General features: G+C 46.5%; 4 protein-coding genes across 17 annotated transcripts; 3 read left to right on the forward strand and 1 right to left on the reverse strand.

Annotated features, from left to right (window-relative positions):
* The first annotated feature begins 937 nt into the window (after positions 1-937).
* TMEM269 (transmembrane protein 269) lies at positions 938-17,062 on the forward strand. 3 transcript variants are annotated; one of them, XM_042996834.1, is made up of 7 exons: positions 938-1,044; positions 2,155-2,263; positions 5,205-5,349; positions 10,145-10,242; positions 10,922-11,065; positions 11,697-11,897; positions 16,831-17,062. In XM_042996834.1, the coding sequence occupies exons 1-7, from the start codon at positions 1,030-1,032 to the stop codon at positions 16,950-16,952; spliced, it is 834 nt and encodes a 277-aa protein (XP_042852768.1). In that variant the 5' UTR covers positions 938-1,029; the 3' UTR covers positions 16,953-17,062. The 3 variants fall into 3 exon arrangements, with proteins under 3 accessions (XP_042852768.1, XP_007077418.2, XP_042852769.1); XM_007077356.3 differs by having other exon boundaries at positions 5,211-5,349; XM_042996835.1 differs by lacking the exon at positions 2,155-2,263 and having other exon boundaries at positions 952-1,044.
* A 7,484-nt stretch (positions 17,063-24,546) lies between these two features.
* On the reverse strand, positions 24,547-31,412 carry LOC102950648 (small vasohibin binding protein). 4 transcript variants are annotated; one of them, XM_042996836.1, is made up of 3 exons: positions 31,328-31,412; positions 30,340-30,480; positions 24,547-24,992 (listed from the first exon to the last, which is right to left on the reverse strand). In XM_042996836.1, the coding sequence occupies exons 2-3, from the start codon at positions 30,451-30,453 to the stop codon at positions 24,906-24,908; spliced, it is 201 nt and encodes a 66-aa protein (XP_042852770.1). In that variant the 5' UTR covers positions 30,454-30,480; positions 31,328-31,412; the 3' UTR covers positions 24,547-24,905. The 4 variants fall into 4 exon arrangements, with proteins under 4 accessions (XP_042852770.1, XP_042852771.1, XP_007077417.1 ...); XM_042996837.1 differs by having other exon boundaries at positions 30,340-30,498; XM_007077355.2 differs by lacking the exon at positions 31,328-31,412 and adding an exon at positions 30,918-31,084.
* A 6,433-nt stretch (positions 31,413-37,845) lies between these two features.
* Positions 37,846-56,116, forward strand: LOC102950346 (erythroblast membrane associated protein (Scianna blood group)). Of its 9 annotated transcripts, none has more exons than XM_042997119.1 (12): positions 37,846-38,038; positions 43,382-43,471; positions 43,850-44,057; positions 44,332-44,610; positions 46,922-47,038; positions 47,587-47,619; positions 48,634-48,666; positions 50,435-50,455; positions 51,257-51,277; positions 51,376-51,402; positions 51,496-51,522; positions 53,605-56,116. In XM_042997119.1, exons 1-12 carry the CDS (start codon positions 37,961-37,963, stop codon positions 54,327-54,329), a joined length of 1,659 nt encoding a protein of 552 aa, XP_042853053.1. In that variant the 5' UTR covers positions 37,846-37,960; the 3' UTR covers positions 54,330-56,116. The 9 variants fall into 9 exon arrangements, with proteins under 9 accessions (XP_042853053.1, XP_042853054.1, XP_042853052.1 ...); XM_042997120.1 differs by having other exon boundaries at positions 37,846-38,035; XM_042997118.1 differs by having other exon boundaries at positions 37,846-38,005; positions 43,719-44,057.
* Positions 56,117-58,893: 2,777 nt separating this feature from the next.
* Positions 58,894-63,341, forward strand: ZNF691 (zinc finger protein 691). Its single transcript, XM_042996146.1, is given in 3 exon segments — positions 58,894-58,924; positions 61,838-62,014; positions 62,016-63,341. Coding segments are annotated over 2 exon segments (861 nt in total). The 5' UTR covers positions 58,894-58,924; positions 61,838-61,846; the 3' UTR covers positions 62,709-63,341.
* The last annotated feature ends 6,177 nt before the right edge of the window (positions 63,342-69,518 follow it).

Genomic DNA, 69,518 nt, shown 5'->3' on the forward strand with positions numbered 1-69,518 from the left:
AACAGGGCCAAAGGCTAGTCGCCACTCAGGACACGCTCCTCTTTCCCCCTCCAGGTTGCTGGGAGAGACAACAGTGTCACAGGACCGTGCAGCTCCACCCCTTCCCTTGCATCTTCTCCCGTGGGGTCCTGGAAGCCAGTGCTGCTCTGACTCAGCGTTAGGGCAGGTGGGAGGATGTGGGGCAGGTGTTAGAACCTGTGCCTGGGAAACTACCCAGTACTAACAAGCTTCTTTCTGTAGTGCAGTATTCATCCAGTTGCCAAATCCAGACACCTCTGAGAGGCTCTTAGCTTCTCCCTCTCACACCTCTCCCACACCCTGGGGATTTCTTTCACAATGGCTCCTAGTCCGGCTACTTCCATTCCCTTCCGTTGCTGTCCAGCGAATGAGTCCTTGCTCCAGCCTGCCTCATCTGTCCTGTGGTATTACAGACCCTTCTTCCACGCTGGCTGCCAGAATCATATTTCTAAACCAAACTGACCATGTCATCCATACTTAAACCAACATTCAGGACAGTGTAAATTACTCAGCTTGCCATTCATCTGACAAATACTGGGGTGGGATGGGGTGACTTACCATATGCCAAAGCAGTTCTTACAGGTACAGAAATACAGCAGTGAACCAAACAGCAAGAGCCCTGCTCTAGGGACCCGTCACAGTCTGGACCCCAGCAACCCTTTACAGCCCTGTCTTCCCCAAAGTCCTTCCAGCCCACCTCTCCTGCACCATGCACTCTGGTCTCTGCCTCTCAAGGCTTCCTTTGCTGGCCACGTTGGAGAGACCAGTACCCTCCTCCTAGATCCCTCCATTCCCCAAGTGGCCCACAGGGTGGCCTAGGGCTCCTCTGCAAATTGAGGCCCCTCTTCCAGCCAGCTAGAGCCCCGCTGCCCCTCCCCTGCCCCTCCTGGATTGTGAGCTAAGAGCCAGGGGTGAGAGGCTTGGGACCTGCGTGGCTCCCCCAGGCCTGTGGTGGCCGCCACCCACCACACAGGAAGCGGGGAAGGAGTGCGGCCCTCACCCCACCCAGGAATGTCTGGTCCCCAGGTAAGCATCCTGACAAAGCGCGTGACCCTCCCAAGATTACTGTCAGAGACCAGGACCCTGTGGGTAAGCGCTGCCCTAGAGCCCAGCCTGCCTCCATCTCTTCCATCTTCTCAGAGGGGGTGTCTTCCAGGGACCCCGGCAGGGCCTGGACAGGACCGAGAACTGGGAGAGGGGGCGTGGCTATCTGTTGGGGGTGTGGTCTGTAGGGCTGAGGGGTGGGGAGCATGTCTAACTAGAGTGGCTGCGCTCCGGAGTCCCTGCGCCTGATGGAGCGCCCTACCTGAGCATGCTCACTGCAGTTTGTGCCCTGGATGCCAGACACAGAAGCTGTGCAGCCTCGGGCCAGGCCGTACCCTTCTGCCCTCTCCTGCCCACAGTCCCCGCGTCTGCAGTTCCCGCTTGCTCACTTCTCTGTCCTCTCTCACCAGCCTCAGGGCTGCCTTCCTTTTCTTCACTTTCTCCCCTCCACTCCCAACCATATCTGACCCAGACACATCACTGCTACTCAAGGTCATTCAGGCACACCCTCAACTGCGACCTCCCTGCCCACTACGCCTCCGCCTCCGGTCACCCCCCTTCCTCCCGGGGATCCAGCCTCATCGTGCTATTGCACCTTTTACCCCTTTGCCCCTTCATCCTTGGAGCCCCTCCCTAAATGTCGCCACATCAGAGAAACCTTTCCCCACTGCCACCGCAGACTCAGTCTGGTGTTCCCTTGTGCGCCCAGAGAAATGGGACAGCGTCTTGCCCGTCGTAACACTTGCCGCACTGCCCCTACTCGAATCTACCTCCCCTGCCAGACCCCTTCCTTCTTGGCGATGCAGCCTGGCTCTTGTTCTTTCTGCCCCAGAACGTAGTCCTGGGGGTAGCAGGCATCAGCAAATGTATCTTAAAATGAGTAAATGGAAGATTGTAGGCATTAGGTAGATGCTGGGTGTGTGGAGGGTCTGGATTGTTGAGAGTTCATTTGAGAGGGCTTCTTGGAGGACAGACTGAACAGGCTTTGGTGCGGGGGAGAGATGTGATTTGGTGCAGTGAGAGGATCCTGAGGAAGCACCAGAGTGACACATTCTACCGATTTAACGATCCTTCAACAACTTCTATTGTCAGGCTTCATGCTGGGCACAGGGGACCTCAGTCTCCACTCAAGCTGCTTGCCCTGCAGTAGACAAGGAAGACAAGAGAGGCGGTGCCAGTGTAGAGTGCCGAGTGTCACACGGTGAGCACACGGACATGTGGCAGTGGGGAGGAGGAGTACTCACTCCAGGGGAGAGTCAGCCTTCCCAAAGAGGACCACCGGCCAACCCGAGAGCAGAGGGAGGGCCGGAGCCAGGGGCAGTGGAGAGAGGAGGCTGGGGGCTGAGCCAGCCTCATCATAAGGGCTTATACGCCAAAGGAAGGAGGTGGACTCCATCCCCGGGAAATGGGGAGCCACTGACGGGCTTCCGCAAAGTTCGGGAGTGACACGATCTAGTCCTGCAGGCCAATGCTGCGCAACGCCTCAGCTCTGAACCCCTCCTCAGAGAAGTCTTGTCTGAGCCCTCTGTCAGGCTGGACCCTCTTCCACGCTTCCCTGGCAGCCTGGTCAACTCCCCTTTTGGTTGAACACCTCTGCTGGCCTGAGCTCCTTGAGACACGAGGCCAGGTCTTAATCTTCTCCATGTCCCAAGCACCAGGCGCTCATTCTTGCTCATGACCAAATGTTTGTTGAATGAATGGATTGCTCCTTTCTTGTCTGGATTTCTAGAGCCCTTACTCTCAGGTCCACATCCTTTTACACCCGGAACCTGTGCATTATGTTGAAAATAGCATTTAATTGCGAAAGAGGAGGCCCAATTCAAGTCCTGGCTCCATTTCACGGGGCCAAGTCACTTGACTATCTTGAAACCTCAGATTCTTCATCTGTAAGATGGGGTACCATCGTGAACAGAGTCTGGGAGTCCCCACATGCATGCGTGAGTCTTGTGTCGCTGGGTAGACTGTATGCTCCGTGAAGGTGTTCCCCAGCACCTAGTGCAGTCTGAGCTTACAGGGAGCACAGTGCTCAGTCCTGTTGGTTGGTAGACAGCAGAGTGCAGAGTGGAGGGGAAGGAACACCTAAGGTGAAGTTGTAAGCCCTGTCCTGCCACTTCTGTGTGACTTTGAGCAAGGTTCTTCCCCTCTCTAAGTCTTCCTTGCCTCATCTGGCAACTATGGATATTAACCCTCACTTGGCAGACCTTACGGGCCAATGGAAACCATAGACATGAAACACCGATTTAACATAGACATGAAAATAGACATGAAAATGTTTCATGAATGAAAGATGATAGAGTAGATAACCGATCATTAATTAAAAACAAAAAGACAAAAAAAAAAAAAAAACAACTGAAGGAGTACAGATGAGGTGTGCGTGGCAATTGGTAGAAATGCCCCAGGCATCTGCTGACTACCCCTAGCAGGCAGAGATGCTGGGTTGCTGCCCTGGCAGCAGCTGGGCTGGGGACAGAGGTGTTTGGTCTTGCTGGGGTCAGCCCTGGGGCCCAGGAGAGACCGGGAGGGAGAGGTTCCTGAGGAGGGACTGAGCAGCCGGCCTTGGCTCTCCTTCCCTCCCAGATTTCTTAGGCAGCGTTCTTCTGTCTTAGGTTTTGAGGGGTCTCAGGAGTCCTGATGGCCTTGGTGAATGGGACCTGCCTGGGGGAGCAGTGAGCCCCTTAGTGTTGCCTGATCAACTCCCAGTTCCAAACTCCCAGTCTAGCCCCCTCCTCCCGGCCTCTGACATCTTGGTGGCAGGGCTTATGGGCCCTAATTTGTCTTAAGTCCAGCCTGGGGCAGAGACAGGGGCTGGGCAGAGGGAGTCTCAGCTTCCTCACTTCTAAAATGAGTGAGGATGAAACGAGAAAGCGGCTGCGACAATACCTCGGAACTTGTGTATTTTATTCAGGTGCAGGATTGCTGTTTATGGGCAGCGTGTTTATGGTGACCAGTGGGGCGTCCCTGTGTCAGGGAGCACTGGGACTCTTTCTCCCCAAAAAACTTTGTGCCACAGGCCATTTATGTGTATGGAGTGCAGGTTTGGTGTTGGAGGCAAAATAGAGCCGGCCAGGCTGTGGAAACAGGCAGGGCCAGCTGATTCCCTGGGCTCTGAGGGCCCAGGGCAGGGCCGCTTCCTCTTGGGCAGGATGAAACCGCCCCGTGGGGCTGGCCCCCTGAGCTCCTCCTTGGCCTCCTACCCCACAGACCGCCTCCTTCCGGACCTGTGCCCCCGGCAGAGGAAACACCAGACTTAGAATCCAGCAGGCAGGATTACCTTTCACTCACTGAGGATGTGATTTGAGCCAATATATCTCCATTTCTCTGAGGCTCAGATTTTGCATTCATCAAATAATGACAGCACCGTCTCCTGAGGTCGTCAGGATCAGGAGAGAGAACAGAGTGAAAGGTGCCTTGTGCACCGTTTTGTGCTGGACCCATTCATCTCTTGTCTCTCATCTCTTCCCCTGTCGGAGCTGGGCCTGATGTTCTGGTTGGGGCTTGTCAGAACCAGGACCTCGGGGCACCCCCGCTGCAGCCCCGTCCTTCCAAGGGAAAGAGCAAGGCCTGCAGGACAAGGGAGGCTGACTCTGCAGTGGGTCCCTTTTGTGCTTTCTACCCCTCGGGTAGCCTCTCGCCCCCTGGAACATTCCTGGGGGTGAGGGAGTTGCCCTTTCCCAGTGTTATTTTTTATTCCTGTGGGGCTCACCTCACAGGAATAAAAAATATGAAAAGTAGCTTTGTAATTTTTTTTTTTTTAAAGGGCTCACCTATGACAAAAGGCTCATCTCCCAGATAGGGGAAGGGCCCATACCCCTTATACCCTGGGCCATGGGGGTACCAGGAGGGCCAACCGTGGGCTGGAGGGAGGTCTGCACTGTAGGCAAGGGGGCAGACAGAGGGGTTGGAGACTGTGGCTGTACTGGCGTGGGGGCTTTGCTGTTGTGCCTTCCCAAGACGCTCATTTTTAGCACCTTGGTCTTTACCTCCTGGTGTCCTCCAGCTACCTCCTGTCTCATTCTAGTCAGTGAAACAGTGTTGGGAGGGTACAGTTCTGGGATGAGGTCCAAGGAACAGGAGCTGCCTGGTCCTGGGAGCCTCTTTTGGGACACTTTGACCTTGGGAACCCCTGACCCCTCTCCCCGGAGCCCCAGATCTGTGCACCAGGTTCTTCCTGACCAACGACCAGATCCATCTCTATCTGAATGAGTTTTCCTGGAAGGACGTTACCAATGCCTTGTCCCTGGCCAACATGATCCTGGGGCTCTTCTCCATCTTCTGCAGCTTCTGCAAGTAGGTCTGGGGCCCAGTAGGATCTTAGCCAAGAGCTGGAGCCAATGGCATGCAGGGAGGAGTGGGGAGCCTAGGTAGCCAGGCACTGAGGCCCAGGATCAACCGGGGGCAGGAGAAAGGGTAGTGATTGGGAGTCAAGAGGCCAAGATCCTGGCCTCAGCTCTACTACCAGCCTGATGTGTGACTTTAGGTCACATCCCTGAGCCTTGGTTTCTCCATCGTTAAAACAAGGAGCTTGCACTGTGATCTCTAGGTGCCTTCCAGCTGTGGCAGTCCAGAATGGTCTTTATGAGAAAACCAAGAGATTCTATTCTGGTGGCCTTTACATAATCCTTGGGGTAGGCAGGCTATCATGAGAAATTTTTGATTCTTAAATTAGAACATATGATCTGGGGAATATTTACAGTCAGCACGATTATGGAAAATCTGGGACATGTTTATGGGCCCCTAAAAAGTTATAAGCAAATTATATTTCTACAAATTGAATCATATTTTAATGCCTTGTCAAATCAGTTCTTTTTTTTTTTAATTTTTTTTTAACGTTTTTTATTTTTGAGACAGAGAGAGACAGAGCATGAATGGGGGAGGGGCAGAGAGAGAGGGAGACACAGAATCCGAAGCAGGCTCCAGGCTCTGAGCCATCAGCCCAGAGCCCGACGTGGGGCTCGAACTCATGGACCGCGAGATGGTGACCTGAGTCAAAGTCGGACGCTTAACCAACTGAGCCACCCAGGCGCCCCTCAAATCAGTTCTTTAAAGATAAATCCTTTATAATGCAGCCTCCTAACCTGTTTGATTCTCTATAACCATCAGCAAATGCCTTCTCTGGATCTGTTTCTCATCCATTAAATCATTTTATCTGATGATGTTTGAGTTCCCTTCCAGTTAAATTTTATGATTCTCTAAGTCTGGATTTTTGGGGGTCTTATAAAGTAGAGCATATCTACAGCAGAAAATCTCTAACTTCTTAGTTCAGTGCAATCTTCTGGGAGTATAGCTAAAAAAATTTTTTTAATGTTTATTTCCTTTTGAGAGAAAGGGAGAGACAGAGGCATGAGTGGGGGAGGGGCAGAGAGAGAGATACACAGAATCCAAAGCAGGCTCCAGGCTTTGAGCAGAGAGCCCAACATGGGGCTCAAACTCACAGACCATGAGATCATGACCTGAGCTGAAGTCAGACACTTAACAGACTGAGCCACCCAGGTGCCTCAGTTTTGGGAGTGTCATTTTTATGGCACGGTGGTGGGCCCATTTCCCTTTAGACACATAGGTATGGCTCTAAAGAAAGGTAGTGCTGAGCATGTTTGGAGACAGCTGAAGCCTGGGGTGAGGTTCTCTGCTTCTACTTGGTCATCAAGCATTGCAATCAGGGTGTAGACTTAGGAATGGCATTCTAGGGCAGCCTTGCCTGAGACTATGGTGGCTGCTTTTAGAAAGGGGTCTGGGAGCATGTGCTGGACTAAAGCACAGAATCCTTGAATGTAAGATCTGAAAGAGATCTTGGAAATCATATAGAGCATCAAAATATGTAGACAAAAAAACAGAACTGCAAGGAGAAATGGGCAAATCCGTTATCGTAGTTGGGCATTTCAACACCCCTCCATCAGAAACTGACATCCATTTGGCAAAAAATCAGTAAGGAGATGGTTGAACTGAACAGCACCATCAGTCAACTGGATCTAATTGATATTTATAGAATACTTTACCCAATAACAGCAGAATACACATTCTTCTCCTCACACTTTGGGGTATAAGACATACCTCAACAAACGTAAAAGAATAGAAATCATATGAAGTATGCCCTCAGATCCCATGGAATTAAAGTAGAAATCAATACGGGGTGCCTGGGTGGCTCAGTCGGTTAAGCGGCCGACTTCGGCTCAGGCCACGATCTCGCGGTCCGTGAGTTCGAGCCCCTCGTCGGGCTCTGGGCTGACAGCTCGGAGCCTGGAGCCTGTTTTGGATTCTGTGTCTCCCTCTCTCTGACCCTCCCCCATTCGTGCTCTGTCTCTCTCTGTCTCAAAAATAAATAAACGTTAAAAAAAATAATAATAAAGTAGAAATCAATAACAGAAAGATAACTAGAAAATCCCAAAATATGTGAAGGTTAAGCAACACGATTCTAAATAATATATTAAAGAAGAAAACTATTTTGAGCTAAAAGAAAATGAAAATACAACTTATCAAAATTTGTTGGGGTGCCTGGGTGGCTCAGTCAGTTAAGCGTCCGACTTCGATCTTGTGGTCCGTGAGCTTCGGGCTCTGTGCTGACATCTTGGAGCCTGGAGCCTGCTTCAGTTCTGTGTCTCCCTCTCTGCCCCTCCCTTGCTCGTACTCTCTGTCTCTCATAAATGAATACATGTTAAAAAAAAATTAAAAAAAACCCAACTTATCAAAATTTGTGAGATGCGGTGAACGTGGTAGTTATAGTGAAATTTGTAACATTGAATGCATGTACTAGAAAAGAAACCTCTGTGAAAGACAACATCAGGAGAATTAGAAGACAAGCTATAGGCTGGGAGAAAATATTTGCAAAAGGTACATCTGAGAAAGGACTGTAAAATAGACAAAGCTTAAAATTCTTCAATAAGAAAACAAAGAACTCAATTAAAAAATGGGCCAAAGACCTTAACAGAGACCTCATCGAAGGAGATATACAGATGGCAGTAAGCATGTGAAGATACTCCACATTGTATGTTATCAGGGAGATGTAGTGAGATATTACTACACACCTACCGGCCAAAGGAATTGCCCAGAACACTGACGACATCAAATGCTGGCGAGGACGTGGAGCAACAGGAACTCTCATGCACCGCTGGCGGGAACACAAGATGGTTCAGCCGCTTTGGGAGACAGTGTGGCAATTTCACAAAGCTACACCTAGTCTTACCATATGATCCAGCAATCACACTGTTTGGTATTTATCCAAATGAACTGAAAACTATGTCCACACAAAACCCTGCACTGGGATGTTTATGATGTTTAATTTACAACTGCCAAAACTCGCAAGCAACCAAGATATCGTCTAATAAGTGAATACATGAATAAACCGAGGTATTTCCAAATTTTCCAAACAATGGAGGATTGCTCAGTGCTAAAAAGAAATGACCTATCAGACCATGAGAAGACACAGAGGAATCATAAGTGCATATTACCAAGTGAAAGAAGCCAATATGCAAAGGCTACATACTATATGATTACAGTGATATGATATTCTGGAAAGGCAAAAATATCAAGATAATAAAAAATCAGTGATTGGTACAGGAGGGTGGAGGGAATGAATAGGTGGAGCACAGAGGATATTTAGGACATTGGAAATAATCTTCATGATACTATAATAATGGATACTCATCATGCGTTTGTCCAAAACCATAGAATGTACAACACGAAGAGTGAACCCTAAGGTAAACTACGGACTTTGGGTGACTATGTGTCAACATAGGTTCATCCTTGGTATGTGTCAAGAATTAGAATGTACTGTTCTGGTGAGTGATATTGATCATGTGGGAAGCTATGCATAGGTGGGAGATGGGGGGGTAGATGGGAAATTTCTGTAGCTTCCTTTCAATTTTATTGTAAACCTAAAACCTCCCCCAAAAAATAAAGCCTTAGAAAAATTGGGAAAAAAAGGGAGATAGAAATCAATAGTATAAGGCTTCCACCTTAGCAAACTAGGGGGAAAAAAAAAGCACGTTAAATCCAAAGTAAGCAGAAGAAAATAATAAAAATGAGAGGGACACCTGGGTGGTTCAATCGGTTAAGCGTCTGATCCTTGACCTCAAGTCAGGTCTTGATTTCAAGGTCGTGGGTTCAAGGTCCGCATTTGAGCTCCACGCTCTGGGTGCAAAGCCTACTTAAAAAAGGGGGGGGGGTGGGGGGCCACCTGGGTGGCTCAGTCAGTTGAGTGTCCAACTTTGGCTCACGTCACGATCTCGCAGTTCGTGAGTTCAAGCCCCACATTGGGCTCACAGTGCCAGCCTGTCCACACAGAGCCCGCTTCTGATCTTCTGTCTCCCCTCTCTGCCCCTCCCCTGCTTGTGCTCTCCCCAAACTAAATAAATATTAAAAAAAAAAAAAGAGCAGCCATCAATGAAATTAAAAATAAGAAATCAGTAGAGACAATCAACGAAACCAAAAGCTGATTGATTCTTTGGAAAAATCAATAAAATTGATAAGCCTCTAGGCAGGCCAACCAAGAAAATAAAGAAAAAAAGAGAAGACACAAACTACCAGTATCAGAAATGAAAGAGAGCCATCACTACTGATCTCATGGACTTTAAAAGGATAATAAAGGAATATTATGAACAACTCTGTAAGTGACGTAGCCTAAATGAAAGGGACCAAGTCCTTAAAAGTCATGAGTTACCTAAACTTGCACTAGGAGAAATAGCTTATCTGAATAGGCCTCTATTAAATCATTTGGCACAACCCCCTCACTTTCCAGATGGAGGAAGAGAGGCCTAGAGGGGTAGGGAGTGGTTTATCTGAGAAACCACAGTGAGATGGTTGCCGAGGCTGGGAACATAGGACCCCTGTGCCCTCAAATATGCCTGGGATTTAGAGTTGGAAGGGACCTTAGTGATTATCTAAGGGGCTCGAGGCACCCCCTTTAAGACTGTGGGTTGAGAGTGTGGCAGGGGTGTGTGTGTGTGTAGTGTGTAAAGCAGTGTATTTCAGAAAGAACACGAGTGTGGGGAACACGCAGGGCAGGGTGTGTGTGTGTGCGTGTGGAAGGGTTGCCCAGTGCAGCCCATGACACAGCTGTCCTGTCGGGGCCTGCTGCCCTACACTTCAGGAAATGCTACAGTGCCTCCTGGATGCTTCTGATCAGCTTCCTATTAGACATGGCAGTTGGGACGATAACCAGACACCTCAGCCTCTGCTCCAGATCGGGTGAGTCCAGGCCTCAGACCCCTGATCCCTGACCCCAGGAGCCCATCTCGGGTCACCCTCCATCTTCTCACATCCAGCAGGCTTTCAGGAGTCAGCACTCCTGCTCACCTCCCTCCGAGGACAGCAGAAGCAGCCGGAGAACCGTCCCGGAGCCCCATAGTCCAGATCTAGGCCCCCCGCGGGCTCACCTGTTGATCCTTAGCCATCCTTGCCCAGGCCGCAGTTTCCTTGGCGGTGCTGCCTCCCCGCTAGGGGTGCCCCAGGAATTGGGAGTGGGTGGTGGCAGCGGTGCTTGGGAGGGGGGAAATGAAAAATCACCCCAGCAGAGCGGCTGGTTTAAAATACAAGAAAATATTTCCATGTAAGAGTTTGCTTGAAAAAAAAAAGGGTTCCGTGGCTTGTGAATTTGTATCCAGTTGTGGTCCAACCCTGGATGTTAAAGGGCGGGAAAACTAAGACCTGAGAAGGAAAGATTTGCCTCAGGCCGCATGGTCCACGTGAGGCAGAGCCAGGAGGCCCCTCCACCCCCCGCCCCGCCCCCCGTCCTTGATCCCTAGGGGAGCAGCTGTTGCTCTCTGGGACCTCAGTCCCGGCTTGGCACCCCTGCAGCTCCCCCACCACAGGGGACTAAAGTGCAAGACAAATGAGCATAAGTTCTGACCTCGACCTTCTGGAGCAGGGGTGGAGCTGAATGACTTTGCTGTCTTCACCACCTTTGGCCTGGCCTCAGCCCTGCTCCTAGGCGTGGATGGGCCTCTGAATGCGTTCCTGGCCGTCATCTATGTGTTAGCTGCTACCTTCCGCCTGTGTTTTTATTCAACTGGTGAGTGGACCCCAGCCTTGTAGCTAAGGGTGGGGAGACACGGAGGGGCGCTATTGGATGCCAGAAGCCTTGGGGGGGGGGGCGGTAACTGACTCCTCCCCTCCTCTTTGGTTCCTTTCCCTTCCTTGTCCTGTGCCCCAGGCCCACTGGAGGCTGCAGGCTGCAGTGGCAGAGACCTGGAGAGGGGCAGGGGCCCATGGTTCTCGGACCAGCTGTGCCTTTTTCTCGTTGTATGACCTTTGGGTGGTGCACAGAGACTCACAGAATCCAGAACTAGGGGTCATCCTCCACAGTTTTCTACAACAGATAGAGAAACTGAGCAAGGCAACCAAGGGCAGTTGCCTTGCCCAAGGTCACAATGCAAGGGGGCGTAGAGGTGGACCAGAAGACCTCAGAGGACCCTCCTGCAGAGCCTTCCTTGGTGCTGGGGCCCACGCCTTGTCCCAGCCGCCTGCTTCCCCGTGGGGATCCGGCGCAGAACCCACACACCATCTCTGCGAACGGCTGACCGCTTTACAGCCTGCCACTGCCTGGCGAGGAGGGGGATCTGGAGTGGGTGGCAGGGAAGACCCAACGGGCTGGCTTTGCTCAGCGGGAGGCAGCTAATCTCCACCTCTTCCTTCCCTGGCAGGTGTTCCCTTCACGTACAAGGGTCTACCCTGCCGCTATGCTTCCTGTGTTTTGGCCTCCACCTGCCTTCTGACCAAAGGCAACACGTTCATTCTGTCTTGCATGGCCTCACTTATGATTCTGTTCATGATGGACCAGAGCTACTATCCACGTGATGAGATCCTGGGGTCTGAGAACTGGAAAAAATTGATTTATCTGGGGGGTGAGTGAAAATACTGCTTTCAAATGTCACCAGTGCTGGTCTATTATCACTGCTGCTCATGGCCACCCTGTACCTCGCCCCCACACTCCCGATCTCCCTTACCCTGTTTTATTTGTGTCCATGGAGTTTATCACCATCTGAAATGTATCTACTTTTTTATTGTCTATACACACTCAAACTGCCCCCGGATAGACGACTCTCTTTCATTCGTGCAGTAATCCCTGGGCCTAGGATTGTGCCAACCACGTGGTAGATGCCCAGTAAGTATTTGTTGAATGCTATTAAGTTCAATCAGGAACACCTACCATACGCTGGATACTGGGAACCAAACTGATAAACTAGACCAACCCTTCCTGCCTCAGGATTCACAGTCTAATAGGGGAGACAGACCCCAACCAAATAATGGCAGAAATAACTAGAAATGCATAGTTGTTTTTTTTTTTTTTAATTTATTTATTTATAATGACAGAGAGGGAGAGAGGCAGAGAGAGAATCCAGCAGGTTCCATGCTAACAGTGAGGAGCCCGACGCGGGGCTCAAACCCATGAACTGTGAGATCATGACCTGAGCTGAAACCAAGAGTTGGACACTAGAAAGGCATAGTTTTGATGTGTTGTGGAGCACAGGGTTCTCTGAGAAGGGGACTTAATGAGACTGAAATGGTCTGAAGGGTGGAAAGGATGTTTCAGAAGGTAACATTTAAGTGGAACCTGGGTGAAGGTTGTCAAAGGTACAGACTTCCAATGATAAGTTCTGGGGACGTAATGGACAACACGGTGACTACAGTTAACAATACCATGTTGTGGGGAGGCTGGGTGGCCCAGTCGGTTAAGCGTCTGACTTTGGCTCAGGTCACGATCTCACAGTTTGTGGTTCAAGCCCTGCCTCGGGTGAGCATGAGCCCTGCTTTGGGTGAGTCCCACTTTGCTCTCTCTTTCTCTCTGCCCCTTGTGGGATTCTCTCTGTCTCTACCCCTCGCTCACTTGTGCCCTCTCTAAAAAAAAAGAGGGGCGCCTGGGTGGCTCAGTCGGTTGAGCGTCCGACTTCAGCTCAGGTCATGATCTCACGGTCTGTGGGTTCAAGCCCCGCATCGGGCTCTGTGCTGACAGCTTGGAGCCTGGAGCCTGCCTATGATTCTGTGTCTCCCTCTCTCTCTGCCCCTCCCCCACTTGTGCTGTCTGTCTGTCTCTCTCTCAAAAATAAATAAACATTAAAAAAAAAGAATATTGCATTTGGAAGTAGATAGGAAAGCAGATCTTAAAAGTTCTCGTCGCAAGAAAGGGAAATGGGTAACTGTGCAGTGGCAGACACTAACGAGACTGCTGGTCGTGTCACAGGATACACAAATATCGAATCATTACGCTGCACACCTTGGACTAATACAGTTTTGTGTTATATGTCCATAATATCTCAATAAAACTGGAAAAAATTAAAAAGGTGACCTTCAAGATGACTGGCTAGGTGGGTAAGAGAGGTAGTTCAGAAGAGAAAACGGCATTTTCTAGGCTCTAGGCTAGAAGGTGCTGGGTGCGGTCGTGCAGCCATGTGGCTGGAACTTGCTGAGAGATCCTAGTGATACAAACCGAGTCCGTGAAGGGGGTGGGTTTGGGGAACTGATCCTAGCGGCAAACGGGAAGCCTCTGAAGGGACTTCTGAGCAGCAGTTTTAAGTGGCCACTTGGAATACAATGTGGAGACCAGATGGTGGGAGACTGAGAACAAAGAGGAAAAGTGACTTGCTGTTGTATGAGAGGTGGTGACAACAGAGCAGACGAAGGGACTTCAGATGCATGTTGGGAACAGAACCGATATTGAGGAAGCCCTGAGGTCCTGGCCACACTGGGGACCTGGCGGATATCTCCCTAGAGTTCTCCCTGACTTAGGGCTTCCTTCAAGGAATACCGGTGTTTCTGCTTTGGGGATGTGCTCATGGGGACAAGACAAACATCTACAGGGATACTTGGTTTCTTTCTTTATTCCCTGTGGGTCCATTCTGGTTCATAGGGTCCCTGCTTTCATCCTGACTGTCCTTTTTTCTTTTAATTTTTAATGTTTATTATTTATTATTGAGAAAGAGAGAGAGAGACAGAGTGCAAGCAGGGGAGGGTTAGAGAGAGAGGGAGACACAGAATCTGAAGCAGGATCCAGGCTCTGAGCTGTCAGCACAGACAAGGGCTCAAACTCATGAACCTTGAGATCATGACCTGGGCTGAAGTCGGATGCTTAACCAACTGAGCCACACAGGTGCCCCCTGACCTTCCCTTTTGGGCTCATATCCTTTCTCTGTACCACCAGCACCGACGCCCCTGCTCAAGTTCTAGGCAGTGGCTCCTCTGTGGCCCAGCTAGCAGAGGCAGAACAGTGTTGAGAAGCATCTGGGTTTGCTGCTAAACAGACCCGAGTTCAAGTTCCAATGCCAGGACGTGTTAATTGCATCAACTTGGGCTGACGACCTCATTATTTTGAGTTTAGTTTTCTTCATCTATAAAATGAAGCCAATAATTCCTACCTCAGGATTCTTGAGATTAAATGGGATAATGCAGATCAATCCTCTGGCACAGATGTGTCCTGTAGGGAAATTTCTAGTCCCTTCTTCCCTCCACCTGCCCTCCTATCTCTCAGCAACAGTGTTTCCCACAATGCTCTTTGCTTCTGTAGATACCACTGCTCCCCTTCTCTCCCAATAAGCCATATGCTTGGCCTCAGCCTTCCTTGGATTGTCTTGGCTGTGAGAGTAAAGGAGGAAACTGTACCTCACAGATTTCGATACCACTTAATACCAGAGCCCAACTGGACAGATTCCAAAATGGCCACTCTTGATATTCCTCTTACCTGGAGTGCAGCCAATCACCTTTTTAGACGGAGGTTCCGTCTCTCCCACAGAGCTTCTGAAAAGCCGGCCTGTGGCTGTGAGACCTCATGTCACGCATTTTCCAGGACAACTCTGGTTTAAAATATTGTCCCATTGCCTCAACAGATCAATGACTGTTCTGAAATATTATAAGTATTCCAAAGCTCCAATACATCTCTGTAACTGAAAGTGGTCTTCTGTCAGATCATATGTTCTGATTTCTCTTGAGGAATGTATGGTAGTTATCCCCACGGAAACGATGTTGCCTCGTACTCTCCAACCCTCTTTGAGCTTTCCGAGGCTGTCTAGTTTTTACAAGTCAGGCAGACACGGCTTTGAATCAAGACCTTGTACAGGTTATATCCCCTCTGTCTCTTCATCTGAAAAACAGACTGGATTCTGAGTCACAGAATTATTGTGAAACGTAAATGGAGCAATCTTTGTAACATACCTAGCAGATTGTCTAGTGCAAAGTAGATATTCCACAGGTGTTGGGGCCCTTTTGCCTGTCGGTGGTGTATCTCAGATTCAAATGTGTTGGGGGTCCCCCAAGACCACCCCAGGTTCAGTGGTTCTCTTGGGGATTCACAGGATGCATATAGTCATACTCATGGTTAAGACTTATTACAGCAAAAGACACAAAGCAAAGGCAGCAAAGGGCAGATGAAAGGGGCAAAATCTGGAGGAAATGAGGCACAGCCCCTCAAGTGTCCTCCCTGTGGGGCCACCCTGCACAAAACTGTGACAACACCCATGAAAGTCTTGTGTACCTGGAAGCTCTTTAGAGACTCAGGGTCCAAGGTTTTTATAAGGGCTGGCCACATCAGCACCCTAGACCTAGCGGTACCAAAATTCTAGACTTACACAGAAGGAAATCAACACTCAGCACAGTCTAAGGACAGGGAACCATTCTTGCCCATTAGGGAAAGTTCTATATTAGAAATAGACTCTTTTTTTAATGTTTATTTATTTTTGAGACAGAGAGAGACAGAGCATGAAGGGGGAGGGGCAGAGAGAGAGGGAGACACAGAATCCGAAACAGGCTCCGGGCTCTGAGCTGTCAGCACAGAGCCTGACGTGGGGCTCGAACTCACGGACCGTGAGATCATGACCTGAGCCGAAGTTGGATGCTTAACCGACTGAGCCACCCAGGCGCCCCAGGGAAGTTCTATATTGATATAGGGAACTGTTTACTAGCCATGTTCCTGGACTCCAGTTAAAGGCCAACCTGGCAAGCAGGCCGGCCTTCGTTCATTCATTTGTTTGTTCGTTCGTTCGTTCCTTTCTTTTTTATTTATATTGAGAGACAGAGTGACCAGGGGAGGGGCAGAGAGAGACGGAGAAAGAGAATCCCAAGAAGGCTCCATACTGTCTGCATGGAGCCCAATGCAGGGCTTGAACTCACAAACCCAGGCACCTTGCAAGCAGGCCTTTCTAAAGACAGCTGTCCCAGGTCTGCTGTGCTCTTCTGCATATGTGTAACATTGTATTGGCCACTATCACATATTAAACTTGACACAATTGGAAATATATATGTCATTCATATATATATATATTTTTTTTTCTTTTTAATGTTTATTTATTTATTTTTGGAAGAGCGGGGAGGAGAGAGTACAAGTAGGGAAGAGGCAGAGAGAGAGGGAGAGAGAGTCTCAAGGCTCCATGCTGTCATCACAGAGCCTCACACAGGACTCGATCCCACGAACCCTGAGATCATGACCTGAGCCAAAATCAAGAGTCGGACGCTTAACTGACTGAGCCACCCAGGCGCCCCTGGGATGGATGGAGATATATACATATATTTCTAACAAGGGGTCTGGACAACTCAAATTTATTCTCGGCTAAGACTGATTTCTGATCTGAATTCAACCAAATGGAACCTGAGTTTGCATTACATTATAATTATCTAGTTACAAAGAGACAAAACCTCTTAAAGGCAGGGCTCGGGTCTCGTTGGTTCTTGTTTCTTAGGCCGATGAGTAAAAACTGAAGGATGGGAGGATGGGGGTGGGAGAGAAGAGGGCGGGAAATACACGAAGACAGCTTCATAGACATGGAATGCTTGCCTTTTTTCTCCCTCCAGGTGTCATCATGCTGCTTGTGTCTCCATTCTCCCTAACTGCTTTTTACTGCCTGATGTGGTCGCTGTCCTACATCTTCTTTCCAGATGCTCTGTGGGGCAAGGCAGCATGCTTCAGGCTATAGCACCAAAGAAAGTGAACAGCTTCACCCACTCCCACTGGCCTCTGTGGGGTTTGCGCCAGCATATCGGGCCAAGCCTTGCCTTATCCTCACTAAATCTTTCTTTGTCCCTATGTCTCCTGTGTGCTAGATACGTGTGCCTTGAACCAGAGCAAACCACGATAGGGCCAGTGGCCTTCACTTCTTCCTCTTTACTCAGGGTTCCGAATCCCTTGGGGACAATAGCTGTGTCATACAGAACAGAATTCTTTCCAAGGTAAAGTTGGGTTGGGTTTGAGTTCCAGCCCTGTTACCGGCTGGGTGATGTTGTGTACTAAGGTCAATCCCTTGGAGTGGGGTGAAACCCTTTAGCATTGGTACAGTCTCCACCTTGGCCTGATCCTTATTACTCCAGGGCGCGGGGGTGAGGGGGCGTGGGGGGTGCTTATTTTAAAGCATTTCTTAAACTTGCAGATTGGTTCAGTAGAGCAGAGCTAATCACAGGACAATCATGCTGCCCAGTGTGAATGTATACAGGATTTTGTAACTTAAAATTCTATATTTCGACAGTCAAAGCTTCTGCCTTTTGCTTCAGTTAGAGATTAGACACATTGGCAGCTTGAAGGCGTCACCTGGTTCCCATCTGGTTATAAAATACTAACCTCTAGATATTCAGATGCCACTTCATATTTTTTTTTAAGTTTATATATTTACTGAGAGAGAGAGAGAGAGTACCAGCAGGGGAGGGGCAGAGAGAGGGAGAGACAGAATCCCAAGCAGGCTCCGGGCTGTTAGTGCAAAGCCCAACCTGGGGCTCGAACTCCAGAATCGTGAGATCATGACCTGAGCTGAAGTCAAGGGTCGAACACTTAACTGACCGAGCCACCCAGGCACCCCACACTTCATATTCTAAAATCCAAATTGAATAAAAATAAAGAATATTGTATGGAACCTTAAAGTTGCCCCTCACAAAGAATTTAGGCCCGAAGGCAGTGACTCCCCAGCACGGCCTCTGGGCCATCTACCTCCAAGCAGTATACCAAAGGATTGTTGGCTGGCTTGGCCCCTTCCCCAACTCTGGCGCCAGAGAACCTTTTACCTCAGATCCAATTTCTTGGTTTGCAGAACAACGTATTTGGTAAATAGGTAGGAAGTCTAAAATTAGATTTTAAAAATAACCATCTGGTGAATCACACTGCCAGGATCTGGCTTTGAAGGAGCAGATCGCGCCCTCCTCGTCCCTCCTGCTCTCCATTCGTATTTGTTAGATCATTTATATTTTTTCACGGGTAGATGAATATGTCTGTGTGCCACCAGATTTTAGGCTCCTTCAGTTCGCATGTTTTTATTTCTGCTGTTTGCCACAGTGCCCGGCACTCAGAAACGTTTGCTTTGCAGGTGAATTGATTTTGTGCATTCTAGCAAATTAGATCCAAGATTACTATAATGTAGTAAGAACCTTACAAATATACGTCTATATACCCGTACAAATGCATGATGTCCTTGGTCCTACACCCTTATTTCAGAGATGCTACGCTTCATCAGAATATTTTAGGAAATCCAGTTTGAGAATGGTCTTCACATACGCTCTTAGAGGCCAGCACGTAGCACAGTGCCTAGACATAGCAGGTGCTCCAAAAATACTTGTATTCTGAACCAACCAAATCTAGTCCCAAAAATCTACTATTAAAGATTAGCCAATGATGTTTTTTTCCTGGAGCCACGTTATTTATCAGATTTGGCCTCCAATGACTTCTGGCTTTTTCTAAAATTTTCAACTACATTCAAAACAAGATGCAGTCTGAAAGAGGATTTCTGTGTCCATTTTGAGCCATAGCAGCAGAGTTAAAATAAATAGGCAGACCCCCCCCCTCACCTGTCCAAAAGGGGCTGTTTGGAGCAGGAAAGTACCCATTTGAATATGTAAATTGTGCTTCGCTTAAGACAATAATAATTCATACTTCATTGTCTCAAACTCAAGTTTAGGTTAGTGACACAAGGATAGTTACAGGTCAACGGGAAGCCTCTAGATTTCACAGAGGTGATGCGTGCTTCCTTCCAACCACGTGGAGGGATGGCTGCCCTTCTACACTGGTTCCGGGGACTCAGGCTGCTAATGCTAATCTTGCAGGCCTTCCTCAGTTAGGAATAAAAATTTTAAAGTAGAATAGCTAAAATAGGACATTGTTCTAAAGTAAAATAAAATTGGGGCCCCTGGGTGGCTCAGTCGGTTAAGCGGCTGTCTTCGGCTCAGGTCATGATCTCGCGGTCCGTGAGTTCAAGCCCCGTGTCGGGCTCTGTGCTGACAGCTCAGAGCCTGGAGCCTGTTTCAGGTTCTGTATCTCCCTCTCTCTGACCCTCCCCCGTTCATGCTCTGTCTCTCTCGGTCTCAAAAATAAATAAACGTTAAAAAAAAATTTTTTTTTATTTAAAATAAAATTAATAAAAAAATAAATAAAATGTTTTAACATAGAACAGCTCTCAGGAACAAGTGGAAAGTCCAAGACTTTAAAAATATGCTTCTTAGGTTGCCTGGGTGGCTCAGTTGGTTAAGCACCCGACTTCGGCTCAGGTCACCATCTCGAAATTTGTGAGTTCGAGCCCCGCGTCAGGATCTGTGCTGACGGGTTGGAGCCTGGAGCCTGCTTCGGATTCGGTGTCTCCCTCTCTCTCTCTCTCTCTCTCTCTCTCTCTGCCCCTCCCCTGCTTGTGCTCTGTCCATCTCTGTCTCAAAAATAAATAAACATTAAAAAAATAATAAATGAAAATACGCTTCTCAGATGAGCACCTGAAGTCAGAGGGGTTGGTTCTTGATTCCAGGCAGCTCTACTTCTCCCCTCGGGATAGAGTATAGATTTCCCTTCTAGCCCCCCCTGAGCTATCCTGTGCCCAAGGAGCAGGATCAAGTGACTGAGAATTCTGGGACTATTTATTTATTTAAGCTCTGTGACCTTGAGTGACCCATTTCCTTAACTGTAAAATGGAGTATTTACTTCCTCTCTGGGTTGCTTTGTGAATTAAATGCAACACATAAGATAACTAGAATAGGGGATGGCACGTAATAAGTGTTAAATAAAAGTTAGATCTCTCCTCTCTCTCTCTAGGCTTTCTCCCTTCCCGTTATACACCTCTCCATTTAAAATAACAGTAATAATAACAATTAACATTTATTTAGTCCTTTCTATGTGTCAGGAATTGTTCCTTGCACTTTACTCTTTCACTTAATCCCCCATACAATCCAATGGCATGGTGACTGTAGGCTTAAGGTCAGCAGTTCTCAAAGTCTGGTCCACGGACCCCTGGAGTTCCTGAGACCCTTTCAGGCTTAAAACTGTTTCCTTTTTCTTTTTCTTTCTTTCTTTCCTTTCTTCTTTCTTTCTTTCTTTTTGTTTATTTTTGAGAGACAGAGAGAGATAGAGCATGAGCAGGGGAGGGGCAGAGAGAGAGGGAGACACAGAATCTGAAGCAGCTACAGGCTCTGAGCTGTCAGCACAGGACCCAATGCAGGGCTCGAACTCACAAGCCTCGAGATCATGACCTGAGCCGAAGTCAGATGCCCAACTGACTGAACCACTCAGGCGCCCCAAAACGATGACGGTGAACAAAACAAAAAAAAATCTCACTTAAGAGTGTCCTTGATAAAGCGGTAAAAATTATTCTTTTTATTAGACTTTGACCCTTGAGTATACATCTTTTTTTTAAATTTTTTTTTAAATGTTTTTTATTTATTTTTGAGACAGGGAGAGGCAGAGCATGAACAGGGGAGGGTCAGAGAGAGGGAGACACAGAATCTGAAACAGGCTCCAGGCTCTGAGCTGTCAGCACAGAGCCCGACACGGGGCTCGAACTCACGGACCGCGAGATCATGACCTGAGCTGAAGTCGGCCGCTTAACCGACTGAGCCACCCAGGTGCCCCTACATCTTTTTAATATTCTGTGCAACAGTGGAAGGCACGGGTAAAGAACTCCATACTGATATTATGATGGTTGTCTCCAGGAAAAGCACTGCTTTTAGTTTGAGCTGAGCTAGCTGCATTTCTTGTAAAATACCAAAGGGTGACTGACAAACTAGGGTTGTTCAGACTTGGTTTTCTTGAAATACGAGCTGAGACTGTCACTTCATGAAACAAGTTTTTGTTACCAAGGGTAAAATTTGAGCTTTTCAATGACTTTTTGAACACTTGTATCTAGTACCATGGGCTTGACAGCTTTCCAGTACTCAAAGACTCTTCTGATGAGATCAGTGGGGATATTGATGAAAATGTATTTTTAATGGTATATAACAAAATGTGTAAACATTTGAAAGATCTGCATAAGTCAGTGAAGCGGTATTTTCTAAATGATCCGCGCCAGATGTTACAAGATCATGCATGAATAAGTGATCCAAAGGGCAAGAGTCAAAGACCAGCGGATTTTAATGTAACACAGTACAAAAAGTTAATTAATATGGTATCAGATTTCAAGTTGCAACTAGCCTTTAAGAAACTACCACCCGCTGGGGCGCCTGGGTGGCTCAGTCGGTTAAGCGTCCGACTTCGGCTCAGGTCACGATCTCGCGGTCCGTGAGTTCGAGCCCCGCGTTGGGCTCTGGGCAGATGGCTCAGAGCCTGGAGCCTGTTTCCGATTCTGTGTCTCCCTCTCTCTCTGCCCCTCCCCTGTTCATGCTCTGTCTCTCTGTCTCAAAAATAAACGTTAAAAAAAAAAAAATTAAAAAAAAAAAAAAAAAAAAGAAACTACCACCCGCTGAATTTTGATATTTGTAACAAAGAAGAACATCTAAAATGATCATTAAAATACCCCTCTCTTGGGGCGCCTGGGTGACTCAGTCGGTTGAGTGACCGACTTCGGCTCAGGTCATGATCTCACGGTTTGTGAGTTCGAGCCCCGTGTCGGGCTCTGTGCTGACAGCTCAGAGCCTGGAGCCTGCTTCAGATTCTGTGTCTCCCTCTCTCTCTGCCCCAACCCCACTCATGCGCTGTCTCTCTCTGTCTCAAAAATAAATAAAACATTAAAAAAAAAAATACCCCTCTCTTTTTCAACTACATATCAATGTGAGGCCAGATTTTCTTCACATAGTTTAACCAAAACAATATGAGAATGCAGAATGCGGAAGCAGATATGAGAAACCAGCTCCTTTCCTGTAAGCTGGGTGTGAGATTTGCAAAAATGTAAAACAATGCTGCTCTTCTCACTCAATGATTCTTTATTTTGGAAAAGTATTTTTTTCACAAAAGTTATTTCAAAAATACTCATTTAAAATGAGAAAAATCAACCACAGGTTAACATAAATAACAAAAACAAAAGCCCTCCATTTTTAGAGTATAAAGAAATCTGAGACTGAAATGTCTGAGATTCACTGACTTAGGGAGACAAAAACTTGTCCAATGTTCATAGAGTTAGTAAGCGGGGAACCCAAGCGTCAAGCAGCCTGACTTCCCAAGTCAGTGTTCTCATGAATTTTTAAAACAAATTTTAACGTTTTATTTTTTGAGAGACAGTGCGAGCAGGAGAGGGGCAGAGAGAGTGGGAGACACAGAATCAGAAGCAGCCTCCAGGCTCTGAGCCGTCAGCACAGAGCTCGATGTAGGTCTCAAACCTACGAACGCGAACCAGGAGATCATGACCTGAGCCGAAGTTGGACGCTCAACCGACTGAGCCACCCAGGCGCCCCTCATGAATTTTTTGATGCAGAACTTCAAAAACATGTCTTACCTCTGAGAAACCGGGAGTAGATCCCCTCAGGGTTAGGGAATCCCAGGCAGGGAAGCAGATACAAGGTGCTCCCAGTTTCACTGATTGTGCTCGCAAGAGCCTTAGCGTTCAACGCTATTCCAATTAGAGACTCAGAGGCCTCTGGAACCTTTACCTCAGGCAGATGAAACTTCTTTCAAGTTGTGAATAAAAAGATGACTCAGTCTTGCCTCACAAGACTCAAACTTTTTTTTTGCCACAACCTACAGTAATAAGGAACTTTTCCCTCCAATGCAGCTGATGCTTTCAGAAGTACACATAAACCTGAAACAAAAGCTTCATGAAACAGTATCTTTACCATATGATATTTTTGAATCTATTATTTCATTAAAAAGACAAGCGGGTCATAATTTATTAAATGGATTTTACAACCACCTGCAGTTTGAAAAATTGCAACACTACAGTATTTCTCTTGGATGGAAGATATCGGGCTGACATGTTAATACAGGCAATTCCCTACTAAGGATCAGAATCTTTCCGACCAATGCTCATGTATTACTTGGTTATTTGACATTTGAAACATTTCCCGTGAAACAAGATGGTTGGGAAAGGAAGTAACATTCACTAAGGATCTATTACATGCATTATCTCATTTATTATTCCAACAAATGATCCTGACCGGAAGAAAATACTCCATCACACAGATGGGAAAAATTAAGGCTCAGAGATTAGTAACTTTTCTAGTGTAGAATTTGACCCCAAGACACTTGACTCCCCAAAATGTGCTTTGTAGCACACTACAGCATTTTCTTAGGTTTATAATCACTCACTCCAAACCCTGACTACTTCTCCAAAAAATAAAACCAAATAATCCCTATTCAACCCAAATTGAGCAGGATATTATAGAGCCTAATCACCATTTATGGGGATAATCTTTGTAGAGGTCATCCTTAATTATAACTTGGGCTCTCAAAAACACATTCTCCACAGTGGTAGCAAGATTCTTATACCCCGCAAATTCCCCAGTTGACTCCTAAAACAAGCCACAGCAAATGGGAACAGAATTCTCAGTGATTTCAGAGGCAGCAGGGAGACAAAGAGGAGATGGGGACTGCTTGAGACACCCCCAAGGCCAGTAGGGGAAATCTAGGCATTTCCAGGGTGGAGACTTAAGGAGGTAGAGTCTGGCTCCTTTGTCCTGACTAGGTCTACTTCATTTCCATACATATTCCCACTGTCTTGACATCCCTTTCCCTACTCCCCAGGAGTATCTGGGGAGAAAGAAAAACGCTCCTTTTGCTCAGCTTTAAGAGAACTCTGTTGCTAAAGCTGAAGTATGAACCACCATTCCTGATACAAGTGCCTGAAGCAGAAATAACTTTACACTCCGATACTTAAAGATGGCAGGTGGAAGGATGGGTAGGTGAATGGTTCTTGAGGAACCAGTCTGAATATGCCCATTGCAAACCCGTTTCCAGGCCTGATAAAGTGGTTCCCGGAATGAAAAGCAAAAAGCACCCGCACACTCTCCCTGCTGGTGCAAGCCTGCTGCTAACTGTCCATCACGAGGTCAGAGGAATCCTAGCTGCGGCCCTCCACCCCGAGTGTTGGCTCACGTGGGAGTGAAGCGTCACGTATTTATGTCCGTGTGGCTGAAAATTCAGGAGCTGTTGGGTGTGCTGGGCTCTCGCCCCAGGAAGAAGGAGAACTGGAAGCACTGACTTTCTCTTCCCTCCTCCCTTCCACTCCCTCCCCAAGGACGAAGGGTTGCCTCTGCTCACCTCAACCTGTCTTACCTATTACATTCTTCCTTTTTATTAATTTTTATTGGTTTAAATTCAAGTTGGTTAACACACAGTGTTATCACATCCTTTCTGACTCCACGGTCTATGGCTAGGCACCCCCCGCCCCCAAGCTAAAGTGAGCAAACGAACATTTTATCAGTCTTTTATTTATATTTTTGGAGAAGATCTACAGTTTCACGAGAAACACTGATTTTTTTCTCAAACAAGAGAAAAAAGTTAAAAAAAAAAAAAAGAAATCTAGGGTCTAGTGTCTTAGAAGAATAAAACAAGTCTCTTCAGCAAGCATCGGGCCAATTCAGACGGGAGTAACCAGTGAAGCAGGAGTCACACACAGGAAGTTCACATTTACCCAGTTTTAGGAAGAACCCAGATGTCGTCTTGTCTGGTTCTGTAAGGTTCCAAGTGGACCGGCTCAGCCTAAAACTGGCAACAAGCTGACCAGCACAGCCTCCGGGGGCCGTGTCGTTTGGACACGGGTGGCTCACTCTCCGGGAGGCTGCATCTGTTTACAGAACTCATCGAACTGCTGCTGCTCCAGCTCTGTCATGACTCGGTTGAGGGCATAGATCTGAAGAGAGAAGCCGACATGTTAGCAGACGAGGCAGCTGCTTAAGCAGACACCACAGGCTGGGTCAGGGGCAGATGCCGGGCCTGGGGCAATAACGCAGGGACAGTGATAACGGAGCACAAGAGACGGCTACTGATTCCATCTGGAGCATGAGGAGAGAAGCAGGCAGGTGGCTTGATCTGGCTTTTGAAGCTTCAGTAGGATCTGGACAAGCAGGGAAGGAAGGACATACTAGGGGGCGGGCAGAGGCTGGTGTGACGGAATGAACAGAATGGAAGAGTACAGGATTAGTTCTGGAACCTTCAACTATGCTAATATGAAGGATATTACAGCGTGTGGGGAGGTGGAGAAAGCACTGAGGATGTTGGGAGCCTTAAATGCCCTGCCGAGGCATCTGGACTTTGGCCAGACTCTGGAGAGCCAGCAAGATTAGTGCGCAGGGGAACAACCCGATTGTATCTCTGCTTTGGGAAAGATAACTAGAGACCATGTGAGGGATCAAGTAGGGGAAAAAGAATTACAGGCCCCTTAGGAGGCATCATCACAATAGTCCAGGGAGGAGGCGGCAAGAATATGACGAGGTAGGGCAGGCAGCAGTGGTGGAATGAAAATCGCAAGAGACATTCTCAGGTGAAAGGTGGGGTATCTACCTCATTCCTCACCTTTATCCTTGTGGTGCTGACCTGTCCACTAAAGAACAGAAACGTCATAAAACGCCCCCAGTTGTAAAAGAGAAAAATGAAGGAGTGTGTTTGTGTGTGGGGGTGGGGGGATGTAACTTGGATCAATTTAAGAGAAGACAAGAAAGGGGGAAAAAAGAAACCGAGCAGTGAGACAAATAGAAAACACAAAATAAAGAGCAGAAAAGGCAACCAAATGTGTAAGAGAGGATCACTAACCATGCAAGATGGTTCTTTGAAAGTAGTAGAGAAAATCCTGCAAACCTATGACAGGGTGAACGGAGATAAAAAGGGGGAGACACAAACATGACTGGCATCAAAAAGAAAAGATAATCACTGATCTAATGGAGACTAACTCCAAGTATTATGCACTTTGTGTCAATAAGTTTGAAAACTTAAAATGAAATAAATTCCTGCAAAGAGTAAAATGATCAAAACTGACTACATAGAAAGGGTGAATGATCCTACAGTCCCCCCATGTGTCTACTGTGGTGAGACCCTATAATCTCTAAGGAAAATGGGAATCCCACACAGTGATGAAGACAGTTACAAGCAACACACATGATTATCAAAAAGCAGAATACTGATGGTTAAGGGGCACCTGGGTGGCTCAGTCGGTGAAGCGTCTGACTTCAGCTCAGGTCACGATCTCGCGGTTCACGAGTTCAAGCCCTATATCGGGCTCTGTGCTGACAGCCCAGAGCCTGGAGCCTGCTTCAGATTCTGTCTCCCTCTCTCTCTGCCCCTCCCCCACTCGTGCTCTCTCTCTCTCTCTCTCTCTAAAATAAAAACTTTAAAAAAGCAGAATACTGATGGTTAAAATGGTTAGCTTTTAGGTTATATACACTTTACCACAATGAAAATAAATGCATAGATCTGGTTAAAAAAAAAAAAAAAAAGCAGCAGCAGCAGAGTGAAGACAGCCAGTCACAGAACGTAGTAACATATATAAAAATTCAGAAACACGCACAACTAGATAGTATACCTTTAGGCCACAAAGTATTACTTGGGGGTACACAGTGGAAGAGTAAATTAGTACAGAACAGCAAGGGCACGATCGGCATAAAATCAAGGAATTAGACCATGGGTTGGGGACAAGACCAGAGTGGGGCCCGAGAAGCTTCCAAGTTCCTGGTCATGTTCTATTTCTTCAGTTGGGTGGTAGGCACAGGGTTGTTTTATTCATCTCCTTTAAGTTGCACACATTATATATACATATGAATACACATACTTCTTATGTATTATATGTAGATTAGATATAGATCTATAGATATAGGTATCATATGTTTGAACCTCGGCTTCATCCGTTCATGCTTTACTGAGCATTTTAATCTGCATCTGACTGAACTGGGGACTAAGAAGGATATGAACTAGCTTCTTGGAGACCAGAAGGCAGACTGGTAGAAGGGAAAATAAAATAAGCAGAGAAAGAAGGGACTCAAAATAGGTCAGCAGGTCTGAGCCAAGGAATGAAAAGACTTTTGAGAAGGAAAGAGTCGCTAACAGTGTCAAATGCTGCTTCACAGCCACATGTGCCCTCTGTTCCCATTTATCCCCCACATCGTTCCATCACATCGAACATTCTAGAATGTGCCATCTTTGTAGAACTGAATGGAAACTGTGTCTCCTTTTCCCCGCAAGGGTCTTGCCATTTCTATCTTAAGAGACTACATCCCAGGCAGCACAGATAAAGCGAACAGCAAGGTCACTGTGGGGCAAAGCAAAAAGCAGGAGCCGAAGGTCAGATTTAGCTGGCAGTCCTGCCCCTCAATCCCTCAGTAACTAGGGTTCTGTGCTTTAAAGTGAGGATAATACTTTCTACCTCACAAAGTCACATATCCTCTATCTCTTCCTTATGCCAGGCAGGATTTACAAAGGTCAGAATAATGGGAGGAGTAATAAGCCCTAGTGTGAGGATACACGTGGTCATGCACGTGCGGGCTGGCCCCATGCCTGGGAATGTTACATTTCAATATTCCAATATTCCATTGCAGCATATCACCATAAACACGATCAGTCCTTCAATTCAGAATCCGCACAAGTAAAAGCAGGCCAAGTGCCTGGAAACACCCAGTCTCCGCTAACAACCTGCTGCCATTTACTGCGTGCTCTCTCGGTGCCAGGCCCTGTGCTAAGTGCCTTACATACATTTCTGTTCCTCATGACAATCTTGGAGGTAGAGGTCATCATCCTTGTACTAAGGGGGGGACTGAGGTTCAGAGAGATGAAGCATCTTGTCCAAGGTCCCATGGGAAGAACTGGGGTTCATAGAGGAGCGGGGATTTAGAGTTGGACTAATAAATCTAACCTGTGGAACCTTACCAGGAGGTCAATAAGGACAAGAATGTCCCTGACAGCATCTTTCCTTACAGTGTGCACAAAGGACGGTTGCCTCAGGCTGTTTCTTAGAGCAACCCTCCAACTGTTCCCCAGAGCGCAATGCAATAAGAACATCTGGGGCCTGGATCCAGGTGGGGATGGGGAGGTGAAGAAGGGGAGAATAATTTGTTAGAATCCAAGTCCACAGCCCTCAGGTGGTCAGTCTTAACCCAAAGGTAGATTTCTGTTTATGGATTAACTTCAAACACTCTATTATACAGTTTACTTAGTATAAAGCGCCTCCCCCAATGAATGCAGCTCCACGAAGGCAGGCATTCTTCTCCGCCTGGTCCAGTCACGGGTCTCAAGCTCCTGCAACGGCGCCTGGCAGCTAGTAGCAGCTCAGGACTTAATGAACGGATCAAATCAACAAAAATGTGAAGTCTTTCGCTATCAAGTAGGAAAAGAAGTGAGGAATAAGAACCCTCTTACACTGCTAATGCACACTGTATCACCTCTTTGACGGCAATCTGGCAATGTCTAGTACAACGGAAATATCCACAGCCATTCTACTTCTAGTTATAGATGCTCTACGGAAATTCTAGCACAGGTGCCAAAGCATCTATGACATCGAAAAGTTTTTCACTACAGTAATACCTGTAGTAGTAAAAATCTACAAGTAATTTAAATGTTCATTACTGGAAGAACGGGTAAATATACCCAAGTGGATTCATAAAACAGACTACTGTATCTCTTTTTCTCCTATGCTCATTTCTTTTGTTTCTTAAACTAAGAAACAGACTCTTAACTATAGAGAACGAATTGATGGTTATCAGAGAGGAGGTTGGGGTGGGGGGGATGGGTCAGGTGGATAATGAGCACCGGGTGATGTATGGAAGTGTTCAATCACTACATTGTACACCTGAAACTAATATTACACTGTAAGTTAACTGGAATTTAAATAAAAAGTCAAAAAATAAAATAAAATAGATTACTGTAAGCAGTGATGAGGAATAAACTACATTATTATAATAACATGAATAGTCCTAAAAAACATAATGTAGGCAAAGGGTCAAATAAAACACAGAATTTTATTTTTTACTTATTTATTTTTCTTTTTTTAAAGGAGGATTTTGTCAGGTTTTAATTTTTTTTAATGTTTACTTATTTTTGAGAGAGAGACAGAGAGAGAGCATGAGTGTATGAGTAGGGGAGGGGCAGAGAGAGAAGGAGAGAGAATCCTAAGCAGGCTCCACACTGCCAGCACAGAGCCCAACGTGGGGCTTGAACTCACGAACTGTGAGATCATGACCTGAGTTGAAGTCAGATGCTTCACCAACTGAGTCACCCAGGTGCCCCTACTTATTTACTTTTTGATAATTTTTTTTAAGATTTTATTTTTAAGCAATCTCTACACCCAACATGGGGCTTAAACTCACACCCCCGAGATCAAGAGTTGTACACTCTACTGACCAAGCCAGCCGGGTGTCCCAAAACACAGAATTTTATTAATATAAAATTTTAAAACACAAAAGAACATTGTATATTGCTCAAGGATATCTATTAATATATTTGAGTGTAAAAGCATAAAACATTGTAATAGTTGCCCACAGAAAGGGAAAAAGGGTGTTAAGACAGGAATGGACAAAGAGGACTTCAAATTCATATGTAATTTTTATTTATCTGAAAGGCTCCAGGCGAGTATGACAAAATATTAATCACCACCAATCTGGGGTGCTGAGTACGCAGGTGTCTGTTGTAACAGTCTGCTCTTCCGTATTTTTTAATGTCTCAAAAAAGGAACAAATAAAATGACTAGAAAGAGGGAAGACAGTGCAGCAAGCTTTCTTATGATATTAAATACTAAAAAAAAAAAAACACCCTACATGTCTGGTTGTGCTCCAACAAAGGTAGTGTCAACAGTTTAGCTTTTCATTCTCAAGTTGATTGTGTCGACTGAACAAAGGAACAGGTCTGGTGGCTATAGGACCTGCGCCTCTTCTGGTTATGAGCAGCTAGCTGCTCCCCGGCCAAATCCCGAACATCTGTGCTAGGGGGTATCCAACACTTGTTGTCTCACTCTGACCCCTCCCTCACATGTCCCTTCTGTTTTTCCTTTCTTCCTTGCACAAAGGCTCTGCACCAGGAATCACGTGGGGACAGTCAGGGCTCTGACAGAAACCTGGCATGAGACTCTGGGCTGCCACTCCATCATTCTGGACCTCGATCTCCTCCCAGGAGAGCACCTGCTTTCCTGGAGGCACAACTGCATCACAGTTCTCTCTCCTGTCTCTATTCCAGCATCATCTCCAGCAGACCACAGGTATACTCGCCCATCTTTATCTCACCTCTGCTCTTTGTCTTTGCTTCAGCTCCTGCTGGGCTGATTTCTGCTTGGCCTTCTCCACTCTGCTGACAGGTTCTTTAACTTTGGATTTTTCTTTGCGGGCAGGTGGATCCATGACTTGGCTTCTGAACGCTTCCTAGCTCTGATGATGCAGAAGAGACTGATGAACAACAGAAAGAAAGAAGGAAAGAAAAGAAAAAAGAACTGCCGGTCACTTCCCTAACAATCCCTGAGCTCAGCCCCTTCCTTTGACAGCGAAGGCAGAGTGGCCCGGTGAAAAGGGTGCTGGATTTGGTGGACTAAGACTGAATCCCACCGCCATGACCTTGCTGGGCGTCACTGGGCGAACCGTTATAATATTCTATTTTTCTGTATTTTTAAATTTATAAGAAAAAGAAAAAGCAAGAAATGAATAAAACTAATATAAGGAGGGAAGAGAGTTCACCAAACTTTCTCCTGATATTAAATACTTAAAATCCCCTCCCCACTCTGAGCCTGTTTCCTGTCTGCAAAATGGGCCAACAGCCACATTCCCTGCCTCCTTCCAAGGCCTGCGGCGTCAGGATCAAGCCAGAGGACCTCTGAAACGTTCATACACGGCAGCGCGGTTCTGTGAGGACACCGCGGCCCGGCGGGGCCGGCCCACGCCTCGGAGCGGGTCGGCGGGGAGGCTCGGGCCTCGCGCGGTCTCCGGCCTCCGACCCAGCGCCTTCCCACGCCCCGCCGGCCCGACAGTTACGGCTCCCCTCCGCCGAAGGGTCCCCGCCTCCCGCCGCTCCGCCCGGGCCCGCCCGCCGCAGCCCGCCGCCCGCCCGCGGTCCCAGCCCGGCCCCGGGGTACGCCTCCCCGCCCGCCGCTGCCCTCTCCGGGGGCAAGATGGCGACGAGCAGCGGCCCGGAGTCGCCGCCGGCCCTTCTCGCCTCGGGACTCCGGGGCCCGGCCGCGTCGCCGTGCAAGACCCCAACGCGGACACCCCCGCCTTTCCCTACCTCCTGGCTTGGACTCGCGAGCCCGCCGCTCCTAGGATTGGGCAGGGCCGGGGGCGGGGCCGAGAGGCGGGGCGGTGGGGCTGGCGGGCTCTGAGGCCCCGCCCCCGGCAGAGCCGCGCGTGCGCAGAGAGCACATCCGGCCATTCCCAAGTCATTCCAGAGTGTGAGCTCTGGGGCAGGGGCGGGGGGTGACTAGCAAAAGCTTTCCCTGGGATATTTTCTGGGACAGCTACTAGGCTTTGAAGAGTGAGATCTCAAGCCGGGACGAGAATTGTTAACTTCCTGGCCTTCACTATTCTTAATTCTAAAAGTGGGGATGGTGACCGCCGCCTTCTTGGTTTACAGGCTCGTTAAGAAGACCAAGGGAGGGAGGTCCTGCGGGCCACAGTGTTTGGAGAAAGGAAATCAGGACAGAAATGTAAATAACCAATATAAACATAGAGAAACGTTCAAGCTCATCGATAATACATAATTTTACATTTTTTTATAATTACAATTTTGCAGTCATTTAAAATAATTTTACAAATCAAAATAGCTGGTCATCGTTTCTCATTTATTAGATTAGAAGGATTGAAGAAAATGGTAGGTAAATGACAACAGAAATCTTGTTCAGTCTAATCGTAATAATAATAGTAATAATAATGATAATGGCTGCCTCACACACTGTTCTTAGAGCTTCACATATATTAACTCATTTATTCCTGTTGATAAGTATGTATGACAATGTACATGTACAGTACCATGTTGTTATCCCCGTTTTACAGGTAAGGGAACAGAGGCACAGAGAAGTTAAATGACTTGTCCATGGTCACACAGCTAGTAAGTACCCCAGCAAGTATTTCAGCCAGGATTTAGGATAGGAAATGGCTTATCCAGAGAAAGACGCGGCCATGTAGACCCCCTACTTTTGTTCCTCTAAGGACTAGGCAAGAATTGAAACAATTGATGGATGCTAAGCAGGGAGCTGTTCAATGGATATAGACTTTGAATTTTGCAAGATGAAAAAGTCCTAGAGATCTTTTGCCCAAGAATGTGCATATGTTTAATACCATTGTATTTGTACACTTAAAAATAAGTAAGATGGGAAATTTTGTGGGTTTTTTTTTTACCACAATAATAATACAAGCATGATCTTTGACTCAGCAATTCCACTTCTAAGTTATCCTAACTAAATAATCAGAGATAGCACTATTCTTAAGAGTGAAAAACTGAAAACAATAAAAATAATTGTAATAGGGGTTGATTAAATACATCATAGGATAGCTGTCATGGGAGTCAATGCAGTCATTAAAATGACATAGCAGAATATTTATTGATGTAATAAAATGTTTTTATTAAATGAAACAGTTAAAAAGAGGCACATACAACATGATCACAACATTTGTTTTATTTTTTCAAAAAAGATTATTCTGGACATATGGAAAAAAGATTGGATGAAAACATACCAATAGGTAAATCCAGATTACTTTGAGAGTAGAGGGGATTTTTATCTTCTTTGTGCTTTTCTGTATTTTCCAAAATTTCTGTAATGAACACTTAATACCTTAGCAAGATTTATACTTTCTTCTTTTAATTAGAAGTAAGTCTAATAAATTTCACTTAAAAATGCTATACGAATGGTGATTGGATTATTGTTAATAATAAAAGTAGCCAAGTTAGACTGGATTATAATACAGCTGGAAACAGGCATGGGCCTTTGGAAAATTTTAGAAAGCCATTCTAAAACGGACTGCATGCAGGGTATGAAGGAGTGGAAAAGCCGAAGTAGAAGATTAGGAAGAATAGTGGAGCCACTGATAAAAGTGAAGGTATGCTGAGTTAGCTTGGGAAAGGATAAAGAAGAGGGTAAATTAGAGGTGTGTGTGTGTGTGTGTGTGTGTGTGTGTGTGAGAGAGAGACACACACACACACACACACACACACACACACACACACACACACAGTTTGTATGTTAGTTTACACTCGAGGTGGCAATAGGCAAGAACAGTTGTCTAGCTCCAGAAAGGTACAGGTGTAGAGACACTGGTTTGGGATTCTTCATCAGGATAGTGAGGCTGGAGTCTGGAAGGAGGGGGAGTCTGGAAGGAGTGAGAGTCTGGAAGGAGTGAAAATCCCCTCCCCCTAATTCCTCCATGAGTTTATGATATCTATCTATCTATCCATCATCTGTCATCTTTTTGTGACCATCAACAGACTGTTGGCCAGTCTGCTTAATTCCCTAGTTGGCTGAGTCAGAGTTTATGTTGATACAACCGCAGTATATTTTTACAATTGAGGTGTATACCATACTAAGATTACATTCACTTTATTGAATAATTTTTTTTCCTATAGTCAAAAATTGCCTTTTTCCCCCACTCACTTAGTTATGTATGCATCTATTGTTAATTCTTCCCCAAATTCTCCCTCTGGACTATAAAACATCTCTTGATCTGGTCACGTGAATCTGGTGATCTTTCAATGTCTTTTTTTTTTCTTTTTTTTTAATTGGAGACATCCTTCCTTAGGCCCATCCTCTTCTCTCCAAATTATCGTCTTGGCCTCACTAGGCAACTATTGTTGTAGGACTTCCCCTAACCACATTCTGGGGATTCCCATCTCTTCTCCCCGGTGCCAAATCCGTTGTGTCCTGGATCTTCCCATTTGTGGTTTATTCTCTCATTTTAGAATAGTGCATTCTCCAGTAACCTCCCCAGAAGGGGTTCATGGGAGGTAAATGTTTGAAACCTTACTTGTCTAAAAATGGCTTTATTTTACTCTCACATTTGACAGTTTGGCGGGGTACAGATTTCCAGATTGGAAATCAAATTCTCTTGGAATTTTAAAGGTATTGATCTGTTGTCTTTTAGCTTCTCATGTGGCTAGACTTTTGAGAAATCTGATTTTTATTTTGATTTCTGTTACTTCCTGTGTAATTTTTGTTTGTTCATTTGTTCTCCAGAATTTTTTAGGGTATAGGTTTTTCCTTCATCCTTGGTGTTCCGAACGCTCATAATGACTTGTCATGGTAAGTCTTTTTCATTCATTGTACTAGACACTCCCTTTCAGTCAGGAAACGTGTAGTGTTCGATTTTGGGAGACTTTCTCTGTGATAGATTCCTTTGTTTTTAAAATCTTTTCTTTCTCATTTTCTACCTCTTGGTTTTGCTCTAGTTTATAAGAGATTTTCCTGAACTTCATCCCCGCTTCTTTTGTTGAGTGTTCTCATTTCTGCTCCAAAATTGTAATTTCTGAGTTTTTCCTGGTACCTGACTTTTCTTTTGGCACCCTCTTGCTTTCATGTTGTGGATTCAGGACCTTCTCTCATTTCATATACCTGAGGACATCAGTTGTAATTTTCTGCTCTTTCCTTTCACTTCCTAGATTATTTTTTGTTGTTTATTTTGGTCTCTAGCTTTGAAGCTGGAGGCTGTCCTCAAATAATGATAATAGCTACCAAATGTTGGGTGTCAAGCTCTGTTCTGAGTATTTTATATATTTTAACTAATTTAATCCTTATACTCTCCCAGTGAGGTAGTTACCATTCTTATCCTCAATTTACTGATAAGGAAACTGAGACACAGAAAGGTTAAGGCTCTCATCCTGGACACACCGCCTGGAAGTGAACCTGAATCTAATCAAACCTCCAGCTTTCCAAATCACAGGAAATATGAGGGATAGAGAAATAAATTAAATGATACCACTAGAAAGCAATCAGCCAAGTCCAGAATGTGGGACATTGTACGAGACAAATTTCTAAGTTTTACCAATAATCAAGGGTATAAAGACAAAAATCTTTAAAAAAAAGGGCAAAGAGACCATTATGGAACAAAGGCACTTTAGAAACCGAACCACAAAATGTAATATGTGCGTCTCGTTTGGATGCAGATTTGAACAAACCATGTGTAAAAAGACATGTCTGACACCATTGAAAATGTGTGAACATATCAAATCATCAAGGATATCAAATAATATCAAGGGATTATGATGTATGTAGGTGTGTGTGTGTGTGTGTGTGTGTGTGTACCTTAAATGGGTTATATTTTTGGAAATTTGCCAGAGTAGAAATTAAACTAAGAAATTATTACTTCATTTAAACATGTCCTTACACGTTAACATAAACAAAATATGTTTTATGAGAACAGCTATTTTCTGAAGCAAAAAAATTAGTGAGAAGAGTGGTTTTGTTTCACACATCTGTCCATCTTTTAAGCGTCTGGCTTGATAAAAGACAGCTGTATTCTCGTATCAGCTCTTAAAAAATTTGATCCGCTGCAGTGGGCTGTGTGGTTGAAGTGGATGTGATTGGAAAAGGGGCATTTCAATCGCCTTCTCAACTAATTGTGGATATTCTTCTTTGATACTTTGGCCAAACTTGGCCAATGGTAGTTTCTGAAAGGTTACTGCAGCATGGGATCTGCAGCCATCCCGGTGAACTTTTCTTGTCTTTTTTTCTCTCAGCTTTACTGAGATAAAATTGACATATAGGCGTACAACTTGTAGATTTGATACCCTTATATATTGCAAAATGATTACCACCATAGAGTCAGCTAATACCTCCATCGGGTCACATAATTACCATTTCTTTGTTGTGGTGGGAACCTTTAAGATGTGCTCTCCTAGCAACTTTAAAATGTATAAGCCGGTAATGAACTTTTCAGACTCTGTTACCACTGAATTCTCTTGCATTTTGAGTAGATCTTTTACCTTTGCGTGATTTTGTCAAGACATGCATTAGTCATTTGGAAGTTACTGGTTCACTGAGTTACACAGGTCTTTCAAATGTTGACACATTTCATTACATAACGTCAAAAAATCACTAATTACATTTAAAAAAATTTTTTTAACGTTTATTTATTTTTGAGACAGAGAGAGACAGAGTATGAACAGGGGAGGGTCAGAGAGAGGGAGACACAGAATCCGAAGCAGGCTCCAGGCTCCGAGCTGTCAGCACAGAGCCCGACGCGGGGCTTGAACTCACGGACCATGAGATTGTGACCTGAGCCAAAGTCGGACGCTTAACCGACTGAGCCACCCAGGCGCCCCTAAAACAAATAATCGCTAATTATTAATGTCACTATCAATCTCAAGAGCATGATCTTTTTTTATTGGGAAGCTATCAAGCCCACAACAGCAGATGAAATGTCAACACAGTGAAAAAAGCAAATAACAGTTTAGTATTATTACGAGCATAACAATACTGGGGGACCTCAGGAAAGGGTCTCAGGGGCTTCCGGAGTTCATGGACCCCATGGACCCCGCACATTGCTCTCCTAGAGAAACTTTTGCACATGTGAGCCAGGAAAGAATGTTCATAGCAGCACTGTTTGTAAAAGCAAAGGCCCAGGCACAACCCACATTTTTATCAATGAGGGAATAGACACACTGTTGGTATATTCATACAATGTCTACCACCCAGTGGTGAAGGAACGTACCAGAGCTCTCTGAATCAATCTGGATGAATTCCAGTATTTTAATCTGTACTCCACCAAAAAGCAGAGTGTGAACTAAGTCCTTCAGTGCAAGAGTTAGGAGGTGATCCCAGGAATCAGGAATGGGTGAGAAGAAAAGGAAGAAAAAACCAATAAAATGTGCATTATTGAGCTAATGACATCTGTGTGCTACTGTGCTCATTTCCTCTGGCAACTCTCTGAGGTGTCGCGTAGAATACAGCTCAGAACTGTCCCTCAAGGTGTGAGGCTGGAGCCTTTTCCACTGACGCCTGTCACTGCCCAGTTGATCCCTTCAGGGCATTAAGGTTCCTGAACTGGGCGGCACACAGGTCGAACAGCCTTCCCTTTGTGTAGAGCCGAGTCAGACAAGCAAAGAGACCCTGTGGTCTTTGAGGTGGCATGCTGGCAGCTTGCCTGCAAGTTTCAGCTACCCCAGGATCCGGGGAGGGGGGTTGCTGAGGGGATATGGTGTCCACCACAGATGTCTGCTAGACTCAGAAACTAAGGTTGAGCGAACAAAAGGAAGTCACAGGGAATTACATACAATGTATTACATTTTTACAAAGTTCAAAGATAAATAAAGATATATACTGCATTGTTAAGGATACAATTATGGATATTGTGCATATGCAGTTATGGATGTTATGAAAGCAAGACAGGCAGGAAAGGGTTTATCACATGTTGGGAGACAGTCAGCAAGTCTGTTTGCCAGAAAGCACATGTCAGGGTGCAGCTGGAGATAAAGGTAGTGAGGTAAGGAAGGTGGTTCATTGGTGGGTGTCTTTGAAACCAATCTTCAATTTTCCTCTAATATGGAAAGCAAAGGGCAGCGAGCTTGTGAGAAAGAACGCGACAGGATGGAAAATATGGAAGGGAATCATTCCGCCTGGGAGGGGAAGGAGGCTTTGGGGCAAAGTTCCCTCGCAGCGGGTAGCACTGGGAGGTTGCCTCGCTTTTAGGGAGCCTCCTTTCTGCTCTGTTCCTTTATCAGGGGTGGACAGGCAGGGTGTGGCTGGTTGGTGTATAGGAGGCAGCTAGAGGGGAGTGTGTGGGGCAGGAGAAGCTCCTGGCTGAGGGCTGAGGGCTGAGGGCTGAGGGCTGAGGGCTGAGGCCTGAGGGCTGAGGGCTGAGAATAAAAGATGAACTCTTCCCAGGCTCACCTCAGCCCTACCTGATGCTCCTGCCTGAAGCCTGATCTCCGTGGATGGACGGAGGGAGCGTTCCCAGCTTGGAGACTCCAGGTCTGCTGGTGAGGGACAAAGGGCCCCTGATTCCAAAGGTGGTGAGTCCTCCCTCTCTCTCCTCTTCATTCTCCTTAGTCCTTTGACTTTCTCGGGATCCTCAAGTTTGTTGGAGAAACTGTCCCCTTTCTCCTTACTCACAAGTACATTTTAGAAGACAAAATGGGGCAAGTGGAAATAAGCATAAAAGGATGAGGGACAAGGGGGCTGGATGGGTTTTGTCTAAAGATTCTCACTGAAGTAATATTGTTATCATTATTATTACAGCTGTCATGTATTTAGTCCTTCTTATTAGCCAGGTCCTATGCTCTGTGCATCTAGACCAATCATTTGTAGATTTGAGGAGTCTTCTTAGCCTGCTTGGGGTTGTCAAGGGAACTTCCCGTGCGTGGTTTTTTGTGTTTGTTTGTTTTGTTTTTTCTGATTTAGAAGGTTTTGAAATTAAACTCTTTAAAACTTAAACGTAAAATAAATAAAGAAATAAATAAAACTTAAACGTAAATGGGTGCCTGGGGACAACATATTTCCAACACGTGTAGTAGAAAGAAAATTGTTGCTATGTGAAGAATTTTGCAAACCGTTAAAGAGACAGATGCCCACATAAAAAAATGGACAAAGTATTTAGATAACTGACAAAGTCCAAATAATAAGTAATCAAAAAAATATAAATTAAAACAAAACACCATTAATTCTTTTAAAAGAGATACCATTTGGGGTACTTGGATGGCTCAGTCAGTTGGGTGCCCAACTTCAGCTCACGGTTCGTGGGTTTGGGCCCTGTGTGGGGCGCTGTGCTGACAGCTCAGAGCCTGAAGCCCGTTTCAGATTCTGTGTCTCCCTCTCTCTCTCTGCCCCTCACGCACTCACACCCTGTCTCTCTGTCTCTCAAAGTATGAATAAAAACATTAACAAATTTTTTACATAAATAAAAAATAAAAGAGATACCATTTTGCTACTCATTAAAATGACAAAGATTCTTTTAAAAACATGAAGCCATGTGATGGCAATCTTGTGGGGAAACAAGCAATTTCCTCACTTCGGTAAACTGATATGACCTTTCTAGAAGGCAATTTGGCAGTGCAAATTAAAAGTCTCTCTATTTTAAAGATGGGAACCTCAAGGCCTAAGAATGTAAGTGACTTGCTTAAAGTTACAAAGTCAACAGTTAGTTAGGGACTAAACCAAGATTAGGGCTCAGACTTCTAACTCTGGCCCTCCAGGTCTTATCTGGTAGCAATGCTTAATACAGCAATGTGTTGGAAAACAACCTAAATATCCTACAATATAGATTTACTTTAAAAATTCTCGAATATCCATGATATCCGTGGCACATAAGTCATTAAAAGAATATTTGAGGGGCGCCTGGGTGGCTCAGTCGGTTAAGTGTCCGACTTCAGCTCAGGTCACGATCTCGCGGTTCGTGAGTTCGAGCCCCGCGTCGGGCTCTGGGCTGATGGCTCAGAGCCTGGAGCCTGCTTCGGATTCTGTGTCTCCCTCTCTCTCTGCCCCTCCCCCATTCATGCTCTGTCTCTCTCTGTCTCAAAAATAAATAAAAACGTCAAAAAAAATTAAAAAAAAAAGAATATTTGATGGTATGGGAAAATGCACACAATGTAGTGGTTAGGGAACATGACAGATATCAGCAGCATATATGGTATGGTCCAATTTTTTAAAAAAAGTTATATACATGCATGGAAAAAAATTTGACGGAATATATCTCTGGGTGGAGAGATTTCAGATGATTTAAAAATTTTAGGGGCACCTAAGTGGCTCAATCGGTTGAGCATCGACTTTGGCTCAAGTCATGATCTCATGGTTTGTGAGTTCAAGCCCCACACTGGGCTCACTGCTGTCATTGCAGGGTCTGCTTCGGATCCTCTGTCCCCCTCTCTGCCCCTCCCACATTCGCCCTTGCTCTCTCTCTCTCTTGAAAATAACATTTAAAAAAATGTACACTTAAAAAATAAATTTAAAAATTTTACCTATTTTTTTTTTGATAATTTCCAGATTGTCTACGGGATAGAAAAAGCAGTATATTTTATTTAATAAAAACTTTTAAAAAATGGCTGAAATGCCATGGGGCTCTTCTGGATGTGAGCTGGAGCTGGCTGACTGGCAGGTGACTGTCAGGGCAGGAAACACTCATCCCAGAGGGCAAGTGTGAGGGGCTCACAGAGTCTAAGAGAATTTATAGCCACAACCAGGGAAGATAGGAAAGATGGCTTTTAGTTCCTTGAAGTTGGATAAGTACAAAGCAAAAGTTAAAGTTCAGGTATAGGAATGAAAAAATACCTAATTAGATTAACAATGTGTTTGGAGGACCTGCTGTACTATGGGGGACTCATAGCAGAGGTAGTAAGTACCCAGAGAGCCGGTGATGGAGGATTCCCACGCACTGTCTGTTCACCCTTTTATACTTTCAGTCTTTTTCTTCTACTCTGTCCCCCTTCTACCATCTTTTGCTTCTCCTCCCGATCTTACTTAGGTTTCTTCTCTCCATCTGACTTGGAAACGTACATTGAATACCCTGGTTCTCCTTCAGCACCGCTCTGCCCTCTGAAGGCTCTCAAAATTACAATCTGACTAATCTGACTAATCCTGCTCTTCATAATTTTGTAAATGTAGGCATCAAGTTTCCAAATTAAGTTATTTCTAGCAAAGAACTGCAAGACAAACACTCGATATATAATTTTTCCTTTTCATAGTATACCGGAGTTAGAAAAGCTCCATCTATGGGGCGCCTGGGTGGCTCAGTCGGTTAAGAAAAGCTCCATCTAATCAAAATCCTTTAATAAGTGTATTTATTTTTTGCTAAATTTAGTTTTGTGTTATGTCTTTTTATTATTTTATTATGCTTTATTAATAAGTTAGGAAATAGAGATGAGAAAAAATTGTCTATATTTCCAACACCTTAATTAATTTTAATGTTTTTAATGTTTATTTATTTTTGAGAGAGACAGACTATAAGTGGGGAAGGGGCAGAGAGAGAGGGAGACACAGAATCTGAAGCAGGCTCCAGGCTCTGAGCTGTCAACACAGGGCTTGAACTCACGAACTGTGAGATCATGACCTGAGCCAAGTTGGATGCTTAACTGACTGAGCCACGCACGTGCCCCACCAACACCTTAATTATTAATATTCATATTTTATAGGACTTCCTCTCAACTCCTTTCTTACACACTCTTTAGTTATAATCATTGTAAATATGTTATTTTGTATTTTGATTTTAACACATCATTATTAGTTTGAAACTAATCATTTGAAACACAGGCTTGATGAACCATAATTTACTTAGTCATTTCCTTATTGATGTACCTATAGATAGTCCAGTTTTTCACTTTTATAAACATACTGGTGAGATCATGTGACCTTTTATATTTAAGATTCTTTTCTTAGAATAGATTTCCAGGATATTTCTTACTGAATCAAAGGCAAATACATTTCTTTTTTTTTAATGTTTTATTTATTTTTGAGAGACAGAGAGAGAGTGTGAGTGGGGGAGGGGCAGAGAGAGAGGGAGACACAGAATCGGAAGCAAGCTCCAGGTTCTGAGCTGTCAGCACAGAGCCCAACGTGGGGCTCGAACTCACGAACTGCAAGATCATGACCTGAGCTGAAGGTGGATGCTTAACCGACTGAGCTATCCACGCGCCCCCAAGTAACGTTTCTTTACCTCTTGTTCCTTCCCAATTTACAATGAATTCAGCAAATGTAAGTGAATCTCCTATTTTCAAGACAGGAGACTCAGGGCCTAAGAGTTTAAGTGATTTGCTCAAAGTTATAGAGTCACATAGTCAGTTAGGGACCAAGACAAGACTGAAACCAAGGCATCTGACTCCAGCCCTCAGTTCGCTAGGTCTACTAGCTTTTCTTTTACCATTTGGCTTTATTTAGCCTTAGATTCTTGGGAATTTTCCCATTGTCTTACTCTTTGCTCTTTTCAGATGAGATTATGCATGAAAGTCACATCTTTAATAAAAAAAGCTAAGACCTTACATTACACTCGTCACCCTCTACCCAACAACAGAATACACACTTTAAAAAAAAGACACATGAAATATGTGTCTCCTTTGCCTAACTTCTCTATTCAGTTTCTGAGTAGCTGGTAACCTGTGGGAAAGTGGGTGAGATAGAGGGGGGAAAAATGTCCTAATTGTCATCCTAACCTCAGTGTGTCCTAGTGCTGTGTTGCCATTTGCAACCCTAGGGGATTAGAGATGGATATTACATGCGTCGTGACTGAAAAACAAAAACAAACGAAACAAAAACAACCCTAAAGCAGTGTGCTGTTTGCCATGAGAGAAACAGAACTGGAAATTCGTTCAAAGCTTAAGTCCATCCTCCGTTTTTCCTCCTCCCTTTGATGGCCCCACCTCCTCCAAGTCTCTTTTTGCCCTATTCCAAGACCTTCCGGGACCTGACCTGAGGACTTCTACAAAAACCCTCCTCTTTAGAAAGGATGTGAAATCTTGGGGAGAATTCAAGAGACATTATCTCTTCCCTGGAGTGTTTTTTTACCTTTAAACTTCATCCCCGGTTGTGGCATGAAAAGGTTTGGTTCCCCCGAAAGGAATTTCAGGCAGTCACAAGTAGGTGGGGAGAGTTTTATAGTAGGGAATCCTCTAGGGTGTCCTTTTGGTTAATGCGCAAGGTGCATTTAGTAATAACTAAACTGTGGTTAATGCACAAGGTGATTTAGTAATAACAACTACAGCACTTTTATTGAGCACTTTTTCTGCCGGGCATTTGCGGCAAGTGCTTTCCATGCATTATCTCCTTGCATCTGGGAAGAAGCTCCCCCCTTTATAGATTAAGCACTGGAGGCCCACAGATTTTAAACAATATTCCCAGGGACATGGAGCTAGTACATGAATGGAGCTAAGACTTGAATCCGCTGTGCATGGAAGAGCAACTGTGGAAGGGCCAGCAACAGGCCCTTGCCAAGCCTGGCTTGAGACACTAAATGCTAGAAGAAGCCTATATTCTGGTGTGCACCTGGTTAGTTCTGGGTGTAAGTTCTTGTTTCTCCAGACCCCTGCCTATGCCTTCGAAATCACACTCGGTGTCTCAGCCTCCCTGTCACCATGGCCCTCAGTCACGGCTTCCATGTTGAGCACTTACGTCCTCCAATCCTCACAATAATCCTGCAAGGAGGCACAGCTATTATACCCATTTTAAAGATGGAGAAGCAGAGCCTCAGTCACAAGGTTACTCAGAGAAGTTAAGTCACGAGTTTCCACGGAGGTAAGTAGCCAAGCTGGGCTGTGGGATTCCAGAGTGCTTGCTGTGCGGCTCGTGCCTGCGCCCCCACCTCCTCCATTGTCCCCGTTCCCTCATCAAGCTCACCAGCCCTTTCTGGTGTCTCCCTGTGTCTGTCCTCCTAGTTCGGATGGAGATGGCAAGCTCCTCGGGCGCCTGGCTCTCCGGCTGCCTCGTGGCACTCGTGTTCCTCTGCCTGCCCATGCGTGTGTCAGGTAGGAGTTTGTGAACCTCTTCCCGTGTCCGGGACGTCTGCGGAAGGAGACCCAAGCGCAAGGGGGCCTTATTTCTTCTCGCGTTCACTTCTAACCCACCCCCCACCCCCCCAGTCCTCTCCCAGGCCCCTCCCATGCCCTTCCCAGGCCCTGCCCTTCCCCAAGACGTCCCCTTCGTCCATGGCATAGCTCCTGCGCTCCCATCCCTCCCAGACGCCCTTGTCCCTTTTTTGTCCGCACCGCACAGGGGACACTGGCAACTTCCACCTGGCCCCGCTAGGGGGCACAGCCGAGCTGCCCTGCCCGCTCGCCCTGTGGCCGGTCACCGTGCCCACCGCGGTGACGTGGCTGCGGTCCCCACACCCGGACCGCTCCCAGGCGGTGCACGTGTTCCGGGACGGGAAAGACCGGGAGGAAGGCGTGATGCCGGAGTACAAGGGGCGAACGGCCATGCGGAGGGACGCCCGAGAGGGGAGCGTCAGCCTGGAGATCCGCCAGGTCCGGCTGGAGGACCGAGGGCAGTACCGATGCCAGGTCCAGATCGGAAACCTGACTCGAGAGGGCACCGTGACCCTGCAGGTGGCTGGTTAGTCATTGTCCAAGGGGGACTAAGGTGCCCCCGAGATCTGAATCGTGGGGTGCAGTTACCCTAGGGGCGGATTAGAGAAGGTATGAGGATGAAGCCAGAGACTGTCTCACCCCGTGGGGAGGAGGATGAAGGTGGGGAGAGGGTGGGCATGCACGTGCCGTGAGCAGCCCCTGCTGCCCCCCCACCCCGGAGACCGTGGGAAGAGGGGGAGGGCTCCCGCGGGGACCGCGCCCCCACGGCCAGGCGTCTCTGTTCCCTGTCCCCCTCCCAGTTGTAGGCTCCGACCCTTACATCCACGTGAAGGGCTACGACGCTGGATGGATCCATCTGGTGTGCAGGTCGGCGGGATGGTTCCCAAAGCCTTGGGCCGAGTGGAGAGACCCTCAGGGCAGGGTGCTTCTATCGCTGTCGGAGGCCCATTCCCTGGAAGCTGGGCTCTTCCGGACAGCGGTGTCCAGCAGAGTCAGGGACAGCACGCTCGGGAACGTGTCCTGCACCTTCCGCAACTTGGCCCTTGGCCAAGAGAAGACGGCAGCCATGGTCATAGCAGGTAAAAGCTGGGGCCGTAAATGGGCTTGAAGCCTCTGGTGAAAACTCCTACCTTAGTGGAAACTTTATAAAGAATTCTCACATTTTTTTAAATTCTAAGAGTAACACATGTTTGCAGCAGAAAACTTGAAAAAAAAAAAACGAGGAACATTTTAAAGAAACCAACAAATGGCCTATAATGTCATAAATTAGAGAGAACTACTAACGTTAAAAAAAAAAATGTATTTTGAGAGAGAGAGAGAGAGCACAAGCAGGGGGAGGGGGTGAGGGAGAGGAGAGAGAGAAACCCAAGCAGGCTCCATGCTGTCAGCACAGAGCTCGATGCGGGGCTGGATCCCAGGAACCATGAGATCATGACCTGAGCGGAAATCAAGAGCCCAACGCTTAAGGGACTGAGCCACCCCAGGGGCCCTGGGGCATTTCTTTCAAGACTGTCTTGTGTGCGTGTATCTCTGAGTGCGTATGTCTTTGCACGTATGTAATTTTCTACCTGGTGTCTTCTTCCTTTCCACTTCTAATGTCATGAGCATTTTCCGCCCATGTCCTTCAGTAGTTCTCTGCAACGTGACCTTTAAGGGCTACATAGTGCTTCATTGTGTGGTTATGGCTGAATAAAATTAATCGAAGCCCTATTTCTGGACATCTGGATGGTTTCTAATTTTTCCTCCTATTATAATGAGTGGTGCAGTGGACACCTTTGCACATATTTTGGCAAGTGACTTTATTTTCTTAGAATGTGTTTCTAGAAGTAGAATTGAGGGGTTAAAGGGGTATGAACCTTTTAAAGATCCTTGAGACATGGAGGCCATGTGGCAGAGCAGAGTGGTTTTAGAGCCCAGAAAGATAGACTGTGGCCTGGGGTCCCGAGTAAGCAAGGGTCATGACCTCTGCCCCCTCCCTTCTCTTACTACTGCCACTGCCTCTCACTGAGTGCTAAGTGCTTTACCTGCCTATCCCTTTCTTTATTTAAACAAAAATTTTTAATGTTTATTTATTTTTGAGAGAGAGAGAGAGAGATCTGGGGAGGGGCAGAAAGAGAGGGAGATATAGAATCTGAAGCAGGCTACAGGCTGAGTTGTCAGCACAGAGCCCAGTGCAGGGTTCAAACTCACAAACTGCAAGATCATGACCTGAGCCGAAGTCGGAGGCTTAACCGACTGAGCCACCCAGATGCCCCTATTTATTTATTGTTTAATTAAAAAAGATTTTTTTTAGATGTTTTATTTATTTCTGAGACAGAGAGAGACAGAGCATGAGCAGGGGAGGGGCAGGGAGAGAGGGAGACACAGAATCCGAAGCAGGCTCCAGGCTCTGAGCTGTCAGCACAGAGCCCGTCGTGGGGCTCGAACTCACGAACCGCGAGATCGTGACCTGAGCTGAAGTCGGATGTTCAACTGACTGAGCCACCCAGGCGCCCAATTGTTTAATTTTTTTAAGTTTATTTATTTTGAGAGAGAGAGAGAGAGAAAGAGAGCAAGAGAGCAGGGGAGGGGCAGAGAGAGAGGGAGAGAAATAATCCCAAGCAGGCTCTGCCCTGTCAGCACAGAGCTCGATGTAGAGCTGGAACTCAGGAACCGTGAGATCATGACCTGAACCAAAACCAAGAGTCAGATGCTTAACTGACTGAGCCACCCAGGTGCCCCATGATCCTTTTAAATCTCCCAACAACCCAGTGGAACAAGGATTATTATCATCTCTATTTTACAGATGGTAAGCCAGGCTTGGGGAGGCTCAGTCTCTCGCTCAGGGTCACATAATGTTGAGTGAGGTCTTGCATCCAGCCCAGGCTCTCCACCACTTGTGACGGAGCCTCTTCTGCTCTTTTTTTCTTCTTTCCTTTCTCCTTTCTTCCTGCCTAGGCTTTAATCTACTGCTGTAGCACCCCGGAATCTGTTCTGCCCCTGCTGCTAGGGCTCAGGGCAAAGATGTCACTGACTGTTGTTTCACTTGACAGGGAGGCAGGTGGGTACTCATGAGAAGACTGGAGATGGCCCCTGAGGAAGCACCTCCTATCCTCCAAAGTCCCCAGATAATGGTTTCATATAAGGCAGCATGAGGTTGTGGTTGAAAGGCTGAGTTTAACCCACTGTCTTCAGGCGGGAGCATCAACACCACTCCTAAGAGTCGAGTATCTCACTTTAAAGTTGTCCCCGGGTCATTCAGGGTTGGAGTTACTGACAGAAGCAAAGACACTCACCTGTCTTGGCCGGAGGTCTCTCCCTAAACTTGATGGAGACGGTTGGGATGTGCCTGAGCCGCCTGCCATCTGAAGTGGGGCCCTTGAGGGTGGTCATTGGTGGTTTCTGTTTCAGCCCCATCTGCAGGGAAGATCTCCTCCTCAGCAATGGCTCTTGCTGTGATCCTGCCTTTCCTGGGGCTTCTCATCATGGCAGGCGTTTGCCTCATTTGGAAGCAAAAAAGATCCAAAGGTAACTAAGTGGTAAGGGAGTCCCGGCCGAGACTGAGAAGTGGGACTGAGGCTTCTCTAGGAAATGGCCGGGAGGAAGTAGATGTGGACATGAGTTATCCCTAGGTTGCAGACCCTGCAAGCTGGCTGAGAGCAAACTGGTAGAGCCATGCTGGGGGACTCACATTGCAGAGAGGGTCAAAGAAACTGCAGAAAACTCCTGGGCAGAGCTGTGAATTCTCATCTTCTGATAAATTAGGAAAATACTGATCATGCCAGTCTTCTAATTAATTAAGAAATGCAGTGCTATCCATTAGATAAAACCCCTGTGAATGTGGTTGAATTTCATAGGATCTCGGGGTCACAAAGGATCCTGAAAGTCATATAAGCCAACACTCCTTTCCCATCTGATGGTTTGAAGATCCTCTAATCCTTTCAAATAGTCACACACCCACAGGGACGAGGAGCAAAGTCCTACTCAGGCAGCTTGCGTGGGCCATCTTTGGACAACCCTGCCTACTAGAAAAAGTCCTTCCTTTAACTGAGCTGACACATCTTTCTTTCTTCCAGAGAATCTTCTCTATGAACAGGTCGTGGAGGTAGGTAAGTGTCTTGAGCTTGGTGGGGATGTTACTGTGTTTTATTGGTTTCGTGCTCCCAATGACCACTGATTTAAATTGTGCACCTGAAAGTCCCAACATCTGATGTCCTGGTGGCAGGGGTGGTGGGGGGTCTATACCTGCCATTTCCAGTTTTTGCAGACTCTTACTTGTCACAGCTTGCCTTCCAGTATGTTTGGTGGTTTTTGTATGTGAACTCATTCCTTGGTCTTGCTCTCCACTCCTGTGGGAGTCATGTAGATCTAACGTGGGGGAAGCTTTTATTCGTTCAACAATTAGTAATTGTCTCCGAAGCACCCCAGACCATACTGGAGGCTGGGGACACAATGGCGAGTAAAAACACACACAGTCTGTGCCTTCTTGGGGCGTTCAGTCTAATCAAGGAAGCATATGTGAATGAAATGATTATACAAACAAATTGCGCACAGATGCCACGAGAGGGAGTTCTAAGGGTTGTAAAGACTGTAACCAGGAGGAAACAACCAAGCTTCAGGGACAGGAGAGGGGGGCCCTGAGGAAGTGATGTATGATCTAGAAGACAGGCGGTCTGGAGGGAAGAGGGAATAGAAAACCATGTGCAGCAGAAGGAACAGCATGTGAAAGAAACAAAGTGTGGAAATGAGGCCAAAGATGACAGCGGATGAGGCTGTGGACTTGGCAGGGGTCAGCCCAGGTGACGCCCTGTAGATCACGTGAAGGGTTTTGGTCTTTCCTATCAGAGCAGTGGTAAAGCAGTGAACCGGGCAATCTTGGCCAGAATTGTGCTTCGAGAAGCTCTCTCCGGCTGCAGTGTTGAGAAAGGACCAGAGGGAGCAATGGGACAAGATGTGGGGGCAGGTTGGGGGGCACCACTTCTGTCATCCAGATGAGAGATGGTGAGGGCCTGGGTCAGGGAGGTGGAGGTGGAGACAGGGAGGTTCAAGAGCAGGTGAACTCAATAGGCATCGGGAAACTTCAGAGTAACGGCACAGAATCTCATTTACTTTTCTTTCTCTAGAAAATCTTCTCTCAGACCACGCAAAAGAAAAAGGTAATTATATGTGTAGAATAAAGAGCAGGGAACAAATAACAAAGAATATATTCTTTCTATTTCTACATGAATGCTGACAGTCTATGATACATACTTTATACACACACACACACACACACACACACATTTTCCATTAATATTATTGGAATTCACTTTCCAATATCAAGGGGTTATAGGGCCGGTGGCCATGGTGAGGGGGTGCACTTGATCAGCATTCACGGGTCTGGATTGGCCTGAGGTCCCTACACCAGCCTTTCTGTCAATCATTGAAAAAGAAGGTCTATTTACTATTTAGAAAGGTACTATTATGGTCATGTGGGGTGTATGAAAAATCTGAGGAATCCATACAACTTTTGCACCGAGAGAGGCGGTATCATATGATGGGAGGGTCACAGGCTCTGGAGTCAGCGACTGGGTCAGTGATACCTGGCTCAGATCACCGCTCTGCTGCTTACCGGCCTTAGACAAGGCACTTAACTGCTCTGAGCTTCAGTTTTCTCGTCTGTAAAATGGGGACAGTAAGTCCCCTCACCTGATTGTTTTCAGGACTCAAATAGACAAAACTTCTTATTACAAAGCCTGGTACTCCTTTTTCTTCCTGCCATTTCATCTTCATTAATCGAGTGTCTGCTGTAAGCCACTGAGCATAAAAGTTAGACACTCAGGGCACAAACAAACAGGGGCTATGCCCTTAAGGTCTTGCTGGGAAGACAAGTCACTGGACCAGAAATGGCGATTTCAACATCTCCTCTCCTCCCTGCTTACATCTCCTCCAAGGCGATGGAAGTGTGGGTTCGTGCACAACTCAGGGATGCTATGGCTGCTCTGTTCAAGAGTGGAAGGAACGGTGGTGTAGTGGGGCTGACCTCTGATTGGGAGCCAGGCAGATGTGGGTTGGAATCCTGCCTCCTCGGCCACTTACTAGCCTGGTCACCTGGGCAAATTTCTACCTCCCTCTGAGCCTCAGACAACTACTCTATAAAATGGGGATACTAATTGTATGCACCTCACATGGTGGAGGGGGTTCAGTGCCCACCTCGTTATGAGAACAGGACACAATAAATGGAGACTGTTAGTAGTGGGAATAGTAAAAATCAACCATAAGCTCTTTGGGGGCTGTATTGTATTCGGTTTCACTGCCCAAGTGCCTAATGCCTAACACATGCCCCGCCCTTAGCACAGGGCCTGGCAGTGAACTCGAACGTGTAACTTTAGTTCTCTGGCAAGGCCAGTGCTAGGAGAAAATGTGGGCTGGATGGCGCCTCCAGAAAAGCCACAAGCACAGTAGTCTCAGGAGCTTACAGTTTATGTCCCGAGACCTGGGATCTCCAAATTTACCAATCTCTCTGCAGTTCTTCAGGGGAGTTACTGTCGAGAACAATACGAGCCAACAAGCCAATGCTATAGGCCTCCCGCTGGACACCATAGCTATTATAAACAGTAGGTTATAGAAGGAGAGCAAGGGACACACCCGTGTACACACAGTCACAAACGTACAGAAACACTCAGACAGAAAGAGAAAAGGAGCCGGGCAAAAAGGGAAGAGAAGGGAGAAACCGAAGTTCTGGGCAGCCTGGGTCACTGGGGAAAGTGGCGCCGCCAGGTTCAAGGGTCTGAGCTTTGAGAGATGTGACTGGATTAGGGGCCGACAGGATGGTCATCGCCCCCTTCACAGTAGGGGACGGAGCCATGAGCCTTCCCGCGTGCGTCCCAGGGATAAAGTGGCCACATGTGTTCACTTGTGCCTTTTTCTGTTTGTTTGTTTTAGGAAGGCTCCATAAAGTGCTCAGTAAGTTCCGCTCCTCACCTGTGGCGCAAACCTCCTTCTGCTGACGTCTTTGCTCTAGGATGAGTGTCTCAGTTTCACTCGTTGGGGCAGAAGAGGGGGGCAAGGGTACTTGAGGCCCTGGGGGCTGGGGATATACTGGCTCCCACAGCCCGCTTTTCTCAACTCTTCCCTGTTCCTCTTTCCCGCATAACTGTTATCTGCTCTCTATGCGGGAACCGTCTCACCGGGAAGAGCTGTACCTCCCAAAGGGGAAGCCGCCTGGAAGACCCCCTTTGATCACCTAGGGGGGACATTCCCTTAGGTGGGATCCAAAGCGTGTGCGTCCTCTTTAAAGTGAACGTGTGGAGAAGTGGGTCTCCGCCACTTCACGAACGAGAATCTCTTTGTAACAAAAAAAGTCTTCAGGCACGTGACATGTCTATTTTATTTTACACTGAGGAAACATACAGAAGAAAATCTAGTGGAAATTTGGTGATAGTTTCAAGTGAACTGATATTTTAGGCTTCTCCCGCAACATCTACAAATGTTGATGTTGTCGTGACCTGTGTGTAGAAGATGTGTTATTACTTGGTCTGCCGGGAAGATGTGGGGGGCCGCAGGAATTTGGTGACCCTCTGCGGTGTCTCTGGGGCGCGCTGGCCCACGGCTGGGGGCCCGCTGCTCTTGCTGGCCCCGTCACCGGGGAAGCTCAGGGCATTGCTCCCCAGGATCTCATGTGGGGGTGTGGTTGGGATGGGACCGCAGCATACTGGGCAGGTCGACGCCCTTGTTCTGATTGGTCCAACTGTTTTTCTTCTTTAGAGACCCTCCGGAATGAACTGAGTAAGTGTCCCATGTGCTTATGACTCCTGTATCACCTTGTCTCCTGTGGATTCTGTGTTTCCAGTGATAGCTCACCCCCTGGTTTCTTCTTTTATTAGAGTTGAAGAGAGCTGCAGCGAACTCAGGTGAGGTACACTTTCCCTGCATTTGACGCCCAAGCCCCAAGACTTCCCCGTTTCTCTGTCCTTAAACTCAGGCATCCCCTTTACGTCTTCCAGGCTGGAGGAGGGCCCGGCTGCACTTTGGTAAGTCACACCAGCCAAATCATCCACATTTCAGAGCCCATTGCTCTGGTCCTGAGGAATTCAGACTGTCATTTAGAACTTTGTAAAAATCAAATCTGATTGTCTGCTTATCAGTTTTGAAAAATCTTTGTGATTTTGGGGTTCACATTTAGAGTTAGAAAGTCTCCCCTCTTTGTTTTGATCTTCCTATGAGTTCTCTATGAGTTTTGAGATTTATCTTAGGTTTGTTGGTTATTCACATTTCATCTTTGTGACTTGTCTGCTCCTGTCCTGTTCTGGCTACTTTTTTTTTTTTTAATGCTTATTTATTTTGAGAAAGAGAGACAGAGTGCCAGTGGGGAAGGGGCAGAGAGAGAGGGAGACACAGAATCCGAAGCAGGCTCCAGGCTCTGAGCTTTCAGCACAGATCCCAAAATGGGGCTCGAACTCATGAACCGTGAGATCGTGACCTGAGCCGAAGTCGGACGCTTAACCGAATGAGCCACCCAGGCGCCCCTGTTCTGCCTACTTTTTGATTAGTGAGGATATTATTTCTATATAAAGCATACTAGTTCTTTGTCATGTTTTTCACAAATTATTTTTCTGACTTTTTCATTTTCATTTTACTTTCCCTATAATATTATTTTTTTATGTATGAACATTTTGTTTTTTATGGAGTCAAATTTATTCATCTTTTCCTGTATTGTCTCTTCCGTGCTTTCAAGTTGGGGAGGTCCTTCCTATCCCACAGCTGGGCCAACAGCCAGCGCTCTTGTCTCTTTCCACACCCCTGCCACATCCTTCTTTCTCTGATGATCAGTTTTCTTGGGGCGTGGTGATTGAGACTCTCAGAAAAGTGAATGGGTGACGCAGAAGCTCCAACAACGCGTACTACACAAAAGTTTCGCAGGCTCATTCTAAAAGATTTGCACATCTCTTTTCATTTTATTCCGAAATAGCTTGCAATCTGTTGCTGCTGTTTTAACGAGACCTGTTATTTTCACTGTTTTGTAGTCCGTATCAGTTTTCCAGCTGCTCATCCCCCTTCTATCCACACGTCTTCCTTCAGGCAGGTCTAATAGAATCGGTGAGTTGGCACTTAAGAGAACACCAGGTCACCTTGGTTGGCACTCCAGGAGCTCACAAACTCTTCTGACATTCGAGGTCTGGCTTCCTCCCACCACCTTGACTGAGTACAGATTTCACGGATTTACTCTCCAAGAAGAGCCTGTTTTCTGTACTTGGTGAAGGAGAGAGGCTCACTGTGACCCTTATAGTCCACAATTTTAAGGAAGAATCCTTTTGAATCCTTTTCTCTATCCTAACATTTAGCAATAGTAATCATAAGCAATAATTTTATTTTTTTAATGTTTACTTATTTTTGAGAGACAGAGAGAGACAGATGATGAGCAGGGGAGGGGAAGAGAGAGAGGGAGACACAGAATCTGAAGCAGGCTCCAGGCTCTGAGCTGTCAGCACAGAGCCCGATGTGGGGCTTGAACCCACGAACTGTGAGATCATGACCTGAGACGAAGTCAGATGCTTAACCGACAGAGCCACCCGGGTGCCCCATTTTAGCTACCAAAATGAGCATCACACCCTCACTGTGTGAACTCGGCACTATCTCATGCATTAGTTCCTCAAATCTGTACAACAGCCCTACTCCCATTTTACAGAGGAAGGAACTAAAGTTGGGAGATAAACAACAAGCCCAAGATCACATAACCAGCGAGTGGCAGAGCTGGGACATCCTAGCTGGCTACTGGATCTAACATCAAAGCCCATGTTTATCATACATTAGATTCCTTTGGAACATCGAAGACAAAGGCAGTATTTCCTAAGGATTAAGGCAGCTTCACAGATGATGAAATACTTTTTCCTCTTTCACTTAATACACCGCCAACAGATCTGAGGGACTGGAAGACAGTTTTCTTTGGTTCTAGTACTTATAGGGGAGGGAGAACCATGGACTCAAATAGACCAATGACAGTGGTCACAGCCTAGGGATTATCTTTCCCTCCAAAGCTACCCAAAGATCCCAAAGATCTCAGGGGATCTGAGACCTTGTCTTCCCCAGCCTCACCTGTCGGTGACTCTCTGCAGTGGCAGTGACCCTGGACCCGGACACAGCACATCCCAAACTCATGCTGTCTGAGGACCGGAGGCGTGTGAAACTTGGAGAAAGAAAGCAGCCTGTGCCCGACGGCCCCCAGAGATTTGACTTTGTTGTCAGCGTCCTGGGAGCTGAGTACTTCACGGCGGGCTGTCACTACTGGGAGGTGTTGGTGGGAGATAAGACCAAATGGGCCCTGGGGGTGTGTAGCGAGTCTGTGGGCAGGAAGGGCAAGGTCACCGCCACGCCGGCCAATGGACACTGGCTTGTAAGACAGAGTAGTGAGAAGAAGTATGAAGCTCTCACATCCCCGCAGACCATCCTGCGCCTGAAAGAGCCCCCACAGTGTGTGGGGGTTTTCCTAGACTATGAAGCTGGAGTCATTTCCTTCTACAATGTGACCAGCAGATCCCACATCTTTACTTTCACCCACAGTTTCTCTGGCCCCCTTCGCCCTTTCTTCGAGCCTTGCCTTCATGATGGAGGGAAAAATACAGCGCCTCTAATCATTTGCTCGGAACTCCAGAAATCAGAGCCATCAACTGTCCCCAAGCCAGAAGAAAAAGGCCATGCTAATGGAGACATGGCCATGAAGGTGGACCCTTCCTTACTCCCCCCTCAAGCACCGGAGCTTTCCCCACTCAGGGATATGATCCTGCCCTGGCCTTCTGACATTGGCCCTGCCCTTCAGGGGCTCAAAGTTCCTTCTTTTTAGGGCTGTGCCTCATTATCTGCCCCCCTGAAGGTCCGGCACCGGGCCCTGCATTTTAGGCTGCTGGCCCAACACCTGATTCTGAAACATCTCATCTCCTTTCCCCAAATCTAGACCTTGTGATTTCTGTTCATATCACCTTCCTCCCAGGACTCAGTTCTAAACTCTGTCATCCTTCTGGGGACTTCAAGTTCCCACTGTCCTGGAAGAATTCTTGAAAACCAGACGAACAATCACATTAAGTTTAGGTGGTGATGGTGAATGTGTGTCACCAAGATACAGGTGTTCTCTACTCGAGGGACTATTTATAGAGGAACTTCATTCTACTTCAGCTTGCTCTTGACCTCTTAGTCATGAAGTAATGGTGCCCAGTCCCTGACTTTTCTCTGATCCCCTCCAGAATGGCGTTTCTTCTTTTCTCAGGGCAGGCCTCTAGCTCCCAAAGTCAGCTTTTTAAAAGTAAACATTTTTTGGGTCACACACTCTTCCTTCTTTCTTCTGGAACAGGGGGTAGGTCAGCTAGAGGGATAAAACAGGCCATCCTTTCTTTTCTATTTCCTTGATGCTTTTTTGCAGCATAGTGTCCTGACATCCAGAGCTAATGTACATGTTTTCAAAGCTAACTTACCTATTGATGATAACCAGGTATAAGAATTTTAAATGAGGTAGCCATAATCCCAAAAAGACTGCAGAGTACAATCACGGAGCTGGGACACACAGCTTCAAACACAGCAGCCCAGCTGTGTGTGTGACCTTGAAAAAACAGCCATGAATGAGTTCGTCTGTTACCCTGGCCCTTTTGAATCTCCTCCCGGGATTTAGAGAGGCCCAGCCAGAAAAACGGTAGTTTTAACCACAAAGGTAGAGGCATTTTTTTTCCTATAAGACCATCATTCTGGTAGACTTGACTACTTGTGTGGCAAACAGCCTCTTAGGTCAGAGAGTATTGATTTCAAATAGGAAGTCGGTAGACCATGTATGAGGATAAAATAATGAGCCTCATTTTTTGGTGTGGATTGCAGAAAGAAGCCTATTCACTTTCAAGTCACTCCACAAAGGTGATCTGGCCTCTTTGTGGAGGTACTGGCTATCAGTTTGCAGATGAGCACACAGTTCTACCCAACAGAAACTAGATCTTTCTGTCAGAAGTTCTCTCTGTTGGTGCTTATAATAGTTAGGGTCCTCCAGAGAAAAATGTATTTGTGTTATCTTTATATGTATAAAGAGATTTATTACAAGGAATTGTCTCATATGATTATGGAGGCTGGCACTTTCCAAGATCTATCTGCAGGGTTAGTCAGCAAGTCAGAGACCCAGGGGAGCCAATGGTGTAGTTCCAGTTTCAAGGCTGACAGGCCTGAGACCCAGGAAGAACCAATATATCCGTTTGAGTCCGAAAGTAGGAAAAAGGTGGATGTTCCAGGCTGAAGACTGTCAGGCCAGAAGAATTCTCTCTTACTAGGAGAGGGTCAGCTTTTTGGTTCTATTCGGGCCTTCAACTGATTGGATGGGGCAGGCCCACATTAGGGACAGCACTCTGCTTCACTCACTCTACCAATTTAAATGTTAATCTCATCCGAAAACACCCTTCCAGAAACAGAATAATGTTTGACCAAATATATGGGCACCCTGTAGCCTGGTCAAGTTGACATATAAAGTTAACTATCACAGTGCATGGGTGAAATTTTCTGTTTGCTTTTGTACATGAACGAGAAGTTGTGGGGAAAGGCTTTGGACTGGTAACAGACAAGCACATTATGGGATTGGTTTTTGAACAACCTTGAATTCACCCAAGCAAGCTTTAACCACAGTTAGAAATAAAGCCACAGTTTTATTTCTGATCTGCCTTCTCAGTATTTTATTTATATCAATTTATAAGCAATAGTGTGTGTGTGTAGGATTTATATTTCACTCACTCATATTCAGTTTCAAACATACTTTCCTGAATATCCTAATCTAATTCCCATTGTTCACACTGGCTGCACCCAAGAGAATTTACCAGCCGGAAGAGAACTGACATTGTGGAAGCAGAAGCTTTAACTCATTTAATCCTTAGAACAATTCTGCCAGGGATTTTATGGGGGAGGAAAATGGTGCTCCAAATGGCTAGGCGGTAGAACTGGTATTATAAATGTGTATTATCTAGCTCTGAAGACAAGAAATACCGTGCAGATATGAGAATATTGGATTAGGCTTTTTTTTTTTTTTTTTTTTTTTTTAAGTAAACCTTGGGGGAAAAAATCCTAATCCTGGATACCTTAGAAGTTGTATTATGTCGGATTGAGGAATGCCAGGTTTATCTATGTAGGACCGAGAAAAAAAAATCCCTGTGCAGGAGCGTTGGGAGACCCAGAGGCAGCTCCTTGCACAGGAAACGTCTAACTTCTCACAAACGGATTGGGTTAGTGGATCTTTAAAATTCCTCCTAGTTCTCCAATCCTTTGATTTTAAGGATAAACCTCGCGTGAAGCGCGGAATTCAAGGCTTCACGGATGTCTACAGGACCAAGGGTCACCAATTCAAAGTAAAGAAGAAACTGAGTTCATGACACTTGGAGGTCATGTAGGTTAGCTCTAGGTTTTCTATTACTTCCCAGACGGGTGGTTAAAACTACGTTGGGCTTTTCTCGTGTGAGCGTAGAAGGAGATCCGACGACCTTGGAAGGGAACACGGTCTCCACTTGCTCAGTTCTAAACTTCGCAAATTTCTTCTCGGAGTCTACTCTCTTCCTCAGGACTACAACTCCCAGCAGGCTTTGTTTGAGACCAAAGCTTATTGGCGAGCCCGCCTGGGTTTCTTGCCTTGTGGCACCCAATACAGCCAGTGGGAATGAAGGATCCTCCTCAGGACCCAATCCTGGAGGTGTAGGGCGGGTCCTCTCTGGGTTCCGGCTCCGGCTCCTCCCCCGGCCCACAGAGGCAGCGCTGTCCCTGATCGAGCGGCGGGAGCGAGGTGGGTCCTGGGTGGGCCCGAGGTCGCGGGGGAGGCGGATACGGCTTTGTGGGGAACTCTGAGCATGGCCCCTTCCCTCTCTCCCGGGAATTAGAGGCTGTGGCTTTGCTCCCTGGACCCAGTGGGGAGCAAATGGGACCCGGTGGTCCCCCCCGCCCCGACCCCTGGTCCCCGCCCCTGGCCCGCGCGGCCAGGCGGCTGGCCTCAGCCCTTATTTCAGGCCCTCCTGTTGGCCTTTCAGTCCAGCCCCCCCTGGCACTGACCATACTTTTGGGGCCAGCCCCTCCCCATCTCCCTAGCCTCCCGCCCAAGCCAGTCCGCTACTCAGAACCCAGCTCCTGTCCTCTGGGAGGCGCGTATCCTCGACTCCGCCATCGGCTTCTCCCCGCTACTTACAACCCAGCCTCCTGGCTCCCGCCCCCTGACACCTCTGATTGCAGCCTGTGCCTCCTCTCCCCAGGTCATCTCCTCGGACCCTCGGACCCCTATGGCCTCCTCTAACTGACCCGTTATGCAGCTCCCCGATACATTTCCCTGTTGTTCAACACCTTGTCCCTGGTCTTTCCAAGCTCTTCTCTCCCCATTGCCTCCCACTCCCTACCCCTTGACTTGACCCTAAAGACCCCGAACTTTGGCCCTTCAGACCACTTTCCAGCTTAGCCCCTTCCCTCTAACCCAAGCCCTTGACCTTCAGCATCTGTGATCACCAGCCCCATCTGCTTGGCTCTTATTTCTTAGTCCTGGTCGCTTCACCACTGCCCCCAGTGTCTCCCACCTTGCATCCTCCCTGTCCCCTGGGCCTCCTGGGAAGCCAAGACTGATGGGCCCTTCTCTCCCCCAAATCTTTGAAATGTGACCTGAAAGTGTATCTGTACCTTACTTGTCACTGTGTTCTTAGTAGATGGTGGTCTCCCCATCTCTCTGTAAGTCCCAATCTTGCTCACCTATCCTGTAAGTCCTAGCTCAGATGCCTCCTTTTCCATTTAGCGGCTCGTCCTTGATCTCTTCAGGGAGCCGGGTGGGTGTCACCTGAACTCCCGAACTCCTGTGCCACTGTTCTTACTCCTTCCTCCTTCCCTTCCCTCCCCACCTCCCACTCTCCCCCACTTCTCTCCAATACTAGTGGCAGGCTTAAAAGCACTGGCTTTGGAGTGATGGGCATAAGTCCCAGTTTTGCTACTCACTTGCTGTGTGCCCTTGGGCAAGTTATAATTTCTCTGAGCCTCAGTTTCCTCATCTCTAAAATAAGTTGTGTAAATGAAATGCCATGATTTGTATATAGTGTTCAGCCCAGGGCCTAGCATTTAGTATCAGCTTAAAAAAATGTGGACTATTATTATTGGTTCCTGTATAATGTGCCAGGTGCTGTGCGAGGCATTGAGGAACGGTACAAAGGTGACTGAGGCACAGTTCCTGTCCCCTTAGAACTTAACCTTCTATACCATATGACAGTGTCTGGAGTTCATGGCCTGTTTCCCTGAACTGTGCCATAAACTGAGGGTAGTAACCATAATCCTAAATCTTTTTGCTCTTCTTTTGATCCAGCATTCAGTCCTGAGGCGAATCAGAGCTTGGTACATTGTAGGTGCTCAGAAGAGCAGGATTGGAAGTGAGAGGGGGCCATGTCGCCCCCTGCATAGACAGAGGTACTAGAGCCCTAGGTGGGGTGGGCAGGGCTGGGGCTTGAATTCAGATCACATCCTTTCACTCATACATTCAAAAAACATTTGAGCACTGCCTTGTGCTGAAGAGAGATTTCCAAAGTGGCCTAGTCCCTCCTTTCCAATGACTTATAAATTTCTAGTGAAGCCAGGTAATGTTAAAAGATAATTGCAAATCACTGTAAAAGCAAGTACGTACAAACAGGAGTCTGTGTTTGCATAAAGGTGGAAGTGGGCAGGAATCAAGAGATTCCTGAGGAACAGAAACAGACACAAGCAAGCCTGAAATGGGTTCTGGAGACAGGCCTGGCCTTTACTCAACTCTTTCAACAAATATTTATTAAGGACCTACTAGATATGACTGTCAGTGCTTTAGGAACAAAGACCCCGTCCCTCATAGGACTTCTGTTTTAGCAAGGGGAGGCAGACACTAAATAATTGACATAATAGATAAATAGAATGTTCGCAGGTGAGAAGTTCTGTGGGGTAGGGGGATGGGAATGTGGGAACGGGGTTGTAATTTTTAAAAGGATTGTCAAAACTAAATAAGCGTCAAGGAATAAATTGTTTTTGATGTTTACTTGCATTTTTGAAAGCGAAGCAAGCCTCCTTCACCTCCCTTATCTAGATTCTTCAAGAAACACTCTCAAACAAGGACTGGGAAACTATAGTTCAGCTCCTTTTGTCTTAAAGTTTTATTGGAACACAGCCACACTCATTCATTTTTGTATTGTCTACGGCTGCTTTTACGATACAACAGCAGAGTTGAGTAGTTGCCACAGAGATCCTATGGCCCCACATATTTACTGTCTGGCCCCTTCCAGAAAAATTTGCTGGCCTCCACTCAAAGATTTGAGGCTCTGTCCGTATTGTACATTTTAGAATGTATAGTCGTGTACCATTTTTTACCTTGTACCATTTTTTTAATTAGAAACATTTTTTTTTTCTTTCCTAACAAGATCACATAAGGGATCTTTTTCATTCTTGTGTTCTCTGCAGGGCCAGGACACGGTGTCCTCCTAAGTCCCATGAGGGACAAGGTCTTTGTTCTTCTAATGTAACCCAAATTCCTAAAGTAGCAGCAGTCATATCTAGTAGGTCCTTAAGACATATTTGTTGAATGGGTTGAGTAAAGGCCGGGCCTGTCTCTGGAACCCATTGTCCTCAACCGTGGTAACGGTAGCTGTCATTTGCTGCCACGCAGCATGCTGAGCGCGCCGTAGGCATGCAGGATAGGCGGGTGTCACAGGGTTAGTGCTGTGGGAGTTGAGGCTCCCGGTGCTCGAGTGATTTGCCCAGTTCTGTACTGTGTGCCACCATCGGGATACGACCCTAAATACAGTCAGCGCCCCTTCCGTTACGGCTGTTGTGTGTTCCAGAAGTACTTGCTGACTTGAAGGAATCCTCGGTCTGTCATTTTCTACCATCGCTGTCCTTTCGGTCTCGCTCCCACCCTCATCCCTTGCTCGTGTCCACCCGCAGTATCTCCGCCGGCCCACTGCACCTTCTGAAGTGCTGCTATTGCTTTGGGGCTCAGAGGAAACCCCACGCCTGGCAGAAGTACTTCATCCCTCGTCCCCTGTCCTGGGCTATAGGAATGCCGAGGAGTCTGCGCAGCTGAGCAAGCGTTTACCGATGTTTGCATAAGTTGGCGCTGTGTGTGTGTGAGGAATGTGGTTTGTGTCTGTTTGTATTCTTTTTTTGTTTTGTTTTGTTTTGTTTTAACTTTTAAAAATTTTTATTATTTTTAAAGTTTATTTATTTATTTTGAGAGAGACAGAGAGAGCACAGCGGGGGAGGAGCAAAGAGAAGGAGAAACAGAATCCCAAGCAGGCTCTGCACCATCAGCGTTGAACCTGACGTGGGGCTTGAACTCACGAACTGTGAGATCATGACCTGAGCTGAGATCAAGAGTCAAACGCTTGACAGACTGTGCCACCCAGGCACCCCAATGTCGGTGTGTCTTTGTACATAGCATGTGAGTGTGTGTGATTTTGTGTGGTGTGACAGTAGAGCTGTCTTTGTGATCGTGTAGCCATGTATGTGGCTACATGCTTGGGAGGGCTATGTATGTACATGGGATGTGTGTGGCTGTATGGGGCTATATGTGGTATGCAGGTCTGTGTATGTGGCTGTGTGTGGTATGTGTATATGGTGTGAGAATGTGGTTGAGTGTGTCTGGTATGTGAGTATGGCTGGGTGTATATGTGGCCTGTGTATGTGGTTGTATATGGTGTTGGAGAGAGGAAGTGGGCATTGACCAATCAGAGCACACGGCCCAGACCCTGCAGTAGGTCTTGGAGGGCCCAGACGTTAACCGTTAGTTGCTAGGTTAGAGTGAGTTCCAGGGAGGGGAAGGGTGGCGGAATGTTTAAGAGGAATCATGCTGGGCCTTGTACACAGCTAGGAGAGCCTCAAGAATGAGAGGTTCTATTCTGTTCATTCTGAAAGCAGGGAAATGGAAACTTTTCAGGAAGTTTTTTCAAAAGAGATCACCATAAAAGTAGTTTTAGTTAGCTTAGAGTTAGGCAGGAAAATGGAATTTTACCCAAATGGGAGCTCCTTTACTTGTACATGAATTATAGTCTAGACTGTCATTTTTCAATGATATTGAGAAAAGTGACATTCGCGTTGCACAAGTATCTGTTGGGCATAGACAAAGCGGATGCCTCTTTACTCTGATGGGCAGCTTTAAACATCCGTGGAAGTTTGTAAGTTTGAACCTTGAAAGTCAGTAAGTAAAGGCATTGCATCCAAGTATTCCAGTTAATTGAGGTTATTTCTAATGGATGTTCCACGGGGAAGGTGTACACCCCTTTACCAGAACAAGATTCCCTGTGGTCTAGCCTGACCCAACACCAAGGAATAAAGGTGTTGGCCATTTGTGTTCATTCTCAGGGTTCAGAAATGGGCAGTGAGAAGGAGAAGGAGCAGAATCCAGAACAGCACCTGCCTGAGGAAGGGGAATGGGGTAAGCCTTGGAGAGTGGAGGACTCGGAGGGTTTTCGGATCCCAGATGGAGAGAAGGAGCATGAGCAAGAGAGCCTGTCAGAAGGTCCACGAGAGATCCACCCAAAAAAAACCGTTGCAGAAAGTCACCGACCCCGCCAGAGAGCCCGGGGGCCCCATGGCTCACCCAAGGCCCGAGATCGACGAGAAGCCCTTTATATGTGCCCAGTGTGGCAAAACCTTCAATAATACCTCCAACCTGAGAACACACCAGCGGATCCACACCGGCGAGAAACCTTACAAGTGTTCTGAATGTGGCAAGAGCTTCTCGAGAAGCTCCAACCGCATCCGGCACGAGCGGATCCACCTGGAAGAGAAGCACTACAAATGTCCCAAGTGTCAGGAGAGCTTTCGGCGGCGCTCAGACCTTACCACGCACCAACAAGATCACCTGGGCAAGCGGCCGTACCGCTGTGACCTCTGTGGCAAGAGCTTCAGCCAGAGTGCCACGCTGGCGGTGCATCACCGGACGCACCTGGAGCCAGCGCCCTACATCTGCTGTGAGTGCGGCAAGAGCTTCAGCAACAGCTCCAGCTTCGGTGTGCACCACCGCACGCACACGGGCGAGAGGCCCTATGAGTGCACCGAGTGTGGGCGGACCTTCAGCGACATCTCCAACTTTGGAGCACACCAGAGGACCCACAGAGGGGAGAAGCCCTACTGGTGCACTCTGTGTGGGAAACACTTCTCCCGGAGCTCCAACCTTATCCGCCACCAGAAAACGCACATGGGAGAGCAGGCTGGGAAAGACGCCAGCTGAAGGACAATGAGGGAGAGAGAGAGAGAGAGAGAGAGAGACCCCAGCCTAGTGTAGGAAGATCTGTAGGATCTGCTGCTGCCCCCTTGACCTCAAGCCCCTCCTCCCACTTTGGAGAATGGTTTCCTGTTGCCTCTGAAGCCAGGATCTCCAGGAAGTCCTGAGAAGGGACCCTTGAGTAAAAATCCCTGCCCCTTTCCAGGCCAATTTCTTGCCTTGGAAAGTGGGAGGATCCAGTCTTGGCTTCATCTCCTTGGGATGAAAGAGAAGTAGGATAGGCTTGGCACATGCTCCTATCATTAGGGCAATCATCCCCTGGCCTTTGAGGAAGTCCCTGTGAGGCGGCATCACTGTCTGAAGGTCCTCGGAATTGTGTATGAAATGCTCGGGGCACGTTGCAGTGGCTGCCAGTTCCCATCTGCTGGGCCCCACCTGTGTTGGGGGGAGCAGCCTTCCCAATGGAAGGGGCCTCCTTGGCCTGGAGAAGAGGTCTGGCCCTGCCTTAGGAACGAAAGGGAAGCCCTCAGGGAGCCTTGATCTAGGGACCTACACAGTCCCCCATGTTTGTGACTTGTTCCCCCCACCCCACCTCCATCTGTTCCTAGAGTGATTAGCAGTAAAACTCTTCAATGAAAAGGACCTGTGTACTTATTTGGGGCATCAAGGAAGTGGGAGCTGGGGAGGCGGCCATGCTGCAGCCTCTCTGGAAGGGGGTTGAATTCCAGGAAAGACAGAATGGGTGGCTGCTCTGAAAAGCAGAGGAAAGCAGGCTGGGTCTCTGGGGCCTTTGAGCAGGAAGGCAGAAGGAACCCACATATGCTGTAGATTCTACAGGTCACATTACATCTTTGTGTCATTGACGTTTGCTCAAGGGAATAAGATGAGGTAACAAGTGAGGAGAAGTGAAGTCAATTGCTGTGAAGTTACACAGCAGGTATGTGGTGGAGCCAGAGTTCACACTTGAGCCTCCCTTGATTCTGAACTGACGCTCTTTTCATTCCATGCACCTACTGGCTTCTGAAGGAGGATCCACTTAGGGGGCCGGCCTGGGACCAAGTGAGTCCCTGGAAATGGGAGCTAGTGGGGCCTTCTGGTGTGGCCCTGGTTCATTTGCTCTGTGGGAAGTCAGTGCCAAGTATGAGAACCTTTCCTCCCTTAGATTCTTGATTGACATTTATTTGTGTCTAGGAAAAGTGATAAGTGTTGGGGAGTAGGGGTGAGGGCTGGGATGAACCCGCGATGAGGGTCTTTGCCTTTCGTAGCAATGGTTTAGTTCCCAAGGCTGGGACAGCTTGGTGGGGATCCTGCCCAGCTTCCTGCCCTCCTGGTTTCGGCCTGGCTCCACATGCCAGATTTCCATGTTTTCTGACGGCAGTTGAACATTCACCCAGATTTCCTCCAACACATAAAGAAGACCCTTCTCTACATCTCTTGCCAATCAGGTCCTGCTCTTCCAGACTGAGGGGCCCTTTTCATTTGTAACCAATTGCCAGAATGTGATTCTGGTACCGGGCTTAAAACTGGCACCGTCTGTGACCTGACCTATCACATGGGATCCTGCCACCCAGCCAGAGACGGATGTGCTAGCAGCTTTGTACTCATTATGTTGAATTCTCACGTAACCCTGGGAAGTAAGAATTACCCACATTTGACAGAAGGAGAAACAGGCTGCCAGAAAGTGACTTGCCCAAGATCACATGGCAAGTAAGTCGCAGGGGCAGGACTCCACCTACTTCTGCCTAAACCCAAAGCCTGTATTCCAACTATAAAAGAAGACTTTCCAAATGATTCCCTGACATTTGTAGGACACTACAGTTTACAAAGTACTTTTTAAAAAGTTTTTATTTTAATCACCTGGTGCTCGTCACGACAAGGACACTCCTTAATCCTCATCACTTGTTTCACCCATCCTCCCACGCACCTCCCCTTGTGTGACCTTCAGTTTGTTCTCTACAGTTAATCTGTTTCTTGGTTTGTCGCTCTCTCTTTTTTCCTTTTGCTTGTTTGTTTTGTTTCTTGAATTTCACATATGAGTGAGATCATACGGTATTTGTCTTTCTCTGATTTATTTCACTTAGAATTATACTCTCTGGCTCCATGCATGTCATTGCAGATGGCAAGATTTTATTTTATTTTTTTAATGTTTTTTATTTAATTTTGAGAGAGCACAAGCAGGGGCAAGGCAGAGATGGGGCAGAGGATCTGAAACAAGCTCTGTGCTGACAGCACAGCCCGATGTGGAGCTTGAACTCACAAATCGCGAGATCATGACCTGAGCCGAAGTCGGGACGCCCAACTGACTGAGCCACCCAGGCGCCCCAAGATTCCATTCTTTTTCATGGCTGAATAATATTCCACTGTATATACCACACCTTCTTTATCCGCTCATCAGCTGATAGACACTTGTGCTGCTTCCGTATCTTGGCTATTGCAAACAGTGCTGCTATAAACATAGAGGGGCATGTATCCCTTTGAAATAATGTGTTTATGTTTGACAAAGCACTTTTATTTCATATACATCTTTCTGCTTCTTCAAAATCTGCGTACAAAATATTTTAAACATATAGTCACCCAAACTTGTATGTATGAATTGGCACACTCCCTAGTAATTAAAGTTGCCATCAAACACCACCGAGCACCCATTCTTGGGCACCTGTTACCTCTGATCTCCACAACTATCCTGTAAGGTAGTAGTATCCCCATTTTTTAAAAACATTTTTATTTATTTAACTTACTGTTATTATTTTTTTAATTTAGAGAGAGAGCTCATGAGCAGGGGGAAGGAGAGAGAGAATCTTGAGCAGGGTCCTCACTCAGTGTGGAGCCCAACATGAGGCTTGAGCCCACAGCCGTGAGATCATGACAGCCGAAATTAAGAGTAGGATGCTTAACCCACTGAGCCACCCAGGCACCTCTCCCTATTTTTAAGATGAGAAAATTCTGAGATGTTAAATGACCTGACTTAATGGCTATGCTGGGATTCAAATCAGGTATTTATGATTCCAAGGCCAAGCTCTTCATTATACTCATTACCAAGCTAGGTCTACCGGTCCCCTGTCTGGGGAGCTTGGTATCCTTCCAGACCTACGTAGAGCCTTAGTAACAGTTGCTGTGACTTTCTGGGAATCTCTGCTGCCAGTAAAACCCAGGATCAGTGCTCGAGGCACTTGCTTTGATCTTGGGACATGACTCGCCAATCTCATTTGCCCCTTTTTGACCAAGTTCATAGGTTATGGTTTCTGCACTGGCCCAGACTTTTGAGTCCTGACTAGCCCATTTATTCACTCTGTGACTTCCTTTTTTGTTAACTTCCCTAATTTTCTCCTTCATTCTCTTCATTCTCTGAGTGCAGGAGATGGGCACAAAAACCTAGAGTTACAGTGCAGGATGATATGGGTCATTATGGTTGTACCCAGGGTGCACTAGGAGCACAGGGGAGGGCCTTACGCTGGCCTGAACTGGACATTGGAGTCCAAAATTGAATAAGACAGTCCTTCCTGCAGGGAACTCAGAGGAAGAGAAACTCTGCTCAGAACAAGGTATTGGGGGAACACAGGTGGGAATGGCTAGCTCTTTGGAGGGAAGGAAAAGGTGAGACGATGATTGAGTCTGGTCTTAAAGAATGAATAGATGTTTACTCAGGCAAAGAAGAGGAAGGTTATTTCAGATGGAAGGGAAATGGCAGTGTTTTAAGGAACAGTGAAATGTTTAACGTAATCAGAGCGTCCTGTGTGAGGAGGAGACGATGGTAAGGGAGGGACCAGATGGTGAAGGCTGTTGGATGCCAGGATAAAAAGTTGTGGGCTGTAGACAATGGGATTTTCAAGCAGGCGAATGGTGTGATCATTCAAGCTAGTGTGCAGGGTGAGCTAAAGGGGTCAGGTACGTTGGAAACATGCCAGGTGCCAGTTGGGGGCCCTCCTGACCCACAGAGAGTTCTGTACGATTACCTCAGAGTCTTGCCAATTCCACAGGATGGAAAGTCCAAACCCTCCACCCAATTCCTGCAGATTCCTGGAACTCATGCTCTCACGGCCTCTTGCCTGAGGTTCCTATGGTCTGTGCAAGTCTCTGTTTTGTCCCCATCAGTCACAGAACGGAGCATCTTCACTGGCTTCCCCAGGAAATTCCACCACAACAAGCATTCTGTAAGTTTAGAATCCCTTTGAGAGATTGGCAGTCTTGGGGAGGGGTTCCCATCATGGCATGTCACTAGCTTCCTCCCCTCTTTCCTCTCATCGCTGCCCTTATCCTCTCTCTCCCAACTGCTCTGGAAACTGCAGATTGTTTTACTCCATAATAAAAAGCTGTTTGGCTTTTCTCAGCCCCTGATGCCAATCTGCGTACACAAACACATCAAGGAGCTCAGCAGAACAAAGGCCTCAGCATTTAACAGCATATGCCTAACCCATAAAGTAGTTGCAAAAATAAACCAACAAATACCCTTGGAGATTCACAAAGTAGGTAAGCATATTAAAGGTTCAAGACTCTAGTCTGAGCTCAAGTGATTGTTTCCCCTTCCTTCTGAGACCTGGCTAAGATAACTGAAAAGGAATAGAAACACATAACAGCAAAGAGAATGGCAGGGAAGAGAAGTGGCAGGTGCAGACCTCCAACAGTTTCTAAAAGTAGATGACACACACTGATGGCTCAGCAGAGTGGGAGGAAGCCATGGCCCAGAATTCAGGCATGGAAATGAGAGCCAGTCTTCCCGGCAAAACCACAGAGAGGCTCTGAGTTCATGGTTGGCAGGTACTAATGACAGACAGGAGGAGTGGGTCTAGAAACTATACTCTCCGTAGAAAGTCTGTGCAGCTGCACAAGTCACCTCCCTCTTACGTCCAGAATGGAGAGTAACTAGCACTTACCTCCGGACAAAAATAAAACGTACACGGCAAGACCCCAGAAGGCTCATTCTATAGAAATCAAATCTGGTGTTGATACCCCAAAATAAAACTTTTGTCATTGTGACATTTACAAACCCTCTCCCTACCTCATCCCCCAACAACCCATCCACTCACACTACAGAAAAACCTCCCAGAAGACCCCACTCAGCTTTCCTGTTCAAGGGGGTGACCTCTCAGGGAAGCATAGAGCAACAGAGGAAATACACAGCAACTGAGGGAGCCAACTCAATTACTGAGATTAACCAACTAGATCTGTCATTCCATAAACAGGCAACCAGGAGGACCAGAGTTATGAAGACAGCTAGAAGCATGAAAGAGAGAAGGGGAAACAGAATAAGTGACTCCAGACAACAGAAAGTTATAATGTAACAGTAAAATCTTTAAAAATTCTAGTTATATCTTCAGGAAGATCTGGGAAGTTACTGCCTCCATAAAACAAGAAAGGTCACTAGTGGCAAGGACCAGTTGGAAAATAGGAAATACCTTTGGAAAGTTAAACATATGACAGCTAAATTAAGATATTCAAGAGACCACTTGGAAGATAAAATCAAGAAAAGCCCCAACAATGTAGAGCAAAAATACAAAGATAAGGAAAGAAGAAATAAAGCACCTAGAAGATCAATCCTGGAAGTTCTTATGATGAAGACTGCTAGTTGTCCTCCAAAATCTGTTCACCCATTTTTTTTTTTTTTTTTTAATTTTTATTTTTTTTTTGGAGCACTTAACTAACCAACGTTTCCCAGCCTCCTTTGTAGTTAGGTATAAGTCATATGACTTAACTTCTTATCATTGGAAAATGAGCAGAAATGGTACATGACACTTCTGGGCTTAGACCTCAGGAAAGAGCAGGCATGCCTTCAGTTCATTTTCTTCCCCCTTTTCACTTTTTGTAACCTGTGGGAACCCAGCTTTGATAGTTGCAGACTATATAGTTTGCTAGTATCGATTTGCCAGATAAAACACAGGACACCCAAATAGATTTGAATTTCAGGTAAACAATGAATAATTTTTAGTATAATTATGTCCTAGATATTGCATCCTAGTGGGTGGCAGAGCAACAGGATAAAAGGAAGTGGGTTTTTGAACTTAGCATGTAGCAGTGCTATCCCACTCACCTGCCTAGATGCTTCACAACTATTAGTGAGAGAGAAACAGATTTTTTTGTACTCTAAGCCACTGCTTTGTTGAGTCTCTTTTTTATAGCACTTAACTTTTCATCCTAATACTTAGAAGTGAGTTAATTTCTTCTTTCTTTTCCTTTTCCTTTCTTTTTTCTTTTTCTTTTTCTTTCTTTCTTTCTTTCTTTCTTTCTTTCTTTCTTTCTTTCTTTCTTTCTTTCCTTATGGGGTAGTTTGGGAGTGCGATTTATTCTTATTATTTAAATTCATGTTAGTTAACATATAGTGTAGTATTGGTTTCATGAGTAGAATTTAGTGGTTCATCACTTACATATAACACCCAGTGTTCATCCCAGCAAGTACCCTCCTTAATGTGCATCATCATCATGCATTTAGCCCATCCCCCTCACCTACTTCCCCTCCAGCAACCCTAGTTTGTTCTCTATATTTAAGAGTCTCCTATGGTTTGCCTCCCTCTGTTTTTATCTTATTTTATCTTTCCTTCCGTTCCCCTACGTTCATTTGTTTTGTTTCTTAAATTCCACATATGAGTGAAATCCTATATTTGTCTTTCTCTGACTTACTGAAGTGAGCTTCTGCCATAACAAGACTGTAGCACATCTTACTACAGATGGTGTCTTACTGTTGCCATTGGTTATTCTCCCCCATTTTAACATCTCCAAAATTGGAATATGTCTAATAATTGATACTAGCTTAGATTTGATGAAATATCACATTACATGAAAGAGATGAGGCAGTGATGTCAACAAGATGGTGGAATAAGAAGT

The sequence above is a fragment of the Panthera tigris genome, chromosome C1 (assembly GCF_018350195.1).
Source record: "Panthera tigris isolate Pti1 chromosome C1, P.tigris_Pti1_mat1.1, whole genome shotgun sequence".
In the NCBI taxonomy this organism is placed as follows: Eukaryota; Metazoa; Chordata; class Mammalia; order Carnivora; family Felidae; genus Panthera; species Panthera tigris.

What these genes read in the sequence shown, in the direction of transcription:
- LOC102950648 (XM_042996836.1), bottom strand. Translation starts at nt 30,453, where the DNA reads ATGGATCCACCTGCCCGCAAAGAAAAATCCAAAGTTAAAGAACCTGTC. An exon ending in AGCAAAGACAAAGAGCAGAG is followed by an intron (nt 24,993 to 30,339) that starts GTGAGATAAAGA and finishes TTCTCTCTTCAG; the next exon opens with ATCTATGCCCTCAACCGAGT.
- TMEM269 (XM_042996834.1), top strand. An exon ending in ATCTTCTGCAGCTTCTGCAA is followed by an intron (nt 5,350 to 10,144) that starts GTAGGTCTGGGG and finishes CCTACACTTCAG; the next exon opens with GAAATGCTACAGTGCCTCCT. An exon ending in CCTGTGTTTTTATTCAACTG is followed by an intron (nt 11,066 to 11,696) that starts GTGAGTGGACCC and finishes CTTCCCTGGCAG; the next exon opens with GTGTTCCCTTCACGTACAAG.
- LOC102950346 (XM_042997114.1), top strand. Translation starts at nt 37,961, where the DNA reads ATGGACGGAGGGAGCGTTCCCAGCTTGGAGACTCCAG. An exon ending in TGAACAGGTCGTGGAGGTAG is followed by an intron (nt 47,620 to 48,633) that starts GTAAGTGTCTTG and finishes TTCTTTCTCTAG; the next exon opens with AAAATCTTCTCTCAGACCAC. An exon ending in GACCCTCCGGAATGAACTGA is followed by an intron (nt 51,278 to 51,375) that starts GTAAGTGTCCCA and finishes TTCTTTTATTAG; the next exon opens with AGTTGAAGAGAGCTGCAGCG.